The 72,089-nt window shown below is 39.5% G+C and overlaps 1 protein-coding gene across 5 annotated transcripts; it reads right to left on the bottom strand.

Annotated features, from left to right (window-relative positions):
* Positions 1–17,575: 17,575 nt before the first annotated feature.
* Positions 17,576–43,750, bottom strand: LOC148023434 (protein INVOLVED IN DE NOVO 2-like). 5 transcript variants are annotated; one of them, XM_087696401.1, is made up of 8 exons: positions 43,433–43,571; positions 42,345–42,499; positions 40,859–41,812; positions 40,596–40,777; positions 40,357–40,446; positions 39,953–40,264; positions 39,022–39,240; positions 17,576–18,199 (listed from the first exon to the last, which is right to left on the bottom strand). In XM_087696401.1, exons 3-8 carry the CDS (start codon positions 41,799–41,801, stop codon positions 17,960–17,962), a joined length of 1,986 nt encoding a protein of 661 aa, XP_087552527.1. In that variant the 5' UTR covers positions 41,802–41,812; positions 42,345–42,499; positions 43,433–43,571; the 3' UTR covers positions 17,576–17,959. The 5 variants fall into 5 exon arrangements, with proteins under 5 accessions (XP_087552527.1, XP_087552528.1, XP_087552524.1 ...); XM_087696402.1 differs by lacking the exon at positions 43,433–43,571 and adding an exon at positions 42,970–43,341; XM_087696398.1 differs by lacking the exon at positions 42,345–42,499 and having other exon boundaries at positions 43,433–43,750.
* Between the last annotated feature and the right edge of the window lie 28,339 nt (positions 43,751–72,089).

The raw sequence follows: 72,089 nt of genomic DNA, 5'->3' as shown, positions 1-72,089 counted from the left end.
TGATTGGAGAATAGAGCGTGCACCATTTTGGCCTAAATTTGAACCTCGGGGTCTAGGATGTCGATTAGGTTGATGGCGTCGTCGATGTGGACCATCACTTTGTCCATCCCCAACATGTCGTGCACATCTCATTTTGGCCTTTTTTCCACTTTGTTTGGTAAGCCCAGGCTTTCTGTACCAACTCAGGGCTTAGCTTAATGTCTACTTGGTGGGCTTCCTTTTCTAGATGCACCGTGACAGTGCCCTAGTTTCAATTGAAGGTCCGAAGGAACTCGGTGCACTTCTCATAGTCCATGGCTTTGGCCCACCTTTTCCACGTACTTCCACGGCCTGCATTGCTTCACCAATTGTTGGATGGTTGGGCATCACCAATTGCTGGATGCTTTTGTCTTGACCTGCCATAAAGGGTACCTGTCATAATGCCATGATTCACCATTAGTGTTCTCAAGGTAATTTCTTGCAGAAAGGTGAGCACGAATTGGTTATGCTTTCTAGGGAAGGATAACATGCTTAATTACAAAAAAGAGCATTCAAGTAGTCCATTCATTCCAAAGTTTTTATGACTTTTCATTAGTCACAAATTGATTTTTATCCACTCTCTTCTATTGATCACTGATGGAGGTTTCATTTGTGTGTTTCATTCACTTTACCTATTCACATATTTGATTCCACCTTGCCCAGGAATCCTTCCTAGCATTTAGGTTTGAGGGGTCAAGGGCATTCAGCACTGGCTTGCGGTGTTTCACTTCCGCATGAGCCAATCATAGAAGTTTGAATTGTACTCGAGATTAGCATGGCAGTCCATGTTAGAAGGACGGATACCTACTTGAGTGATGTAGGTGAGAACGTCCATAAGGAAGTCACCGGAGTCAATCCTGCTAGCAATGTGTAACTCTTCCTTAGTCAAAATTTGGTCTAAATATGGGTGGCTCATGACATGATCTTCTAGTGGATCGATTGCAAGTGATGCCCAATACCCTGAAAGAGGTAGGAGCCGTAAGTGGGATCATACTCAAAGGTCTTAATGGCGCATCGTTGCTCAGCATTAGTCATGATTTGGCAGCCTTCTTATTCCCACTGGATTCTGAGAGCATATCACATCCTCAAGAAAGACGAGTCATTATCGGCTAGCTTGTGCAGTTCGCAACTTGTGGCAGTAACTCTGCTCTTGCTATAGGAGGTGATCAGCCATTGTTTGAGGGCTTGGTCTCGAGATATCTTAGCATTGGCGATCAATTCCTCTATGATCGTGGGAGTTTTTACCGTCACGAATTCGTATTCCTCCCAGGTGCACAACATGGAGCGGACATCCACACTAAGGATGGATCAAGCAGGCCTAGGTGTCCAAAAACTCTTAGCTCTTAGAGCGAGTAGGGTGAATGTGGCATCCAAGTGCTTGATGGAGGTAATCATGTCATCTCCTATGTTTTCAGTTAGATCTTTAGCTAATGTGAGGATCAATCATTGTTTGTAAGATGGCTTAAGGCCTCTTGTGGGTAAGGCTTGACTGGATAGATAATTTGGTAGCTAATGGCTACGGCTCTGGTTGTTCCTGAGAGTGTAGTCGGGCTTCTTATGTGATGGGCTTGATTAGAGTCAAGGGTGCCATGCTACTAGATAGTAGATGCCAGTGAGGTCTTAGGGGCACTAGTAGGATAGGTTCGAGGTAGTGTGTAAGGATCAGGGTACGGCTTTGGTCAATAGACTTATTGAGTCTTTGCCGGCTTATGTGTTTGAGGTTCTATGGGCTTCACAGCCTAAGTTGTTTGTGGCACTGGGGTGTTTTTTGTCATTGGCTTGGTATATGGTTAAGGTTGCGAGCGGCATTTGAGTAGTACCCTTGGCAATCTTGGCTTTAGGTATCTATATCCAAGCATTACCCTCATAATAACCTTACACTTGCAATTAAATCTTGGGGACCCATCATTGGTTGATCGTTCGTCGATGCCTATAGTTCCTTCTTTGCCTCCTAGGTTTCGAATACAAGTTCCTAGCCTTGTGAAGTCCATGATTATGCGCTTTTGGGTGGTGGCCCTGGATGTTTAGGCATCCATTTGAGCTATGGTGCATAGACCTTGCCTTTGATTTCAGCGGTTTGCTGGCTTTGAGGTTTGGCGAGTTGTGATAAGTCACAACCCCCATCCTTAGCTTGGTGATGGGTTGCTCTATCGGTGTCTTTGCAAGTTTTGATGGAGCCGCACTACCCTTGTTGAAAGCAGTGACTATTCATACATTACCAATAGCAAGGTGAATACATTGTGAGTCATAGTCAATGTTGCAGAGTGTGCTTTTTAAACACACGTCCTAACAATGATTCCGCACTTACATCCTTCGCATTTGGAAACACATAAAATATCATTGGTATGCTTTCAGACTCAATTAGAGACTGCCACCTTGCACATTCCCAGAAGTGCATATAATCGACGACTCCCAAATGGGCTGAGTTTGGCATTGGTGGGCTGTAACTGTGGTCTTCTAATTTGAACCCAATGATTGTGAGTCAAGATATTAAAATCAATGCCCTCATCGATCAATGCCTCAAATGTGTGTGTTTGCTTGGCAGTGACAATCATGTGCAGGTAAGCCAGAGCTATGGCTTCCTCATCTTCATCTTTGATTTCCGTGATAGTGGCCACTCGTTCCTTGATAGGGGATTCTAGCAATGGAGGCTCGTGTAGTGGGTAGCAGTCCTTGGTGCTGAAGGAGTAGCAATCCTTATATTCACTCTTATCATTGAAGGAGTAGTAGTCCTTGTATTTGTCATGAGAACTATCCTCATTCGATTGCTCATCATCTCCTAAGTCTTAACGTAGTGTTTCTTTTTTATCAGTGACTAAGGCCCGATTGTACATTAAGTTCAGGTTGTGCACCTTAGTCCACCACCACTTGGGTTCATCCAAGAGATTGTTGAGAGGTTTGAAGTTAGCGACAGTGTTGTTGGCTAACTTGCCCATTAGGTACTCCAAGACCTCTTGGAGTTTTGGCCTATTGCTAGGGACATGGAGCATGATAGGTTTGGATTGGCTACAATGGCTTCTCCGTCATGCAGAGTGGCACTATAGGCTCCTTCCTTGGGCACTCTATCTTTTTCTACAACTTCTTGTACTCCTCTTCCTCATGTGATAATGGCAGATCGATTGTAGCAAGTGCATGCATCCAATCTTGCTCATCCTCTAGGCAAGGGATATACTTTGCGAGTGGCCCGTAAGAGTTTCTAATATGCGTGTCACCCTTTAGCATGGTGGAGATGGCATCCAGGTCGACTGGAGTGGTCTTCCATGTATCCATCTCTACTCTTATTGCTTCTGCTTGGTTGCCTAAGAAGATTAGACCATTGCCCTAGTCTTCTACGACCCGTGCTTTGCACATCTAGGGCTAGTCTAACAGGATGTCATAGTCCACTCCCTTTATGACTATAAAGTCAACTAAGAATTGGATCCCTGCGATCTTCAATGGCTAGTTCTTTAATACCCCAAATGGCTGCACTTTCATTCCATTGGCTAGGGTAACATTGAATCTAGCATTCTCAACAAGTGGGTTATCCCATTCTTGGAGTATTGTGTGGTTAAGCACACTACACACTAACTCCTGCTCCTGTATCCACAATTCCCTTTTGTCGTGGTGTCTCCTAGAGCTAGGACTGGTAAGACTACATGCCTTTCGGTGCCTTCCCAAAAAGCATTGACGTGCAAGGACTTGGACACTGAGGGCAATGTCAGGCTAGGTATCTGAGTTATTGTATCGTGATCATGTAGATTAGCTGTCCCTTGCTCCAGTGGTCCTTCAACCCACTGCTTCAGTCCTTACCATAGTGTCGAATGCTACCTAAGCAAATCTCCTTGACTTAGAGTCACCAGGGTGGTTACTAGTGTGGTGAGAAGGCCATTAGTTGCTTGTCTCTCTCTCCTAACTCTGATTTCTTAGCCAATAGCCCTAACTGGTTTGCTGGCCCATAGCGTGTAGGCTCTATTTAAGCAGGACTGCTTGTGGTACAGCTATGTTCCTCGACTTTGGTCGTGGAGGTGAGACTGGTATGCTTATGCTTGAGACATCATCTAGCTCATCTTCCAATATGGGCTCAATATCCTTTAAGTGCTCATGGGATTCTTTTACCCAGTCCTTGACCTTTTCGATGGTCTCAAGTTGACGCTTCGAGTTGGGGTACTCCTCGACCTTTGCACTCCCCTTCTCGGCCGTCTTTGGAGCTAATGTTTCTGGCTCTATGTCTATCACTTTTTTTTGACAAGTAGCGTCATAACACTCTCGTTTTTTAGTGTGACCTTTGTGTTAGCTTTCTTTCTCCTTCACCTTCAAATTTTCTTTTCGATTGAGGCTGCATCTAAGTTGCTAGGTCCAAGCAATGATATGCCAACCTACTTTGTTTGCAGGCGAGTCATGACATGCAACGGGATGGGTGTGTCCTCTACATTAAATGTCTCAACTCCAAATATACCCAATGGTACTGATGGCTCATTTGCCGCACTAAAGGGTGGTCTTCGTCTAAGGCATTCGGTGAATAGGTGAGTGATTCCACACTCTAGGCATCTAAGATCGGATTTTTCCTGATTAGTCTACTCCCATTTGGGCAGCGTGAGGAGATATGTCCTAGGTGTCCAAATTCTACACAAGATTGGTTCTTGGTTCTGCCCTCCAAAGCCTCTACCTCTACCTAACGCCATCACCGGTACAGGTTGGTAATCCATAAGGATTGCATTGCCCTCTTTGTCATATGATACATAGGGGTGCACATAAGGCTCTTCGTCGTTTTGGCTCCTCCACATAGTGGACTGGAGTGTCACTCGGTGGATGGGTTACATAGGGTCTAGGTGGTCTAGGTATGCCTATAGGGTTTATCTCCATCCTAGGAATGGCTAAGTTGCAGCATTAGGTGCCAGGATAGCCAATGGGGCTCCCCTTCCAAGGAAGTTTTGTGGCCTATTCACTAGGTAAGGCTATCCGTATGGTTGTGAGTATGGGAGTCTCCCCTCGACAGTAGGCAATGCATGACTTCATGACCAAATCTACCACAATTGGTGCAAGGTTGGGACCTCCAGTCCTGAAACTTGACTAGTGGGTAGTTTCCGCCTTAATATACGCATTATACATGAGGCTGTGTAGGTCTTCTCATCATTTCTTGTAAAATGGCTAGCTCCATCTTCATCTGCACTAGCTCCTTACTTGCGTTTGTGTCCTTCTCTTTATCATGAGTACTTGGGCGTGATTCTTCACTTGACATTGAAACCCTCTCAAAGTTTCTAGTATTTGTCTCCTCTCAAGTCAAGCTCTTGGAGCTTCTCTCTTTGAGCTGGTCGTCCACTCTAACTGCCTTGTGAAAGACCCTAGCTAGCGCATCTCATTGCAAGCTTAAATTTCCTGCCAAGGCCTTGTAGAGTTCCTCACTACGTGTCCCATTGATGAAGAATGTGGAGACCGCTCTTTCGGTGGGTCGCTCACTAGTTGGGATTCTCTTGAAAAGACTCCGCACATGGGTGACATAGTCTCTTATGCCCTCCTTGTCTTTTTGCTTAACATTCATCAGCTACACTAGAAGGTTATTAGAGTACCCAGGCTCAGAGAATCTCTTGATGAAAAGACTCTTGAGGTTGTTAAAGTCAGTTCACTCAACAGCAGCATCAAGACTCGTGTACCAGGTCCTACCATTATCTCCTAAGCATAGACCAAAATCTTGTGAGCAAGCACAAAATAAGATCCGTGAGGTCGTTGGCCTCGCCGACATGCTCAAACTGCTCTATGAAACTATATGGGTCATCATTTGGCCAGTACTTGTCTAAATGCTTAGCCCACAACATGGATTGTTTATTGGCTCTTAGAGCCCTGGTTAACTCCTGATCCTGCAAGCAATGAGGTTTCCATTGTACAGCGGTGCTCTGATGTGCTAACGAGTTGTCTAGAAGTCACTTCGTAAGAAGCTCGCTCAACATGATATCGGCCTTCTAGAGCTCTTTCCCTCTGTGCATCAGGACATGTCCTATTTGTGCTTGTTAGGGTTAGCACTCGCTAAATCTCGCGTAGTTCTATTCTCTACTGCCACAAGCTTTTGGCTTGATTTTCTTGATTGTAGGTTACTATGCCTTGCAAAGCTTGCCGCACTAGTCTCCTCTTCTCTTCGAGGTCTGCTATGATATCCTCGAACATCCTACTGTGGTGGTCTATCCGGGTCTGTAGATCGTAATTGGTGACTAGCCACTAGATTTTTGTCGGGAAACTGCCTAGGTCAAGCTCTTCGCCATGTCTGTGGTTAGTGCTTGACTTTGCCATATCCGTGATCTCATGCTCCACTAGGTTGTTGATGAGATTGATCAAGTTGGGTAGATCCACTTCTCCAATGGTGTTGGTCCTTGGAGCATTTGACTCCTAGATCGTGTCTGTACTTGGTCCTATACTTGGGGTTCCTGATCACCCGATTATTTTTTAGGGTCTTCTCCTACTAGTGGGTTTGTTTTCTTAGTGCTAGATCTAAGTGATTTCCTCATTATTTACAAACAGTCCTCAATTAAACTCACTCAGTGCGTGTGTGCGCATGCTCTCTTCTCTGCACCATACGAAATCATGCTTTTAGCTTTTCTTAAGTGCGCTTCAAGTGTTGGAAAACACTGTGGGTGCGAATACAAATTGACAATTGCAGCTCTCGCACTCTCATCTCAATTCTCGACCTAATGGGGCTCTAAGCTCAATTCTTGGTCGTTTCCTCTGGTCTCAAGGGTCTATGCTACATTGTTTAGCTTGCTCAGGGGTCAAATGGGGTCTATTGGTTAGCCTATAGCTCTAAGTGTGTCGAATATGTTGATATGAGAGTTAGCACTGTGCTTGGTCATTTGGCTACGATTTCCAGGGTTAAATTAGCATGTAAGACTTTCGGTGAATTCTCCTATTGCGGTTATACTTTTGTCGTCCCCTAGACACACTAATCTTGTCAATTTTGATGTGTCAAAATCTGGTCTGATTTTGTAGGGTCTAGCATCCAATTCTAGGAGTTTTATTCTAGGAATCGGACATTCAATTTTGGTTAGTCCGATTCCCATAATCAAACTAGCCAAATTAGACACGCCGATGACCGATTTTTGATGGGCCGATTTCACCAATCAAATGGTTCAATTTCCTCATCACATTTCCTCATCCAATTTTCAGCCGTTGGACATGTTGATTTTCCCCCAAGAAAATTGGCCGGGTTGATTGTCCGATTCTGGGAATCAAATGGGGCAATTCCACGTGACGAGTTTCCAGGGATGACGAAAATCAACCCAATTCTAACAATTTTGGTTATGAGGGGTCACACAAACTTCCAAAATATAATAATAGACCCTAATGAAGAATTGTATATACCTAGAGTAACAAATAAACTCCAAAATACAAATCGGCAAACAAATCAAACCCTCTTGCCCTGTTATGGCAACAGAAACCCTAATGCATATTTTCATTTTTTTCTTTGTTTTTTCCTACCCTAATGCATCCAAATCACAAAGCAAACACCTGCACTATTCCAACCTACTTTTCCAAATCCAAAAAATGAAAAACTTACTTACTAAGAAGCTCGAATACCTCTTCAAACTCCCTTACTTCCTACCTATCTACCTCAAGCACTGATTCGGGGAAAACCCTACTTCAATGCCCGATTCAAAGTGTGCAAGCACTTAGGCTTGAATCTGTTGTCCTGAGAATGGAACCAAAATGTAGAGGCACAATTGCCAAGACCCACTGACTACTTATTCTTTCAAGTGTTTCAAGCTGAGCACTAATGGCTACCTCTCACATAGCTAATGCGCTATCTCTCTCTATGAGTGTAGTGAGCTTACCTCCATGCCCAATCGAGTTGTCTCCTCTCCTGAGCACTTTGGTAGCTCCGCAATCCAAGTGCAAGATTTAAGCAAGCTTGATCCTCAAGCTCCACGCTCCAAGCTCCATTGCCACAAGCAAGACAAGCAAGACAAGACAAGACAAGAAGAGAGGAAAAGATGGAGAGCTTCTCCACCATGGTCCTTCACCCTCACACACTCACTCCCTCACACTCCCTCTCTCAAGCGCAAGCTCAAGCAAGCAAGAACAAGAAGAAGAAGAAGGGGAGAGCTACTTTTGACCACACACAAGAATGAGCTCTTCATTCACTTTTCAATTTTATATACAAAACCCTAAATCCCTCTTGGGCGGTCATTTTACATGGCCTAGGCCCTCTTTCCCATTGTCCTCCTATCTTCCTACCACCCATTGACCTTTACAATTTGCACAAGAGGGAGCCTAGCACTCTTTTACAAATAGTTTTAGGGGCACCTTGCATTTTAAAATGCACTTTTACCTTTGACTTAGCTTTTGAGGCCGCCCTTGCACTTTCAGCCGTTTCCCTTCGTGCTTCTTCCGTTGTGTCCAATTTCCCTTTGGGCCACCTCTTTTAGATTCTGACTTGTGCTTTTTTACTTTTTCTGGTTTTCTTGTGCTACGGTTAACAAAGGGCTTGGGTTTAACACACGAGCTAGGTAGTTGCAAATATTGCCTTGTGAGAGAATGTTATTGTACTCACCGAGTTGTATAGGGTTAACCAAACAACTAGGAAATAATGAGACAAAACAACAATGGACCTTAAATTTGAATAGGGGAAGGCATAAACCAAAGATCTCAACAAGTTTAAGCCCATAGGAAACCATGACCTGCATGAGTAACATCTAAAATCCGTAATGTGAGAGAAAGAAAAAATTCATAAGGGAATAGCGGCATGCCATAAAGATATCTACATACATTATCCAATACACATAGGGATAGAGGGAATCAAATATGCATATCATGCTAATAAGGGCCACAGACATAGCTTAGCTTAAGCACTCACAGTGATGATGACATCACATTGTTTCTATTCGAAAACTAAGAAGTGGCTCAACTATTAGATACAATTAGTGGAAGTCCCTACATAATGCAGTTAAGGATCATGCTAACAATGGACAAGCTTGGAATAGAAAAGCCAATGTTTGGGAAACACTAGACAAAGTATTCTTTTATTGTGGTAAAACTGAATTGAATGACGATGATCTCAAAGACTTCAAAAATCAATTTAACCTTTTTAAAAATGCAATGACAGAAGCTTGGGGTAATCAACACTTCACTCACTATATATATGATAAGAAGTTTGCATATATATGTATATTTATTGTCTCACTCATAGAAGGTTTTTTAATTCGCTTTCTTTATTTGTTAACTATGGAGCATATTTATACAACCATGCTCCATATTTCATCAAGAAATATGGACCTCTATCTCTCTAGTCAATCCAAGTTTGAAAAAATCACATTATCAAGCAAGAACAAAATACTTTAGACACACAAGACATGGAGGTGAAATATACAAAGCAAACAGTTTATTAGAGGTCTTCCAATGGTTCTATATACAAATTTGACACAAATTTAAGCTCAAAGACAGAACCACATTATGTAATATATCATCTTTGGCAAGGACTATACAAACTGTCACCCAAATAAGAAAAGAGGGGTATTTAAGCTATTATGCAAAGCAAAGATTATTAGAATCGTTACAAACTAGAAAAAGAGATGGAAAAAGATGGGTTTCAAGAAACCCTTGATATCTTCTAGCTTGACTTTGTTGCAGAAGAGTCTCTAGTTTCAAGCAATTCTCTAGGTCCTTTAGATGAATCTTTTGTTTCATTCCACTCAATGAGACCTCTATATTTTAGGAACTCTTGTTTCATATAGCTGGGAAGGAGCTTCAAATTCTTGGCATTTCCTACATGGGAGAGTAAATAAAAGCCAAGAACTCCAAAATATCATGTCTTAAATCCACTATATCCAAGCATGAAGCCAAAAACTCTTACAGCTTCTTCTTTCTCTATCAAAATTATCTTATCTAATCCTCTATTGAAAATTTGGGATCCAGTCACCTTGGAGATAGCTTTCAAAGCCATCATTGGCAAGCTTGGAGAGCTTGGCAACTTGCTATGATAGATTCTAATTTTTTTATTATTTAAGCTTCCAATATAATGACCAAGGCCTTGACTTTTTCCAAGCTTCAATGGCCTTGAGCCCTTGGCTCTTCCAAGAAAGTTATCTACATCTTCAATTTCTATCTGCAAAATAAACCACAATAGTATAAGATGTCAATAAATAAATATTCAATAATATTTGTATACAATCCATAACATACTCTAATATAAACCACAATGGATATCTTAGAATTATCTTCCTTACTTTAGGGTTTTCATCTTCTTCAAGAAGACTATCATCATAAAGATTTATTGAACTTTTGGTTTCTCTTTTGATGGAGACTTCAATTTCTCTTCATATCCCATGTGATCAATACCAAGTCTCTGTTGAATTTGTAAAAACTATTCCTTTGTAGATATCCTCTCCTTTTCATATTCCACGATTTGATTAATACATGAATGCAAGGCTACAGAGCTGTCTTGAAAATTCTCTTCCTCAACATCAAGACTTGCTAGCAATTCTTGTTCATAACCTATAAATTTCTTATCATTTTAACCCCATTCTACAAGGATTGCCAAGCAATAATCTTCTTTAAGATAAAAAAAGGTGTTGAATTTCATTTAGTAATACATATCTCTTTTTTTTTATGAGGTACTAACTGGGAAATAATGGGACACATTCAAGAGGATCTATTTCAATCTCTACACTCAACTCTATCTCCTTTTCTTCCACTTTTGTAATGTTCTCACTTTTAAATAAAGCAACATCAAATCCTTGCACTAATTGGTTCTTGATATCCTCCTGAAATATTTTTTCCTTCTCTTCAGCCTTTTTATATTTACTTGCAATATTCTCTATCTTTTTCTCTTGTATTGTATCTAAAGAACAACTATCCATATATTGAAGATATACAAGAAATCCAACATCCTTTTGTACAAGAAGACATTGATGTTGATTCCGATGAAAAGGACAATTTGCTTCCTAGTTCTTTAATTCCTCATCAATAAGGCTAAACCTTGTTTGCAAAGTTGTTATAGCAACATTGGTAGCTTCCACAACATCACTGTAATGGACAAATCCCTCAATCTCTAGGCCTTCCATATGTCTATCATGAAACTCCCTATAATCCTTCAATTTGTCTTCAAGATCCTTCAAAAGCTATTGCAAATCAAAGGAAACATTGAGCATATCTCTTATGTAAACAAATCTAAATGAATTTCCAGTTGCATGGAGGAATTTCCAGTTGCATGGAGGATCCTCCAGATCCTCTTCCTCCATTCCCTCTAGAGAAAACTTCCTTTTAGTCATCCTGATTACTCACAGAACAACAAGGCACGTTTAGGGACATAATATACCAATCCATATTTGCTCACATCCAAAAACATTGTCTAAGCTATGTATGATGGCATGCACACTAAGAAAACTTGAGCAAGGCTTTAATGTTCTCTTTCTTCTCTTAAACCAACAAACACAAAACAATGGGCCACAATAACAATTTCTTTCATTCATCTTGCATGTCTAAATGTATATATCATACTCCACATTTGCAAGTGCTCAAATAACATAGCATACATGTTAAATTGAACAAAACAAAACAATAGTGCCTTATGAAATGTGAATTCAATTCTTTGGGTAGGAGAGTAGGCATGGAATTTCACATTTCATCGGGTAGACATTATTCTAGTTGGAGGACTTATGAAACACGACAATGGATTTTTGAAACTCTTTATAGGTTGAGAATATCGCGTCTCATATGGCAATCGATCGTTTTATATGAAAAATAACGGATTTAATCATCTTTAATTTCTCAAAATACTCATTCAACTATTTTTCAAAGATTGTAGAAAAACAATGATAAATATAAGTTTGTTACGTGAAAATTATATTGCTTCCTAAGAATAAATGGGCTTTGTTAGGAATATGCGTACTTTTGACTTGCAATGCATAAAGGATACGATTGTGGAAGAGAAAACAATATTCTTGGAATAAAAATTTACATAAACACAAGCCTGAGTTCTTGTATATATGTGTTAAGAGTCACCATGCAATAAACTTCTCATTAAACCAAACATCAAGATCCGTTATAGGATCTTTACTAAAATTATCAAGATTTTGGTCTAAAGTAACCAAACTGCCACCAACATAATGCCATCTACTATAATAAAAGCTAAGGATGAAATTTTGAGTACCAATCATATATTTACAAGCTATAGAGTCTTAATCTATCTTATATATAATTTTTTCTTCTATCCTAGTATTCCATCTCTCATCAACAAATTGTATGACATGATTATATGTTAGTCTCTTCATTGAAAGCATGGCCTTTGATCTTCTTACCGCAGCATTAGAAAATAAGTCAATAAATATATTAATAGGCATGAACAAAGTAACTTTTTTTAGTCTATTTGATATATTAGGTTTTAATGCTCTCTATATCTTAGAAAATATTTTACATCTATAGCCCTTACTGGTAGCTAGATTTGGCAAAGGCTACTCAAAGCTTGAAAAATCGGGCAAAGGAATGGGGAATATTAATCCCCATTGGTTGGGATGCATGGGGATAACATAAGAATGGCCATAAAAGAATATTCCATTCTTTGTAAGCTCTATCATCTTTCTACCTTTGTACATTTTTTCTCTGATCAAACCATGCATCACATCAATAACATCAACAATAAACTCGACCAGTTATCATTTCTCAAGATCAGAGAGATAGGCATCTGCAAGATAAACAAACAAATGTTATAATGGAAAACCTTAAACCAAGTTCAAGAAAAGAAAGAGTTTAAGAATTAAATTCTTACAATTTGGTCTATGCATTGGAAGATTTGAAGTTTTAGATTCCAAATATAGCTCTCTATGCATAAACACATATTGCACATGTACCTCTTTTATACTTTTCTTATTTACTCCAAGCTTGAAATCTCAGATTCTACCCTTCCAAGCAGAAATGAACAAGTTCTCATATCTTCACCTTTTTCCATATTTTGCCTGTTGCATGGTGATCCAGCTGCCTTTGCTAATTATTGTAGAAATCCATCTTCCATCTTTTTGGAACACTAATATGGATGTGATTTGGGAGCTTGGACGCCTTGTTGAAGGTTGAATTTCTATATCCATGGTAGAGCAAGAGCAAGAGCAAGAGGAGGAGGAGGAGGAGGAGAGAGAGAGAGAGAGAGAGAGAGAGAGAGAGAGAGAGAGAGAGAGAGAGAGAGAGAGAGAGAGATGACTAGGCTACCACAAAGGAGAGAAAACATGAGAAAGATAAAAGAAAGGAGGGAAAAAATAAGTGCCAAGCTTTTTACTAATTTGAATTTAAATTAAACCCATCATTACCATTAATCCAAATATACCATTAAATAAAAGTGGCCAAGATTGTATATCATTAATACAACAAATGTCATAATCACGAATATCAGAGGCTAAAAATAGATATTAATAATATAAATTTGTAATATATATATATAGTAAAATAGTTTTTTGCTTTTTTAAAAATAGAAGTTCCATTATGGAGGCTTTGCTCATATTGGTCTAGAGCACTCTCTTTTTATCACAAGGCATTTTTGAGACCTCAAAACTCTCCTAATGTTTGCTGCACAATAATAGGAGACTCCTCCTGAAATATCACCTTGCATACCTCAACAACATGCTCAAGCTGCTTATGCATTTCCTCCTCATGGAATTCAACATTATGGTTACATATAACCTTCCAAGCCTGTGGATCCCATAGGTGATAGCCCATCTCACCTGCATCCCCATAACAAAGAAAGATGTATTTCCTAGACTTAGGATCCAACTTATTATGCTTGTCCTTAGGTACGTGGCAGAAAGCCTCGTAACCAAAGACACACAAATGAGCATATAAGGGAGGTTTTCCAGGCCATACTTCCTCTGCAACTTGATAGTCAAGAGCAGTACATGGGGACCGATTTATCAAGTGTAAAGCAATAGTAACTGCCTCAGTCCAAAAATGTTATGGTAAGCCTGCTTGGCTAGAACTTACTCCTTAATTATCTTATTTATGTGCTCAGCCATACTATTCTAGGGTGGGATGTACCACAAGGCGGTCAACTGACACTTTTTAATACTTCCCTCATCATAAAACTGCTCAAAGTCTTTAGAGACATACTCACCCCCATTATCTAACCTTAGGCATTTTAGCCTATACCCAGACTGGTACTCAACCAAAGCAAGCCAACGATGAAATATAGCAAAGACTTTTGATTTCTGCTTGATAGGATATGCCCAAACCTTATGCGTATAGTCATCAATGAAAGTAGCGAAATACTTCACGCAACTTAACGACTTATAGGGCATGGGACCACTTACATCCAAATGAATAAGAGCTAATAGCTCACCCATGTGTGTCATACCAGACTTTTTATGTGTATTACATGTCTGCCTACTGTATAAACAATGATCACAAGACTCAAAGTACTTATAGTCATCAAGGAGTGGAAGATACTGCAAATGAGTATACATTTTTATTCCTTTCAAGGACATGTGCCCAAGGCAACAATGCCAAAAAGATACATATGGAACTTCATCCACTGCCAAAATATGGTCAACTAACCCAGATACAAGCAAGGGGTAGAGAGTATTAGACTTAGCACCACATGCAATGACAAGATTCCCACAGATAATCTTCCATGAGAAATCAGCAAAAGAAACTACATAACCTGCATCATCCAAAGTACCAGTAGAGATAAGGCTCTTCATGAAAGTTGCTATATGACGTACATTATGAAGAGTAAATATGTAACCTGATTCAAGCTACAACTAGACATCTCCAATGTTAGGTCATTACCCAAAAGGTAAAATCTAGTCAAATTGCAATAGGAGTGGAACCACTCTCTATGAGGGATCACACAAAAGAAAACCCCTGAATTGATCAGCCAACACTGAGTATATCCTGACAAAGCATTAGTCAGCTATGAAGTATCATGAGAAGAAGTTGCAAGTATAAAATCATCATCAAAATTAGTTTGCACAATATTAATCTCTTCAATCTTAACACTGGACTTGCTAGGGACAATGTTACGATCATCATTTTTACCCTTGCCCTTTTCCTTGCGCTTGTCCTCATGCATTTTATGGCACTATAATCGAATATGCTCTACTTCCCCATAGTAATGACAAGTCAATGAGGACTAACGGCCATGGGACTTACTACGAGATTATCCATGTGACTGAGTGCAGGACTATCAAGAGTCTCTTCCATGGCAGTCATTACTACCTCTACCATTATTATCTCTAATTCTCAAAGCATGAGAGGTGCAAGAAGCATCGATATTCTTTTTGTTAGCCTCTTCAATCCATTTTGTTATTTTTGGAGCCATTCACATATTTTCTAAAAGATATGGTGCTCTATTCTACCTCTTCTCATGATCACTTGATTGGGATTGAGATCCCATGTATATAATGATTGCTCAAGGGTGATTGGGAGGTTTGAGCTCCATCTAGGGGTACATGTTTCCAATCTATAGCTATTGCTATTGCTTTGTAACACTAATCAATTTCGTCTTCTATTCTTTGAAGAGGTGGTGTTTCATAAAGCTTGAAATTAAAATCTAGATATATGGAAGCACATAAGCATTTACTAAAAAGTATTATTGTTTCAATCTTTTTATTCATGTAAATAATATAATGACTTCCTTGATAATGAGCTTGGCTCTTGGCCCATACATATCCTCTCAAGATTAAGCTTGGCACCTAGGCTATGCATGTCTTGATAATTAGCTAAGCATTGGGGCCAAGCATGTCATTTTTGAGATTGAGCTCGATCTCAAGGCCATGCCCTACTTGATGAGACAAGATTCAACCTTGATTTTTTTGGCATGAAAGGAAAAGAGGAAGATGTTTTTGTTTTTTTTAATAAATGGGTGGGTATTTTGGAGGGGATTATGGCGATGGGTTTGCTTTTAAAAGGAAAAATGGAAACTCTGAACACAAATCTAGTCCTATCTAGACACACTTAATAGAAAATAAAAAATCATAATACCTTCAAGGATGCAATATGCTTCTGAGGGCAATCAAAGCTTCACTATGAATTCTCGACCATTGATCTAAATGAACTAAAGAGCCCTTCACTTTGCCAAATGGTCTCTTGTTCCTAAGCATCCCCATTTCTTGGATTACAAGACAAGACCCTTAATGATATTCTAGCATCTCATTGTTTGATCATCCTTAGGTCCTTTATCACCAAGCTAACAAGATGCTTGATCGTCCACCAAGCAAAATTAGCTTGGTGTCAATGGCATCTAAGAACTCAACCTTCCTAACCTAGGCTTGAGTTGCCTACAAACTTTTCCACAAGGGTTTGACTAAGCTGTAGGGTTGACTACTTGAAAGATGACCCTTTCTTTTTGGCCTTGCAAATACCCTTTCTTTCTTAATAATACAATACCACATTATAAAAAAAGGATGCAATATGCCAAATGATGTGGCATGAGAAATAGCATAGCTTTCACTCTCACAATTGATAAATAATCTCCCAAAGGACAAAGTTAAGAGTCAAGTCAACATAATCAAAGCTTTAAAAAGTAATTGAGTGCTATCAAGCAATGTTTATGTAAGCTTCATTTGAACAAATAGTACAACTCCGTGTCACATTCAACAAATGGGGCTCAAAGACCCTTTAAGATGACAATATAATGAATATGCAATGTAACTAAATAATACAATGATGTGCATTGCAAGTGATGGATTAACATCTTTGAAGGATATTGCATGAAAAAGCATTCTATGGGATATGTATTTTGTTGGAAATTATTTCATTAACAATATATGTATAAAAACATTGTTCATTTAAGATATGTTTGTATAATGTTAGCACTTTGTTAATGCAATCTCTAGCCAATTAAGCAATTCTTTGAGATGCCAACAAGACTCCCTTCATTCTTCAAAGAGACTTTTAATACCTCATTGGATTAGCCTAATGATTTTGGGTGGTGTTACATGACAACTAACAAGATCTATAATAATATATATGAGCAAAAAAAAATTTGACTACAAAAATGTTACTCAAATGTTTTAAAGTAAGGTTACCCATTTTATCCCAATACTTGTGCAAGACCCGACTAGGTAGACGAAATACATGTTGAGATGTAACTTTACACATTTCATCCCAATACTTAAGACCCAAGTTGATGGAGGATAAATGTTAAGTGTAGTAGTATGTGGACCCTTGGATATATTTGAATGCTACATTGTGGATTTGCTTTCGAGTAAAATGTTGTGGACTTGCTCCTATGTAAAATGTGACCATTCACATGGTCAATCAATGAGAAAAAAATGTGTAGTTATTGGCAACATAAAACAAACACATCAAGTTGTCCCCCATATTGAGAGGGAAATAATTGGCAACATAAAACAAATACATCAAGTTGTTCCCCATATTGAGAGGGAAATAATTGGTGATGTGCAAATCCAACTTGTTTCAAGAATGCAATCACATATCACATCATAGTGTCATGGCCAAGGTTCTACAAAGAACTAGATGGCATCAAAAGAAGATGTTATTTCAATCATCTAAATTTGTTTATAGGTTTATATTTGTTTATGCGATCCAGATTGAAAGAAAGATAATTGTGATGTGGTATAATTCCGACTTGTTTCAAGAACGAATCACATTCATCTGGTAAGTCATGGTGAAGGGTTCAAAAGGAAAGAAGAGATGCCGTTAAAAAAAGGAAAAACAATCTTAATAAAACTTGGAGATAAAACTTGGAGCTTAAGGTGGTCAACTAGTCTAAGGGATCATTACAATCGAGCCACTCATGAATAGATTGAGAAACAAACATAACAAGACTAGTTTATATATGTATTGACCCTTAGTCGCTTTGTCTCTCATATATTTGTGTGTGTGAGAGAGAGAGAGAGAGAGAGAGGAGAGAGTAGATACAAATATTCTTTGTTTCATCCATGAGGATTAGTTTGTCACTAATGTATACAAAAACTTCTAGGCATTCTGATAGATAAAAAACGAAAAGTTGCACCACATGTTGATCCTTAACCTGTCACCTCCTCCTCCTGCTCCTTTTTGGGGGGGCCTTGTCCTCGGGACAAAGGAACCGAATGATCTCTTCCAGCGTTGCTCTTCTCTGTTTTTGGAAATTCCAGGGGATGGGAACTGGGTACCTGCCGCTCGCGTTGTACTCATTAAGCTCAGTCAGTGCTTGCTCAACTGAGTTGAATACATCTTCTCCGCATTCTTCTAGCAATTCAGAGAGCTTCTCATCGCTTCTATCAATTCTTCTCTGAGAGAGAGAGAGAGAGAGAGAGAGAGAGAGAGAGAGAGAAGTTAACTAAAGAATAATCCTTCCACATCGATGTGAAATTTTTAACAGTGAGAATCCTGACAACTCCCTATTCAAAAATTTAAAAGGAACGCTTGTGGGTAACCGCATTCTAAAACTACTTAGATAAATCAGTGTTGAAAATTTTAATAACAACTGTCAACAATCCTTTCAAGCCCTAACAAAAAAAATTACATTACTTCGATTAGAGAGAGAATAACCGAGAAAACGTTTTTCCGTCTAAGAATAGTTGATCCGAGAAAGGAGCGCCCGAATGTGGTGTGGTGGCGGTGGCAGGGTAGATGGCAGGTGGTAATCTCCACTGATAACGATGCCCTCCACACAGGGAACAACTTACATGATGATGTGGACAGCCAAGAACGACCTGCAGCAGCTCTGGATGGGATGTGGGCAGCATTGTGAGAGACGATGGCTAATGGCTGTAAGCTGAGGTGAGAATATCGATCAGCGATGAAAGGTGCCCAAAACTGCCCTCTATTTACAGAGGATTTTGGTGCATTTGTCCTACTGCTAAAAAAATTAAGCCATTTGTTTTTGCAATAAGCAATAAATGTTTTTGGGGCTGTTTTAAGGAAACATAAAATAGGGGTTAATGCACAATAAATTACATTCAATGCAATCTCTAATCTAGTGGCTCAAGTGTCACCACTGCCAGCCCTCATCTCCATCCTTGTTCCCCTCGCTCTTAGGATGTTTCTTGAAAGTTGGGCTACTCCCACTCCCTTCCAGCAGTATCTATGACACACAGATTGTTCCTCATATGTGTAATAACCATCAATTGCACATTGAAACAGCATACCCAGCCTTCTACCTTGCACATCCTTTCAGATGAGCAGCTCTAATCGGTGTGAGCATCAGAGTACTCTGACTTTACAGTCTTCGCACATGATGTGGGACACTCCTCGAGTAGACAGCTCTTCACTCCACTCTGCTCATTGGCACCTCGCAAATAGTTGAGGCCGTTCTTATGGGGGCAGGGCATCTTCATATTTTGGCTTCTGACACCAGAAGCTACTCATGAGTTACTTGATGACTCCCCAATAGTCTTCCAAGATCAGGGTGCACTGGCACAATGGCTTCACAACAGCAGGTTTTTGTCACAACCATGAGTTTCCACAGCAATCAGTGTTCTTCCTTTTCTGTAGACTGGCGGATCACAACAGCTTTTTGCCAATTTGGGTGCTTGTTCAGCACTGTGCTGCAAATGTCATGATTAGTGTAGGGATGCCAAAGTTTTGGGTAGCAGTCAAAACTACTTAGATGATGCCATCGACTTTGGAGATTGTTATAGGCAACACTACTGATGTTCAACCAGTTACTGAACCTAGTCAACCAAACTATTTTCTAAGACCAAGCCATCGATTGCCCACGGTTGGGCATAGAGCCACCCAATAAGAGGCTTATAAGAATGGACAGCAGACTCCTCAATAACTGAAGCCCACTCCTGCAACTAGTAAGGAGGAATTCAGTCCAGTCCAATGCCATCTAGGGGCAAAGGCAAAGGGTAGGTCCCTCACTAGGATGGGTGTCCCGCATGTGGAATCCGTATTGCAGACCACTCCTACGACTAATGACAAGTGATTCACCCCCGTCAAATGCCATCAATGTAGGGGAAAAGGTAAAGAAAAAGCCCCTCCCTAGGATGACGTCCTACAGGTGGAACCCACACTACATCTCAACTTCTCCCCCACAGAGGCCTCCATCACACCATGCACCAGCATTATCAACAGTAGACGCTCAAACTTCCATCCTAGACCCTCAAACCTAGTTGCACAAACACATGCAGGAGTTATGGAGCAAGGGTAGGAGACATGTGGTTCTCACAAAGGAGCTCAAGTAGATGAGTCGAGGAAGGTCTCTTTCTTTCTTTGGCTTGTTCACGATGGACATACAGTGGGGAGCTACTTAACATATATGCACCAAGAGGGAACATGTCAACATTGCCGTAGTAATGCTTGGAGACCCCAAGCAGTGCCTTGTCTTTTGTGTCAGGGCCCCGATTGGTTTGGAGAGGAGCCTATAGCCTTCTGAAAGCAGGCTAAGCCGAGTCTAAGGTGTATTACTTGGGGAGCTTTTCATTTGGCAATTAGTTAGCTCAGGCTGTAAACCCCTTTAGAAGACAAAGATGCAGAACACTCTTCATCATTGCAGCCAGATCTTAATGTTGCAGTGGGCCTTGAGGTTGTTCCTCGCTGTCTAGTAGAGCCTTTAAGATCAAGATCAGAGGTTTGGAAGCTTATCCGTCAGAGTTTGATGAAGACATTGGAGGTCTGACTATCATTTCCACTCAGTGTTGTGTGCATTTCTATCGCAATCAGTGTCAAATGAGTTCCCATGGCATAGGCAGTCGATTTTCCTTGCCCTGTCAAAGCATATGCATCCTCAGATGATTGAGATCTGCCCAGCATATGCCACATCCGCATTTTCGTTGCCAAACTGGGCTGGTTGGCCAGTTTTGACCAGGCCAATGCATATTTTTTATGCCAGTTTGCTGATCGGCCAGATTTGGGGGCAGTTGGCTATATACAGCCCACACTTGGCATCACATAGATCATTCTTCTGTCCTTTGCAGGTTGCACACTCCATCTCCGTCTCCATCATCTTCAGCCTGATCCAATGGCTTCACTGATGCTTTGGGTTGCATGCAGAGACCAATCAACTAGTCCATCATTGTATTCAGCATTCTTTCCAGATTCAGTGCAGATTTCTCTTCCACTCCTGCTGTTTTTCTCCTCTATTTTTCTCTTCATGTTCGTGTTCCTCTTCCATTGTGCACCCACACATGGTGTCATCGTCTAAGTGAGGACATGAGGTTTCCTTCAGAGAAGGCCACCCTACTACTGAAAACAAAAATTTTCAGACTGCTGTCTGCTGCAAAAACAGAGATTTTCTGCATTCTACAAGTGCTTTTGACAAAGGCGAGACATGTACAACTGATAATTTCACTCACAGCTACAACATTTTGACCTAGCAACACTTCATTGACCATTATGCAGCTCGGGATAGAACCCATCGTATAAACCTCGAGCATGGGCTTCAAAACTTCAAAGCCACTAACCAAGATGACCTTAAGGTCAAGCTAGCTAAGCATCGGCAACTTCTTGCCAATTTCTCCACTACAAGAGCTTTTAAGTTCCCTGATGACCAAGTCACTTTGTTCTACCGTGTTTGCAGGTCTAGAGACATGGCTTATCATCAGCAGTTCCAAGGCTCAAATGAGGAGTCTATTTATACTCCCTTTGAGAGGCATCATGATCATCATGGAGATCAAAGGTGAGAGCCTTGTTTCGAATGGGGACCTCAGGTCGCAAAGATCGAAGTGACCATCTCCTCCCCACTCTCTTCGTGTCTCCCATAAGGCTTGTCCTTCTAGCCCTAAGATGCCTATGATGACACCTTCAATACAAGTGCCAGTTCTTCCTTCTCTACACAAAGAAGATCATTTGGATGGATTGAATTACTCCCTTTGGTCTTGCAAAGGGACCTGTATTCTTGTTACATTTGATCTTTGGGCGTTTGTCACCACCTCTATTCCTCACCCATGGAGGATCCCACTATTGGTTCGTCTATGGATTGTGTGGATTGTGCAGCCCTTTGGGATAGGCTCAACCCTCGATCTCGATTGTTTCTCTTTATAGGCCTTCAAGATTCTGTCCTTGTTCATGTGTGTAGGATAACGATGGCCACAGAACTATGGACAAAGCTTTCTTTTCTCTATCATAAGAAGACTTTTGCCTATCGTATCACCTTAGAGAGGAAGCTTCGCATGTGGTTAATGACTCTCCTCCCAAGAAGGATCACATCAACAAAATGGAGGATATGAGGGATGAGCTTGCATCCCTTGGACGAACAATATCTCCAGAGGCTTTGGCCATGGTTATCATTACCTTTGCCATCTTCAAAGTATGATGTTTTCTACACTAGTCTTTTGACATTGAGAGTACGTGAGACTCTTATTTGGTGGGAGGAGTTAGCCTCACTTGTCTTAGAGCACGACAAGTGCCTCAAAGCAATAGAAGCTAGTGGATCCAGCTATATCAAAGCTTTTACCTTAGGTGCAAGGGGAAAGGAGGGGGACAAGAAGAGGAACAAGAAGGCAAACAACAACAACAAACAAAATTACAAGAAGGATGAGAAGAAGTCTAAGCCCGAGTGCCCATAGTGTGGGAAGGGCACTCATCCCAAGAAGAACTATTGGTAGAAGTATCCCCACTTGAAGCCAAAGGATGATGGTTCAAAGGGCTCCAAGCTACCCCTGCTACTATCAAGTTTGTCTTTGTATATCTATTTGAGGTTGAGGATACAACCCTTGTGTCCTCCACTAAGGAGAAGCCAATGGCTTGTTGACAATGGGGCCACTTCCCACATGATCTACTAATAGGCTTGGCTTCAGGATCTTCATTCCAGAGGGGGTTTGATCACCATCGGTGACAACTCTTCCATGTCAATTTGTGGAGTGGAGACTATTTCCCTTTTGCCAAATCATCAAGCTTCAACGGCCAAAGTCCTTTATGTATCAAATTTGGGCTTTAATCTTCTTTCTATCCACAATTTGACACAACAAGGTACTCACATGGTCTTTATCCAAGATGCCATGAGTGTTGAGGATTCTTCCACAGGTTTTATCCTTTGGACAGGTACTCAAGAGGGTGGGCTTTATATGCTCATTTCCCTTGCTACATGGACTTCTCATGAGCTTGGGCTACTTTGGCATACCCATTATAGGCACCTGAATTTCAACTCCATACTCCAAGCATCTCAAAAGAAGTTAGTTGAGGGACTTCCAAACTTTCCTCCCATTCACACCTTGTGCCCTAGCTGCTTAAGAGGCAAGCAGCATAGGTAGCCTCATGCACAGATTACTTCTTGGATGGCTTCTACACCATTATAGTTGATGTACACTAACTTATGCAAACCTATAGGCACAACATCCCTAGGGAACGCCAAGTATTTGATACTAATTGTTGATGATTTCAACACGTGTGGCTGTATTTTTTGGAGTACAAGAGTGAGGGGTACTTCAACTTTTATGACTAGAAGCTATTTATAAAAATGCAAACTACTTTCAAGGTTCAAGGTAGTTGACCTCAATGGTAGTTTAGTTTTAATGTTTTTTCTAAGCTTTGCAAGAATCACAACATTCAGATAGAATATTTCCATCCAAACACACCATTTGAGAATGGTGTGGTGGAGCACGCCAATTAGACCATACTAGAGATGGCTCAATCGATGTTAGAGCATAGGATTCTACCTCACTCTGTTTTGGGTAAGGCAATTACAACTATGGTACACATCCCCAACAAGTCTCCAACTTCAACATTGCAAGATACGACTCCTTATGCGGCTCTTTTTGGGAGGAAGCCTTCCATGTCCCACTTTCAAATATTTGGGTGTGATGCTTATGTTTATGTGGACAAGAAGAAATGAGACAACAGGCTTCACTTGAAGTCCAAGAAGCTTATCTTCATGGGCTACAACACTACCATGAAGGGCTACAAGCTCTACGACCTGAAGATACGAAAGATTGATGTGATCAGGGATGTGATCTTTGATAAGGCTACTAACTCTAATAATTCTATTGATGGTGCTTCTTCTACAAGTGGGTCTTTGTAATTGGCTAACCTCCCCCACCATCAACCCCTCCCCCTCCTTCCAGGTTACCTATTGGCACCCCTCCATCTTCGACTCCTCCCCCTCCATCTCCTCCTATCCCTTCTACACCTCCTCCACCCTTGACAGGTCCTATTTCTTCTTCATTGAGTATTTCTACCCCTACCCCTTCCCCATCCGCTTGAGTATCTTCTAGGGGCCTTGAGCTATCTGAGGGAAAGCCCTCTTCTTTTGATGAGAGGGATATACCTTTACCTAGTAAGGAAAAGTCCCTATTGTAGATAAGTTCATTGCAGGTACCAAACCCCTCTTGGTCTCCCTCACAATAGGATGAGCTATCACCATTCCATTCTGGTATCAACAACTCATGGAAGATGCAAGAGGGACTCGCTTTCCTACAACCCCTTCAAGTCCACGTAGATCAACTAGGATACAAGCCCAAAAGGATAGTTTATCGTTTGTGAACTATGCTCTTATGTCATGGATACTTCAAGATCATTAGCCTACTACAGTTGATGAGACTCTTGCATAAGATGTTTGGTGCCATGCTATGCAAGAGGAGCTCAATGTGATCAAATGCAATCAAACTTGAGAATTGGTTGTGTGTCCACAAAAGTAGAAGCTAATTGATGTGAACTGGGTCTTTCAAACCAAGTATTTGGCCGATGGCTCCTTGGACAAGCATAAAACTATGCTTGTTTTGCCAAGGGTTTTGCACGATGTATAGGTTAGGATCATTCAAAGACTATCGCACCTATAGCCCATATGTCTACTATTTGGACTATTTTGGCTCTTGCAATCCACCACCCAACTGACCTATTTTCAGATAGACGTGAAGTTTGCCTCCTCAAATGGCATACTTAAGGAGGAGACTTATGTTTCACAAACTTTTGGTTTTCTTGTGTAGGAAAAGAAAGATCATGCCTATAGATTGCGGAAGGCCCTCCATGGCGTGAAGCAAGCTCCTAGGGCTTGGTACTAGAGGATTGATTGATTCTTCTTACAGAGTGGCTTCTATCAATTAGATCATGATGCCAACCTTTATTATAAGATTGTGGGTAACAGGTGTGTCTTAGTTTATCTAATATGTGGATGACTTGATTATCACGAGTGACTCACAAAAGATTGATTAGACTCCAGAGATCTAGCGACAGAAGTTCGACATAACAAACCTTGGGATCCTTCACTTCTTCCTTGGTGTGGAGATCTATTAGATGGCACAAGGCATTTTCATCTCCTAGCATAGATATATCTCCAAGTGTCACCAGGACTTGAAAATTTGATGCTTTGCTTATGTTTAATTGACATTTGATTAAAGGATTAATCAAATGTGCAATTAAAAGATGCACATGTGTTGCACATGTGAGGTGCAAGCTACTTTTTCATAGTTGAAGGCCAAAGGACCCTGTGTAAAAGTTGGGTGTCAAAGGCAAAAGTTGTAACAAGTTACACTTGTTAGATTCTATGTAAATTTGGTGTCAGTTTGCCCCTAGGACCATTAATTGGCCATTAAGTGTCAGTGGTGACACTAGGGACTAGGCATTAATTAATGGATTAATGCTTGTCCAAGGGTCAATTAATGCATGGGACCACTTTGGGTTGCAAATGGCCTAGCCAATTAATTTTTGGATGGGTAAGGTCAATTTTCTGGGCATGGATTAAGGGCTGAATTAATTTTCAGAATTAATTAATTCTGAAAATTAATTAAATGGCTGAAAATTGCTGAAAATGGATTAAGAAAGCTGCCACTTGGGCAAAACTTTCCCATGCAAGTGGGGGAAAGGCTAAATAGGGCTGAAGGGAGAGGGAAATCTCATTTTTTCATTTTGGATCTGTTGGGAAGAGGTGTTGGACTGTTGCTGCCAGCTTTTGGGGCCATTTCCCAACCATTGGAGACCATTTTGGTGATGGAGATTGCATATTCTTCACCTTGGAAAGCTAGCAATTGCTGCTGATGCACTCTCTCCTAAAGATCACAGTCTTTGATACTCCTATTGTTATTGGTGCATCCGTTTGGGGCTGGTACAGCAGGGCAGCAGCTGATTTTGATCAGTTCTTTGCGACAAATCTCAGAATTTTCTCTCTCTACAACATTCTCTCATCTCCTTCAACCTATCCTCAGCCATTCTTAGCAATTCTTAGCCATTCGGAGGAGATCTCAGCCATTTTTGGTGGGCTGATCTGTAATTTCTGCAGTAAACCCTAATTTACAACAAAAATTAGGGTTTAGCAGACACCTTGGGATCCGTGCCAGCAAAGGACTGAAATCAGCAGCTGATAATTGAAGATTATCAAGGGATTTCAGGAGCCAGCCCATTCCAAATTGATTTGGGGCAACATTTGGCCAGCCAAGGGTCAAATTGGAGAAGAAGTCCAGGGTGAATCAAGGGGCAAATGATCCAAAAGGCTTGCTGGTCATTTATGACAGCAAGAGCAATTGGTTAGCAAGAGGAGATTGAAGAATCTCAAGTTGTACTCCTTCCAATTGAATGAAAGCTAAAGAAATACCGCAAGGGGCGCCAATTTTGGGGCCAACAGGGTGTCTACTGTCCAAGAATGTTATGGTAAAGTGTGTGTTGCATTTTATGTGCATTTATTCATTGCTATAACTAACTCTTAAATCAGGTTATCACCACCCATTCCAAGAAGGAAGGCTGGTTTCATGGTTCCATTGCCGGGATACATCGAATCTCTTGATTTGGTGGGCCCGAGGACTTTGCAAGCCAAAGCTTTGTGCTAGTATCTTTGTATTCAGCTGAGAAATTACAGCAAGATGTCTTCATACAATGGGATGCAATCAAGCAATAATGATGCCTCTCATGATGCACATTCACATGGGGAAGAAGGAAATGCAATGTTTGATCTTGGACAAGGCATGAATCATGGACAGCATGCTGAAAATGTGGTTTGAAGGCCAAGATGTTGGACCCTTAATGTAGAAAGATGATGATGATCAGCAAGGGGAAACGGAATTTGATGATGCATTCAAGAATCGAATGAGGGCAGCAGCCAATATCTTTGCTGAATTGACAAATGATCGTCAGTTTACCCGGTTTTTGAACACTCCTACGAAGGACAACAAGAGCAACAAGAGAAAATCCTCTTCTAGAACTTCGGGACACCGAAGAACAAGCCAAAGCCGTCTCAAGATGCTCCTAAAGATGCTCATGGTGAAAAGCAGTTGGTGCCAGTTGGGCAAGAAATGCAAATACAAGTTCATGATGTAAATGCTAATCCTATGGTTTTTGGACAGCAAGGTTTGCATGAGAATTTGGGGCAGCCAGCTTACTTTGGTGGTAGCACAATTTTTCATGCTATGGTGAGTGAGCGACCGAATGTGGGAATGTATGGCACACCTCCCCATAACTTTCAGCAACCAATGCATGGCTTGCATAACCCAATGCACTCGGGTATGGCTCATGGAATGCATAATCCGATGTATAGCGGCATCGGTATGATGCCTCATTTGCAAAATCACGCATATGGGCAAGCATCGGTACCCCGTCGTGCTTTTGGGGCTCAAGCAATAAGTACTGGTCATGCGAATGCTCCGTTTAGTACTGGCTATCATGGAAATACAGCAAATGCACCCTTTTTGCAGCAGCCCGTATATGACAATTTGACCCCCATAGGTCTAGCAAAGGACTATGAAGAGGGAGGTAAAAGTGTGAAATTTGAACCGTTCAGGGGTGCACAAGATAGGCTGAAAGCTTTGACTTTCATTCAGCAGTTTGATGTAGCCTATTCAGGGGGAAACTTCACCGAATCCTCTAAGATTCGAAAGGCAACCACTTTCTTGAAGGGAAATGCATTGCAGTGGTGGTCCACGCTCTTGATGCAAGGTAGAGCACCATCAACATGGGTACAATTCAAGCAAATGTTTGCATCGAATTGGTTGACTAGTACCTTTGAGGTGGACATCATGATAGCTTGGAACAAGCTTGATGCAAAGGAATGCAAGAATTTAGAGCAATACAATAAGAAGTTTTGGGATGCATTGCTGCCCATCACTTCTTATCGGTCAGTTCCCCTTCATGAGCAGGTAGAGAAGTTTTTATGTGGTTTGCCTAAAGGAATCAGGGATTTTTGCATTAAATCCACTGTTTCAAGCATATCTCAACTTATAGAAACTGCTACTACAACTGACACATTGCTGCGTGGAAAGGATGTCGGCTTTCAAGAACATGATGAGTCAAATGTCAAGGAAAAGAAGGCTGAGAAAAATGGCAGATCTGAAAATCAGGCTGAAAAGAGGTAAAAAAAGCAGCAAAGACCTTCGAAAAGTGTGGCATAGCGTAGGGAATTGAGGGCTGCTAATAAATGTTACATATGTGAACAGGAGGGACACATTGCTAGGAACTGTCCTGATCAACAAGAAGCTGATAACGATGATAGCACATGAGAGAATCAATGATATATGGAATATCACATTGGGTTGCATGTGATGAAAGATCGGACATGCATTGTATGTTAGCAAGTGAAGCATGGTAGGCAAAAGATGCCACAGTTTATTACAACTTATGTAAGGATAAAGTATGCGTTTTAGAGAACCTAAGGAACGTAAAAGGGAGCAGCTGATCACCATGGATGTGTGTTGTATTTCTTAAAGGGTGATTATGTATTGTTGCGTTTTGAAAAGTCAAGGCTGAAAAAGATGAAAGGGCAAATGAGAATGTATCTGCAGTTTAGAATGAGGAACTATGGACCTTTCCAGGTGTTAGAGAGGATCAATGATGTGCTATACCGGCTGAAATTGCCTCTACACTAGCGGATGCACTATGCATTTCATGTGAGCTTCTTGAGGCCTTTTTATGGTGATGTGCCTAAGGATGTATCTACTAAAATTTAGTCCAATGCAGAGGAGCTGAATAAGGTATTGGTATCTGAGCAGATTTTGGCACATAAAGAAAGGGTCAAAGATAAAGCTTCCATAAGCTATTGGGTGAAGTTTCACAACTGTTCACCAATGGATGCTAAATGGATGGAAGAGGATGACTTGGCAGACCATCCTCAGTTGTTGCAGCTTTACCTTGATGCCTTTCAGTTAGAGCCGACTTTGGATCGGACTCTTTCAGGTTCAGCAGGGCAAGGGTCCTGAGTACCACCTGATACTCAAGGGGGAGGTAACACATCCACTCCTCCAAGAATGGAGTGCTCTCATATATAGTGGATCTTCGATGTATTCAGCATGCATCCAAGGTACTGTGCTGACAGTATGTCTGCCATGAGGTCACTATTCAGTGTACTAGACACTGTAGTATGTATGCAAATAGGTATGGTTTTCACTGCAGCTCTGAAACTGTACATTGCATCAGGTTATGATCATGAGAGACTGATTACCGAGTGCTGGTTTTCAGTGTATGATCATTCGTTTCAGTGGTATTCAGATGGTTCTATGGACATCAACATGTGTATTGAATGCCATTGACAATTCAGCCATGGTTTTGGCTCGGTTTATGCTTTACTATGGTTGTGTCGTCAACACTGTTGAGAAACAAGAGTTTGGGATGCATCCGATGAGTTTCTAGCAACAGTTCTGGACTATTGTTGAGCTTTATGCTATGTTTATGCTGGCTGGAAATTTTCAGCAAATGGTGGGCATATGAGATAGTTAGCCAGCAGTGGCCAATGTTGTGTTGACTATGATGCCTTGTGGAAATTCCAGTACAGTATTGTTTACTTTGACACATTACAGTGCAATCGAGGACGATTGCAAGGATTTCAAGGGGGTGGTCTGTCACAAGGATGTGAAATTTTGATGCTTTGCTTATATTTAATTGACATTTGGTTAAAGGATTAATCAAATGTGCAATTAAAAGATGCACATGTGTTGCACATGTGAGGTGCAAGCTACTTTTTCACAATTGAAGGCCAAAGGACCCTGTGTAAAAGTTGGATGTCAAAGGCAAAAGTTGTAACAAGTTACACTTGTTAGATTCTAGGTGAATTTTGGTGTCTGTTTGCCCCTAAGACCATTAATTGGCCATTAAGTGTCAGTGGGTGACACTAGGGACTAGGCATTAATTAATAGATTAATGCTTATCCAAGGGTCAATTAATGCATGGGACCACTTTGGGTTGCAAATGGCCTAGCCAATTAATTTTTGGATGGGCAAGGTCAATTTTCTGGGCATGGATTAAGGGCTGAATTAATTTTCAGGATTAATTAATTTTGAAAATTAATTAATGGCTGGAAATTGCTGAAAATGGATTAAGAAAGCTGCCACTTGGCAAAAATTTCCCATGCAAGTGGGGGAAAGGCTAAATAGGGCTGAAGGGAGAGGGAAATCTCGTTTTTTCATTTTGGATCTGTTGGAAAGAGGTGTTGGACTATTGCTGCCAGCTTTTGGGGCCATTTCCCAGCCATTGGAGACCATTTTGGTGATGGAGATTACATACTCTTGACCTTGGGAAGCTGGCAATTGCTGCTGATGCACTTTCTCCTAAAGATCACAGTCTTTGATGCTCCTATTGTTGTTGGTGCATCCGTTTGGGGCTGGTACAGCAGGGCAGCAGCTGATTTTGATCAGTTCTTTGCGACAAATCTCAGAATTCTCTCTCTACAACATTCTCTCATGTCCTTCAGCCTATGCTCAGCCATTCTCAGCAATTCTTAGCCATTCGGAGGAGATCACAGCCATTTTTGGTGGGCTGATCTGTAATTTATGCAATAAACCCTAATTTACAGCAGAAATTAGGGTTTAGTATACACCTTGGGATCCATGCCAAAGATTGAAGGCTCAAGGGACTGAAATTAGCAGCTGATAATTGAAGATTATCAAGGGATTTCAGGAGCCAGCCCATTCCAAATTGATTTGGGGCAACATTTGGCCAGCCAAGGGTCAATTTGGAAAAGAAGTCCTTGGTGAATCAAGGGGCAAATGACCCAAAAGGCTTGCTGGTCATTTATGACAGCAAGAGCAATTGGTTAGCAGGAGGAGATTGAAGAATCTCAAGTTGTACTCCTTCCAATTGAATGAAAGCTAAAGAAATACCGCAAGGGGTGCCAATTTTGGGGCCAACGGGGTGTCTACTGTCCAAGAATGTTATGGTAAAGTGTGTATTGCATTTTATGTGCATTTATTCATTGCTGTAATTAACTCTTAAATCAGGTTATCACCACCCATTCCAAGAAGGAAGGCTGGTTTCACCAAGCTTCTTTCGAAGTTTAGTTTGATCAAGTGTTAACCTATTTCTTGCCCCATAGACTGTGTCCAATTCCCTTCTTGATGTTGCCAAGAACAGATGTCTTGTTGGACCCTTGATGTGGCTCATTCATACTCAACTAGACATGTCTTGTTTCACAAAGGCTCATGCTTAGGCTCACTAGCGAGCTACATTACACGTGTTGTGCTACTTACAAGGGACTCAATTCTATGATATATGGGGAGGAGGCCACTCTGCTAGATGAAGCGACTTAGATTGGGCAAGCGATGTGAAGTCCAGACAATTCACTACAGGTTTTACTTTCGCCCTTCGATCGAGAGCTATCTCATGGATTAGTAAGCTTCAACCTACTGTGGTCTTACCTTCTATAGAGGCTGAATACAATGCTCTTTGTTCTACAACTCAAGAGGCAATGTGGCTACGTCACTTGTCGGCTAAGATTGGTTTTTTACACACGGGACCCACATAGCTAGAGTGCCTTAGTGTCCACACTATTTAGGCGGCCACTTTTCCTTGCCCTGTTAGAGGATATGCAGCCTTAGAAGATTGCAATCTGCCCCGCATATGCCACATCATCATTTTCATTGCCAAACTAGGCTGGTCAGCCAGTTTTGACCTGGCCGACAGCATAATTTTTGTGCGAGTTTGCTGATTGGCTAGATTTGGGGGAAATTGGGCCTTGGCTATATATATCCCACAATTGGCATAAGATAGATCATCTTCTTCTATCTTTTGTAGGTTGCACACTCCGTCTCCATCTTTGGTGCTGCCATCATCTTCAGCCTGATCCCGTGCCCTCAATGATGCTTTGGACTGCATGCAAAGACTGATCAGTCCATCATTGTATCCAACATTCTTTCCAGATTCAGTGCAGAATTCTTTTCCATTCCCGCTATATTTCTCTTCTCCTTTTCTCTTCGTGTTCGTGTTCCTCTTCCATTGCACACACTCACAATTGGTTCTTATAAGACATATATCTAGAAAACATGTGAACTAAGCCTTCAACAAAGGTGAGCCTTATAACCTATGCTATCCTAGCGAAATCATTCTCCATCGTCCACTCACCATGGGGGCGATGGGAGTAGCTTCGCAAGGACTCCCACCACCGCCAAAAACCTCAATAATTGTTTCTTCACACGTAGGACCATGATGGCATGTTCTCCACATCATGGAATGGCCACCCCTAAAAGTGCTACACCTCCCTCCCCCTCGCCCCCATCAACATCTCCCTCCCATCTCTCCCAATGTGTCGTATGTATGTTTTGATGTGACCCTTTAGCTCCATCTATGTCGTTAAGCCCTTGTACTTTTTTTAATTTGAGTAATATAATCTAACACATCTTTTTATGCCAAATAAAAAGAGGGTTTCTATGTTTCTTCCATAACATAAATCTAATGGGCTGTAACTCATTTAGAAACTTTGGATAAATGAAGGCAAAAAGTCGAAAATTGTGCCAATCATCACCCCTACTGGCTTTAAATGCAAACATGCAATAGCTATATTCAACAATTCCAATACGCAAACCTGACTCTGATATGACAGGGCGATCCAGCTAGTTTCTAGGGGCCACATCCATCACAAAGGGGGGTACACATGTATATATGATATCTATATTGGGAAGAATTGCATGTACAATGATGCATTGTGGCCTACACACGAGTGACACTATCAAACCTCAAGGAGAGGCTAACATGTCAAACTAGTATGCCTAACCACCTATATTTGCGGTTGAAGCTTCTCTTTTCCAATCACCCCATACCTAAAATGTCAAGAACTTTTGTGGAGAACCTCTTGCAAGCAGGATGACTCCTTTGCCCCATTATGCCCTGACTCTAATCTCAAAAAGTTGTTGAAGAAAGCATCTGTCTCAGCTTCTTTGGAGCTATCAAATGAAGACTAGAAGTCCAAAAGAGACTTGGGCCTCTTGTGAGCCCCCCCCTCTGGGGACTTGCTACCATTTTTTCACACCTATTTGCTGCCCAAAGAACTATGTTTTACGGCTGAGGGACATTGCCTATTTGAGGCCCACAAATTATGGTTTAAGGTTGATTTGGGACTATTGTGGACAAAACATGAGAAAATTGTGCAACATCGTCATACTATAGACAACATTATCAAGTTCATCATCAATGAAAATTACAATCAGCCAAACTCCATCCAATATCTAGCTCGGCATTGGTATCAATAGGAGATTCTTCAAAGTCGAGGGCAAGAGGCATAGGTCTCGAAGACCCATGCAAGATGGCAAGTTTGGAGGTACTTTCTTATGTTTATCCATAGTGTAGCATTGATTTAGTATTTGACACATGTTATAATCACTATCACCATCAATGAAAACATTCAAATCGAGCAACACGTGTGCGCATTGCAATCTACACAACTTGAGAGGATGTCACTAGGATGCATATTTTCAAGCCCAAGAATAATGTGCAATTAACTCCTAGCTCTTTAGACAAGAAAATCATTGCATAGTTGCAAGAATACACACACACATAGAACTTGGAGAAGAATAAGATTGAGAGCACAGAATGCAAAGTGTATTGAGCGGTATTAATAGAGAAGATTTACAAGACTAAACATACCCTAAAATGAATAGCCATATATACAAGGTGCGAGGAAAAAAACCTCCTAGAGAGGGAAAAAGATACCTCAACTGTCCTAAGTGTGTTCACACATATCACTACCAAAATATGGTAATAAATGCTTATCTAGACCTCAAATTACCATGTGTATTACTATATATTTCAATATTTTGATAAATGTAGTGGAAAGCCATGTATAGACAAGTTTATCGCAGCAATAGTATGCAACATTGAGTTGTCATTTGGATCCATGTATTTCAATTTTGGATGCCTTTTGGTTGCACTTACATGTAATCGAGGACACTTACAATTTGTAAGAGGGGGGTATGTGACTAGGATGTGTTTTTCCCAACTTAAGTGTTATCCTTGGACATCCAAATGGGTGCTAGTAGCATTGATCACAATGGTCACAAAGTGACCTAGTGCGAATGCACTAGGGACACTTTAGGGTTAGCACAACTGAGTCCTATTTATAGGACTCAAGGCCCTACTGTGCATATCATTATGTGATCACTACTCTTTGACTCTTGGCCTGTTGACCAACATATTTGTACACTAGGTTAGCATGGGTTGGTGGTATGGGATACTAGCCCTTGAAATATGGTCGTGACCTAGTTGTTGCTAGCTCCCAGGTTGGAGGATGAGCCCGTTTGACTCTGTTATTGGAAGGTGGGTCTAGTGTCCATTTCTTTTATGTTCATGGATACAACTTATGTCGTGTCTCATGTGCAAGTTGGATTGATGAGGTAGCTAGGCAACTTCACAATTATATTACAAAAGGCTTTATTGGACCTAGTGAGTCTTCATAGGGCATGCTTGTTCTTCTCTTTTCTTTTCTTTTTTTAAACACGAATTGCTTTTGCGTGGATTATAAAGGTCTCAATAAAGTTACCATCAAGAATAACAGATCAACTTCGTGGTATGCATTACTTCACTAATATTGATCTTAGATCTGAATACCATCGATTATAGATAGCTAATGAGGATATCCCAAAAACCATGGTTCTTAAACAGTATGGACAATATCAATTCTTGGTCCCACCTTTTGGACTAATAAATACTCTCGCTACTTTACAATGATGATAATGATTTGTTTTATCTATTGGGTAGTTATTTTTCTCGACAACATACTCATTTATAGTAAGTCATTGGAGGAACATATAAACCATCTACATATTGTCTTATGTCTCTTAAGATAAGGACGCTTGTTTACAAAACTATCGAAGTGCGATTTTTTCTAACATATCTTGGACTCGTTATCTTGGTTCATGGCATCTAAATTTATCTTGAAAAGATTTAAGTAGTGCTTGATTGCCCTATTCCAAGGACCATAAGGCAAGTAAAATCTTTCTTGGATTTTACGGTTTCTTTTGGAAGTTCATCAAGGACTATGCTCATATTGCTAAACCCTTAACATGTCTACTTAAGGATATCCAAAGAAAGAAAAAGCATATTAGTCCACCATTTGTTTAGACTAGTGAGCTCAATCAATATTTTCAAATACTGCAATGGCTCAAGTGAAAGAACTGCCCAAAGTGGAAAACACCCTTATAGTGTGTGCACAAGACATTTGAAACCGGCCTCTAGGGAATCCAAAGGGTAGTAATTATAAACTTATTCTACAAAACAATTTATCTTAATCATGAAAACAGCAATAAAACAATTAGCACGCTGCACACTTAACACACGGTGGAGCTAGAATGCTCCTACTTAGGGGTAGGAAACATAGATTGGCCCCAAAGTTTGACGTCCCTTACAGTATTTCTTTGTGATTACTAGAGCCATTCAATTTGAGTAAAAGAACCTGATTTTTTCTCCAAAGCCTTGTGTTTCAGCCCTACAAAACACTATCCAATCCTATCCTTTGCATACAGAAGAGGGAATACAACCAATCCTTTGCGACAAAACTGTGCAAAATGGAAACAACATTTGTGTGTGAAGAAAATACCCTAACACAAAAACACAAATAACACCGTATGACAAAGCACAGACTGATAGAAGAACATAATTAGGGTTAGGGTAACTCAGAGACAATGAACACAGAGAATGAATGAAATAATACGACTATTGAATATACAATGCTTATGCAACAAACACACTATGCAGTGAATGAATATTGTATCTCGCACTCACAAGGATCAGGGCAGGTGTAATGAGCTGGAGAGTGTGTTGTACTCTGAACAGATGCCGAATCATAGCAAGGCAGCCTTTGGATGTCGAATACCAACAAATGCAGCCAAGAAAGGCTAGATCTGATGCAGATGACAGTGCAAGAGAGAGAAAGACTAAAAACGCGGGTGAGAGAGAGAGAGAGAGAGAGAGAGAGAGAGACTAAAAATGCAAGTGAGGAGAGAGAAAACAGTGAATGCAGCTAGGAGGAGAGAGAAAACAGCAATGACAGAGTGAGGAGAGAGAAAATCTGCAAGATGGCAGGTGGGGCCTGCAAACACAGTAGTATGCTGACATGGCAAGCTGTACGACAGCTGGATGACGGACAGCAATAGTGGCCTAGCTAGAAACAACAGCAAAATGATGATGGAGGGCTGGAAACAAGCACCAAATGAGTGAAGACTGCAATGGACAGCATGGACTACAATGTCCTCTACGTACGGGGTGTGGGCAGCAAGATGAAAACACCTGAAGCCTGCAAAAATGAGATTGAGGCTGAATGGAGGGCAGCATACCTATCTATAGAAAGTTTGGGCCCTCCCAAGTGGGTTTGTACTTATGGGATACAGACACTCTCTAGCAACGCATTTCTTTTCAAATAAACAAGGTTTCTTCCTTAATTAAGCATGTTTAAGTGAAGCTAATGCATTTTTAGCTCAACAGTGTGTAGTCCTACACAGCGAGCCTTCACTATCCAAAGCAGCCCATAGCTGTTACTAGCACAACACAATTTCTTCCAGGCTTGCATATTGTTGTTCCATCTTGAGCATGCTTGAAGGAGATGAGACAACAGCCTGTCCATGCATATGCATGCTCATGGGGAAGAGAGAAAACTGCCACTATGTTGTAAAAACAGCCATAGCTCCTCCCCTGCATGCCTTGACTGCCATAAAAACTGCCTCCATGTGTCCAAATTTGGGAACAAACTGTACTTACGTTTTTCAGGGCTTTTTCTTGACATTTTTGCATTAAAAGAAATTTTAAATCCAAAAATATTAAATTTGAGTGTCCATGCCCAAACCTTGGCCTAGTTGTCCAAATTTAATATTTTAATTGAAATTTTGGTGCTAAGGCTCAAAAAACCCCAATTACTTAAATGTGGACTTTGCACTTGCATATTAAATTATTGACTAATATTTGGTTCTCAACAATCCCTGCCATTTCGCACAGCCTATGCAATGTCTTGCTTGTCTAAAAAGCTAGGAGTAAATCACATTTTAATCTAGATGAACATCCACTAGGATCCAACCTACGCATGAGACATGACATAAGCCATATCCAAGAACATAAAAGAAATGGACATGAGACTCACTTCCCAACCATAGAGCCAAACAGACTCACCCCTAAGCCTGGGAGCTAGTAGCAAACTAGGTCATCACCACACTCCAGGAGTTGGCATCCCATAGCAGTAGCCCACACTATCCCAATGTATAGATTTGTCGACCTACAGACCAAGAGTCCAACAATTATGATCACGCAATGATGTGCACAATAGGGCCTTGAGTCCTAAAAATAGGGCTCAACTACCCTAGCCCTAAAGCACCCTAGGGTGAATGCACTAGATAACTTTTATGACCAGTGTGACAAATAGCAATAGCACCCATCCGAATGTCCAAGGATGCAACACACTTCTCCCCTTATAAATGATTGTTGTCCCCATCAATATACTTGGGAATGAAGTGGGGAAAAACAACTCTTCAATGGACATACTAACTCCCATCACAAAATCCTACTAGCATTTTGTAACTCTCTAAGTAAAGCAACTTACAAAAATCAATTTTCAGAGAAGCGACGAGAGCTAATAAAGAACTCATGTTTTTATATGATTCAAGAACTAAGAGAGCTTGATTATCTACATATACGCAACCTTGGAAGACAAGTTGCAGTAGTCTACTTTGCATCATATATTTATTTAGCAAAATTAAGCTGTACATAATTCGGTGCAAGCTAGTGTCCATTTGATCTTTTGCCCTAGTTTCTGCTCTTGGTCTGCATACTTCATGTCCATTCAAGTTATTTTGATACCTCAAGTTTTTGAATTGCCCAATGATAAAAGCAAGCTGATCTTTCAAACATCTCAGATTGACAGGTACTCTCGATTTCACAACCTTTATGTAGATTTCTGTTTGAATGAAATCAGCTCCAACAGATAGACCAGCTGGGTTTCAATTTTCATTTTTGGCAATTCTTTAAAAGCTCATGGAAACAGCTGTCAGTGGCCAACAATGGAAGCTGGAAACATTCCACACCTCCATAGACTTCCAAAATGTTTTCCATTGTTTTACAAAATGTTGCTCACGCCTTGACAGACATTCCCCCAAGGCACCTCAAGAGACATTCCCCTAAAGTTGCCCTCATAGTAGCCAAAAGTTTTCATAGACTTCTCAGAATATTTAATCACAAGAGATGATGGCATTGGCTGACATTTGCACCTTTGCTGCTTCTAAAAAACAAAGATCTGTTTCAAAAACTGTCTTCCAAATAATATGCCAACTGGTGGTGGTGCCTTAGGGCCAGTGCGATCATAGATTCACCAGCTTCTCTGGTACGATGAAGTTTCTTAGTTTTGTAGGGGATTGAGTGATGCATCTTGATCTCAGTTGTTTTGTGTTCGCCAAAACTGAAGTGTGATGGATAAAATGCATGCTCAGATGTATGAAATAGTCTTCAGCTCTTAGTGAGAAAATGCAATTTGTATTCATCTCCACCTATAATGATTTCCAGTATCCATTCTAGAGCTTGCCTAATTTTTGTCCCAGACCTATATATGGCATCTATGTCTCATCAAGTGTAACGTATCTTGGCCTCAACTTAGGCAGACTCCGAAGGATGGGTATCTAAGCTTCCGTCTCAAGGGAGAGGCCTACTTGGGAATGAAATTAACCTCACTTTTCCCAATGATGTCAATAGACTTAACTCATTATAGCTGACCTTGGAACTTTGGGGTTTACTATGACATAACTGATCATAGCTAACTTGAATTTAAAACTGTTCATTGCTAACCTTGGACTATTTCAATCTCATATGACATTAATTGCTTTCCACAAAATGCAGATAATTATATAAGACTTCAACTGTACCCAACATCATCTTACTGCAAAACCATCTTCATAAAAATGGCAAATCTTTGGATATAGATAGCCCTGACATGTGTCTCATAGCAGTTACAAAATCACCCAAGGACTTAAACCATCAGTATAGAAAATAGCAAGCAGCAGCAGAATGTGTCCATACCTCATGTTTTCCTCCTTCCACTTCAACAGTTTTAAATGGATACCATGATCCATCTCTTACATTATTTTCCCATGCTGATAGGAGTTCTGAACATGGAGTTTCCCAACCATCCTCATGATTTTTAAATTTTTCTTTGCATAACGCTGTCCATGGCTCAGAGTTCAGTTCACCCATTCTTTTTAAACCAATACTTTTGCAATCACCTTTCTGCCCCAGAACCTGTTTATGGACAAAAAACATCCAGTGAGAGCAATAGCCACAATCACCAACAAATCTGGTTATGAAGAGTTTTCAATGAGTCCAAATTTCTATGATTGCAATTCAATGTGCCCTCATTGAAAACTCATTGTGGGTTTCTACAATCTGAACAAATTTGACCTCATTGAAAACAGATTGTGCATTTCTACATAGATTATCCATGGGATACTGCAACACTCACTACATTGAAAATTACAATAAATTTCAAGGCTCCTTTTTTCCTGTTTTGATGTCTCTCTGCTAGTAAGCTTCACTGGTTTTCAACTTTTTGAAAAAATGGTGACAGATTTATTGCTATCTTCAGTACAAAGCCCCTAGCACAAAGGTGAACATGTTTATTAGTTCACCCTTCTAGTAATCAGTTGTAGCATGACAAGAAAAGACTGGATTCTTTAGAAGTTAACATACTATTAGTTCAGCTTTTTGGCTGCATTACTAGTGATGGCAAGAAGAGAAGACTTCATAGTATGATGGCTGTCACCTTAAACTGTTTAGGCATATAATGAGGGGTTCAAAATGATGAACTATAAGATTTCGTGTATCAACAGCTACAGCAGAAGCTATTCATTTTCAGTAGAATTTTATTTCACATTAGGTATACTCTAGCAGTACTAAGAAAGTATATTGTACAAATACAAGAAGCAATGAGTATCAAGAATATAAAACTGCTCACCATCACTGCAACCTTCATGGCATCTTGAACCTCATCATTCAGTACTCTCTCCTTGCAGGTTAATTGCTGATTCATTTCTTCCAAATTCTGTTTTTCCTCTCTCAGATCATTTAGCTGCTCTTCCAAGCTGTTCAAATCAGACTCCCCTTCTAAGCTGCTTATTTCAGACTGATCATCAGTCTTTTCAATTGCTTCAAGTCGCTTAGATTCAATCATTGCTTCAAGAGCCTGAATCTCCTGTTCAAGCTTATGTTGATTTACCAGGTTCTTCTGCTGTCTGTGTAGATCACTCAGCAAGCTGTTGCTTTCTTCCTGGTTGCAAATTGAAATGAAATCTACTTTCAGAGTCAGTAAGAGAAATCATGCAATCATATTTCCTTCACTTGGCTAAGTATGTGTATTACCTCTTGCTTTTTTATAAGCATCCTTTTCTTTGCCTCTTGTTGCTTATGCAACTCTTGAATCTGCAATACAACCTGCATTTTCTTCTCATTCTGCAAAAGTGCAAGCAACACTCTCTTTAGCACAATTCCTCGAACAATATCTACCAAACTTCCATCTAGGCTTCAGAGCACTTAGTTTTCCATTTAGAGAGAGAAATGCAACAGAGCTCTTAATTTCCCATTTAGAGGGAAATGCAAACCTTGTCCAACTCTCTCTTCTTATTTAAGCGCTCTGTTTCATCATGAACTTCCTTCAGTTCAAGCTCCTCACAGCGCTTCTGGAGGTTCTTGAGTTCGGAATCTAATTTCTCTCTTTCAAAGTTGATTTTTTCATTGAGACTTTGTACATTTCTCCTTGCTGCCTCTTCAATAGCCTTAATTTCTGCATAAAAGAGATATTTGCAGTTTAAACAACACTTTACAGGTGGCCTTAATATCAAATTTTCCATAAACTAAATGGTACCCTGCTTATACATCTCTTCCAGACAGACTTTTTGGAGTTCTGACAAACGCCTTGCTCTCTCTGTTTCAATGACCAATGCCTGAAGACCAGAGACCTGCCTGCTGGAATTTTCAAGCTCTTGATTCTTCTCCCTGATCCGCGCATCCAGATCTCGAAGCAACTGATCATTTTGCCGGTGGAAAGTCTCACTCACTTCAGCAACAGTTCTCAAATTTCCCTTTTCACGCAGGTGCTTTCCTACAAGATCATCTCTATTGTAGTCATCTTGATTTGCCACCCACCCATAAAGCTCCTTACCAAGCCATTCTCCAGAAGTCACTCTATGCTCCCAATCTCTTTTTCCTCTTCCGAGTTTTGTGAAGCTTCTTCCAAAATCTTGTGCTACACCATATCCAATCATGTTCTTCTCAAACTCAATTATTGCCATACCTGTATGACCATGGATGTTCCATAGACTGTGTACAGACTGGGGATGAAAATGTGCAAAGTGGCTTTTGATCTCACTATTTCCCGGGCCAACATGCTTTCCAGTTGATACTTTACTGTTATCAATATTCACAATGACACCCATCCAGGGCCACACAAGTTTTTCATCAACAATGATCTTTTCTGGTGGTGCTTGTTCAAGATGAAGATACCTTTCTTTTGGGGCCTCTGCTAAATGTGCAAGGCTTGTATTCAGATATTTCACTAGTGCTCTATGAACACCAGATGCTTCTGCACCACGACTTCCCTTACTTACACCTTTTGCATGTTGTAAAAGATCTGCATACTTGTAGTCTCTCTTTTTCTTGCCAAAACAGAAGGGACACCACAAAGTCCCATCGCGGTTAACTACAGAGACTGTACCATCTGCCAAATCCTTCGCAGCAGTTTCCTCAAATTCATCAGCATTATCTATACTATGATCACTGCTGTTGTCCCCGGAAGAATCCAAGTCCATTTGACATTCACCTGAGTTTACAGCATTAAAAGGTTTTTGATGTGTAGAATAACAAAATGAAAGCTACCTGGCATTCCAAATGATTAAATCTCAACCGGATTGCTTGTTTTCTAAATTTCTGCATATACAATAATAACACCTTCATAAACAAATTATTTCACTATTTTGCATTACAACTCTATCCTTCCTATTTTGCTAAATCAAGACCTCCATAATTGAGTTCATTGTTTGCAAAATTGCGAGGCAGAAGGGTTAATCAAATTTTGTGCATATAAAAGCAGTAAAGAAAGTATTTGATCCATGACAGTTAGAAATTAATGTGTGTGAATACCTTCAAACAGTAAACAGTAAGAAAGGTTAGCGTCCAGCAATTCTACAAAGCGCTTAGCAGTGTTTTGTCAACGTTATTAAAAACTAAACAGAGTTTTTTAAAACAGGAAACAGATATTAAAGCAATATCTGCAAACATCATCAAGCAGTAAAAAGAGCTCAAAACAAGAAAACAAGGAACATTTAATGTTGATGTATTGAAAATTATGATACCTTACAACCACTCCTAGAGAGCTAAGAGAGAAAGATCAGCCACCTCAAGTAGGCTCAGGCCCTGCTGCCCAAGAAAAGGGTCATATGCACGAATTAAAGGGAGCCTCAATTCTTCACTAAGTTATCCTTTAAGCAGTGTCAGCTTCAACGATGGTCTGCATGATGTGAATATGTGCACATGAACCTCTTCAGATTATGAACAGGAGACAATGAGTTGTATCATCACCAACTGTGTTTGCAATCACAATGTAGGTGAAAACAGATTATGAACAGAAGACAATGATTTGTATCATCAGCAACTGTTTTTGCAATCACAATGTAGACTTTCACCGCAAATTTACACTTAGGGCCTTTTGGCATAAAATCAAAATAATCATAACGCACTTTTGCAGCCTTATGGTTTTTACTTTCATATACAAGCAACACAGTCAAGCTCAGTACATGAATATCTTCCTCAACATCAGAGCAAAAATACTGTTTCCTTAACAGGAAATGCTTTACAAAATATGCTCATATGACTGTCAAACTTTGGAACAAATTTCTCCTTGGCAAGAGCTGGATGAGGGGAAGTCAATCCACAAGACGTTTTAGACATCTTCCCCCATATGAATCCATGTTTCCCGACCTCTAGGAACTCCAACAAGATTATGAGCTTCTGCAAGAGGTCCATCCCGTACCCAGCCTGTTGCATGGGCCGCTGGAGCAGGGATCACAGGTTTGCGGGCCGGGGGCCTTTTTTTGGTGTTTTGGGTGGTGGTGTGTGTATGCAACTGCGATCCCCGCCCTGACTGCACCATGCTACGTATTTTGTGGCTCTCGTGAATGAGCTCATCATGTTGACAGTACTATAATGGGGAAACGACTGAAAGCTCTTGTCTAAGCAATGGTGCACTTCTGCATGATTAATCTTTGTCTTCTAATGTTACAGGTGCATCATGCGGCGCTGTGGCTCTTTTGCAGATTGTGCTTCAAAGACGGAGGACACGTTTACCGGTCCTCCTTGCCCCCCCCCCCCCCCCCAAACCTCTTTTTCTTCCCATAGAATACTTTCTGATGCTGATGTACAAGGAGGAGGAAAACGTTTTTACCAGCCATTCTGTGTTGTAAGAAGACGGTAAAATTGCCTGTCCCAGCAGCAACTGCGCATCCAATGTTGACAATATCCTTGTCTCTTTGTTCAGAACCAGCTACAGCAAATTTACTCATCAGCTTCCGCTATCACAATTATGTTCCAACTATCCACGAAAAGGTAAGCTTAAAATGGTCCAGCACGCAGCACAGGAGACACACACACACACACACACACACACTCTCTCTCTCTCTCTCTCCCCGTCCCCTTCCCTTCGCCTTTTTGCATGCAAGAATAGTGTTGTTTGGCCATCCCGAACGAGCAAATACTCTCTCTCTCTCTCTCTCTCTCTCTCTCTCTCTCTCTTTTCTGCATGCAAGCACACTCTTGTTTCGCCATCCTGCACTTATTCCACTTATATTTCGTCGCTTAGGTTTTTAATTGTCATTAACTGAGACATTATGTACTTGCGCTGTTATCAGCACAATTATGGAGATAAATGGCTTTTTTTTAACATTTAATTCTGATAAATTATGTGATGCTTTGTTAATTAATCAAACCTTCGATTTTTAAGTAGGGTGTAATATGATGTACGAGTTTCATCTATAAAATATTTAAAGGAAAATCATATACTTTATGTGATTCTTTATCACACTCTAATAAAAAGATTTCAGCTTTGATTGCTTCATCAAGTAGAACTAGTACATTAAACACTTGTACCTTTTTCCTCAAGAACTTAAAGATACATAGGTTATCTTGTCTAACAAGCTTAAAGATATCTTGAGCATTATTTTTTCCTCTCCTTCCTCATAAGTACCCTATTACTATTATTCCAAATGTTATTGATGTCTAATGCCCTAACCACATTCCACAATTTCCAAAGTGTGGCCATCTAGGTTATCTTAACCTCCAAAAAGTGATGTCAACGTTTTAATCATGTCATTCATGTCACTTATTTATTTTGCTTATATTTAATAGATTGATTGCATTGATTTTTTTTTTAAAGATTGGATATCATCCAATAAATGAGGAGTGGCTAGCCTAAAAGAAATTTATAGCTTTTTGACTGTGATATTTGCACAACCTATAAAGCCAAGTACTTCATCTATTTTTTGTTATGCTTTGATGCTCCATTCAATTGCAAGCATCTTGTTTGTGAATGCCAAGGATTGCAAACTTCTAAGATCTCTCTTTGTTGTTTGATACAATTGTGAGGCATCTAGATAAAATTACAACTTAAGAGAAAGAGCATTTGGAATCTTCCTTAAAAACCATATGTTTATATAATTTTGACATTTCCTTGATACAATACGAATGATAAAGTTTTACAAAATCACCTAAACTTTCAAAGCCTCTTGGAGGGTTCCCTTATTTATTTGAGCGTTACATTTAGCAACAATAGGTTAAGAAATGACTTATTATTGAATGAAAATCATAACTTTCTAACATGAATACAACCATTACGAGTCTCAAATCATTACTAGGATTCAACTAGTTGTATGAAGAGGAACCCTTTCCACTTGTTATCATTTATGGTAAATAGTGGTTTCCATTAGAATTCATCTTTTCTAAAGTACTTAATATGAATGCTAAGCATTTCAATAAGTATAGTTTTATCAAAATTTACTTGGGCCAAAAATTGGAAAATGAAATATGAAATTTTAGCATGGGTGGCTTGAATAATGTGTAATGTTCCATATCAATATGTTTCTATCCATGAACTCTAAATCTTTGACTTGGGTTAGCTCCAAAGCTCATAAGAATACCCAACGATATGAAGCTCTTAGCATCAAGGATATCAATGCATCCTTGATCCAAGAGTCAAGGGTGGGGTGGTCGAGGCTAGAGAGACTTAGACTCTTGATGCCATTTTTATTGGGATTTGGTCTTTTATACACTTCTAAAAGGACCTAATAGGCTCCTCTTCATTGTGCATGTACCATTAGTATTGTTCGTAAACTAATTAACCACCATGTCTCTATTTCAATTAGGGAGAGCAATACCTTTAGGATTACTAGTATGCACTTTAGTTTGTATGGGATGACCAAGAGCATGTGCAACAATTACAAAAAGGATCAGGCAAAGGGGAACCCATGACATCTATGACCCGTTTGAGAACACAGGCTTCTTTCATCCTCGAGCTAGTAAAAACATAGTTTTAGATACTATTTGACAAAAGTAATGAAAAATGCCAGTTTGAAAGTTCATTATTCATTATAGAATGAAGTTCAATTGTTATATGATTCTTCATCAAAGTTGTAATTAGCAATGCAATTTGTGAAAGTTATGGTTAAAAGTTGTAATAAGCAATATAGTTTGGGACACTTTTATAACCTTCGATTGTCTTATTATAAAGTTTCATTTTATCTTACTGTCAACTTTTCAACAACAAACCCTCTTAACCTCTTTTCAACTTCACCTCAAGGTTGGCAACACTTTATTGTTTATGGCAAAATACATTCATTTATTGGCTTTCCTAAGGACCCTTTCACCTTATGTTCTCAAATACAAAGGATGTCATCTAATCCACAAGGTGGATCATAAACATGATTGCCATTTACATTACAACCACATGCATTATTGCCTAGAGCTTTTGTTGATTAAAGCTAAACTTTGACACCTTATGACATGCTTAATATGGTTTAATTGCAATGTGCATACCAAATCAAATAAGAAAGTAACAACACTCTAGATTATGGGACCATATACATCACTAGCTACATGTATACCCATGAGATTTGACTCTAACCACGAGCAAAATCATAACACACAAAAGCATTCATTTCAAAAATCAAGTAATCAAGTAGACACATGTCATGCTAATCAAATAACAACTATATAGTGGACACTAGGTATGTATAGAAAAGGTAGGCATAGGACTTTTGAAGCCAACCATAGGAGATATATAATTCATTAAAAGAGGTGTGTCATCACACAAAGGTGTTACAAAACTAGTAGGCCAAATGAAAAAAAAGAATCATAAGAGGCAAGGCATTAGAATTGCAATCAATGATGAACATGTGAAAAAATTTAAAGTATATATGTTTTTCTTCCTTGGAGTTGACATTACATATATTGTTCCATTCCTAAATAAACAAAAACATTATTGTAATTAGTTTTAAGGTCTCTAGTATGCACTAAGTAAGAGTTCACAACATGACTTGTATATTTATAGCATCTTCTTGATATCATAGCCCATGAACTCCTCTTAAATCAAAAGGATATATTTTATTGTAACTAAGCTCAATGCTCAACATGGCTACCCCTAAGATCTCCTTCAAGGATATCTTACTAGAAGGCTTCCTAGAGAGACTTTCATCACACACACACACACACACACACACACACACACACACACACACACACACACACACACACACACACACACACACACACACACACACACACACACACACACACACACACACACACACACACACACACACACACACACACACACACACACACACACACACACACACACACACACACACACACACACACACACACACACACACACACACACACACACACACACACACACACACACACACACACACACACACACACACACACACACACACACACACACACACACACACACACACACACACACACACACACAGGGGGGAGGGAGGGAGGTAGATTTAGAGAAGAAGAAGAGGAAGAGAGCATAGGGTATGCACCAAAGACATAGATTTCACCTAGATTTGCAATTAAGCTCCTCTTTTGATTAGATTTGAATCACCTCCCCTCTTGGTATACTTCTTTCAACTTATGCTTCGTTTAGACTGGTTTAGCATAGGCATATTGCACATAACTTATTTGAGTAACTATTTGTGTTGCTTGTATTATCCCCACCATCTCTAGTGTACAATCTCTATGGTCATTTGCATTGCTATGGCTACCATATTCAATTGAGACTATATTTGATTTAGTTGCAATATGGATCTAAAGATGAGCTTTGGTCCTGGCTTTGGTCCTCCCAATCAAGCAATTGCTTTGCTTGCTCTTTTCTTCAAGGCCAAAAGAGCCTAATAGTCTAATGCTCTATCTTATGTCAGGATGATGATGCAATATATTAATAGAAGGACCATAATCAACAAACTAAGAGTGGCCATCATTATCTATGCTAACATTGTGTATCTATTTAGAAGTGCTTGAAAGCATGGCCATGCATTCTAATCGAATAAATTAATCATAATTAAAGTGAAAAATTATTGTGGTATGTATCAATTCATGTGTATAAGGGGGGATCTAGATAACATGGATAACATGAAGCATTAAGACACCCAAACTCGTAGAAGCGTTACAAAAAAGTACCTTTTATGGTGTGCTAAGTAATTTATGGACTTAATTCAACAGAATTCAAAGAAACAAATTTTCTAATAGCACGTTGAATGTTTAATGGGTGCTCTCTCTCTCTCTCTCTCTCTCTCTCTCTCTCTCTCTCTCTCCTCTCTCTCTCTCTCTCTCTCTCTCTCTCTCTCTCTCTCTCTCTCTCTCTCTCTCTCTCTCTCTCTCTCTCTCTCTCTGTGCATGTTTGCTCAAAGAAAGCTTACTCACTACTGTCGATTTGTGAAGAAGAATGGGCCCTAGATTGTTTTGAATTATCTCATCATTATTAAAAAGGAAATTTTGAATTGGTTGATGGTCAAACATAGTAATACCCTTGAACACTTTAACCGAGGCAATTAAGTTAGTAAAGGATGCCTAGAGAAAATTTACCCCTATCCAACCTTGTTTTTTTAAGGGCTTCCTCATTTTGTTTATTTGTTAAATTAACTAAATTTTCATTATATAAGGACACTACAATATATGAAAGTTATTTCAATGCTAGATTCCAATAAGATATTGACAAATATACCTATTCGATGTTGAAAAACTTATTGACGGACATGCCAACACTATTCTCGACAACCATACAAAGGTAAAAATTACCAAAACCCAAAAGTTTCCCTACTCTATTCATTCTTCAAGGTAAGTCCACGAAATTTTCATTGTTTATTGGTTCCATAGCATGCTTTCTCTCTTTGTTCTTGCTTCTTTCATGGTTGCACTTGAGTTATTATGCAATGTAGGGTGGTTGATTAAGTTTTTGTATTGGTAATATGTGGGGGGAGAGAGAGAGAGAGAGAGAGAGAGAGAGAGAGAGAGAGAGAGAGAGAGAGAGAGAGAGGGAGGGAGGGAGGGAGGGAGGGAGGGAGCATGTGTGTGTGTGTGCTAAGAGGGGAAGAGAGAGAGTAAAGACATTAAAGTGGGGAGGGAGAGAGAGAGAGAGAGAGAGAGAGAGAGAGAGAGAGAGAGAGAGGGAGGGAGGGAGGGAGGGAGGGAGGGAGGGAGGGAGGGAGGGAGCATGTGTGTGTGTGTGCTAAGAGGGGAAGAGAGAGAGTAAAGACATTAAAGTGGGGGGGGAGAGAGAGAGAGAGAGAGAGGGAGTAGAGTATAGAGAGATTAAGATGGGAAGAGGGAGAGATGGAAAGAGAGTAGACAAAAAGAGAGAGAAGTAGAGAGTAGAGTGAATGAGAGAGATTGGACAAAGAGAATAGAGTGAGAACAGAGAGTAAAATGAGGAGAGAGAGAGAGAGGGTAAAATCTAACTTACCCTCACTATAGCATAGCATGGCTTGGCATAGCCAAACCCAAACTTAGCATAGGTGAGCATAGCCAAGCCTAGCATGGCTTTGGCATAGTTTGACCTATACTTAGCCTACACCTGTGCTTGGCCTAAGCTTAGTGAAGCATAGCCTAGCTTACCCCAAGCATCACCAAGCCTAGCATGGTTTGACATATTGTGGCTTAGACTTAGCTTACACCTATGCTTTGCATAAGCATGGCTTGACATAGCGTGGCCTACACTTATGCTATGCATATGCTTAGCAAAGCCTAACCAATAGCCTAGCCTAACACCATTGGATTTCATTTATCATTAACTAGCTACCATATCCATCCCTCAACCAATCTCTACAATAACATGGTAGCAAATGATGTGGTAAGTAGTTGATGATATGATAGACTATTGATGATGGATCACATCCTATGGTTTGCAAGTGAGGCTTGGCTTGGCATAGTGTATCCTACACATAGTTTATGCCTATTTAGCACCTAAAAGTGGGGGTCTTAATTTGCCTCAAAATTAAAAAACTAATAAAAATTTTATCTTGATCCAAGAGATATTTCAAAAGTCTTTGTAACTCTTGCCCTTTTTGCATGCATTCCTCTCATAACTCTCATTATTTTAGTACTTCAACTCCTTCAAAATCCTTTTTGCATTACCTCTATTCTTCTCTAACCTCATTTCTTGTCAACAATATTTTAACCTCATTTCTCATCAATACTCAAGACTTCTTCTTCCACACCTTCTTCTCAGCAAACCATGTAACTCTATACAAATGTGTAATGCTACAATATAAAGGATGATATGTGGTATCCAATAACCTACAAGCTCTGTGATTGGATAACAAGGCTTTCTCTCATAATGGTCCTCATAAGATTAACAAATATAAAGTAGAAAATGTGAGAATTCATTGCAAAGTATGAATGCTAGGATTCCAATTATAGAATAAAAAATGGCATGTAAACATCCAACCTATGTAATCTACAAAGGATATTCACTTGGCACCTTTTATACAATAATATTTTTAACTGTAATTTAAGGAAACAAAATTTAAATTTCAAGAAACATTAGTGTCTAATGTGTGTCTTTTTATTTTAGTTTTATCATTCTACTTGACATTAAGAATAAATTTTTAAAGTTTTAGTGTGTCTTGTTACTTTTTAATCCTCAAAATTCTTCCATTACTTTTTCTAGGAAACCATATAGCTCTATATGATGGATATACACAACTCAAAATACAAAATGCAATGATATGTACTATCTAACAACTTACTAGATCTATGATTGTACAAGAATGATCCCCTCTTACAAACATCCTCACAAGATGAATAAATAGAAAAGAGATAATGTCAACTTTCACAAGAAAGGATGAGTGTTGAACATCAAATTATAATATGAAAAGCAATATGTAAATATCTGACCTATACAAAAGTTCTTTACCTATTGCCATTTATTCATAATATTGTGCACTTTATTATAAAGTAATAATTGTGTTGGTTATTTATGTTGTTATTATTGTAAGTGAAACTCAGGTCTAACTGTGAGAACTTTGTGTAGATATAATCCTATCAACATGTGTGGAGTGGCAAATATTGAAGTCGCTGTGACAAGTATATTAAGTACCAAGCATGCAAAATTTGGCTATCTTATTCTCCTTAGCTATCATTCATTTTTCTTTCTTAAAAAGAGTTGATTCTTTACTTTGAAATATATATTCTTCCAACAAAGGTACAATGTATGGAAGGTTGAAAGAACTCTCTATACCCAATCTTAGTTTACTTACAAATTGGGGTATGCCTAATGATGGACACATCTGGGCTTGCAAGCCATGAAGACCAATCAAAGATTCTTTGTCAATGTTCCTTTAGGGTCCTCCTAGGGGATGATTACTATAAATCGAGCAAACTTGGAGTGAGCAGCTTAAGAAATAGAGCATGAATTGACCAATATCATGCACATGAAAAAATCAATGCAATAGACTATTCTTACACTATACTTTTTTAAGAATATCACATTTACTCTTCTATACATGCCAAAAGCATACATCTATGCCATAAGAATATCTATAGTTCTACATACTTTCATTAAGCGAAATGCATTCTTATCTTACATAACCAAACATGTTAACCTATGATAATCAATATATATACATACACTAGAAATAGGAAGACACAAGAAAGTTGAGTGTATGCTTTCCCTTCAAAATTTATTAGCGAGCCCAACTAGACCAAAATGTGGAATGTATTGCATGCTTATCATTAAACCCAAGTTTCACTTTCAAATACAAACCATTGTCTATACCCTATCCATAGAAGGAACATTATGATGCTTTGATAGCGTTTGAGTGATCTCCAACTTTGTTAGAGCTACTTGATGCATACATTTATGAATCAAGGGCTCCAATTCAAGAACCCCAATGAATATAAAATATGGATGACATAAGGTGTCTCGGGCTTCTTCTTTGATTCTCATATGGTCTAGTGTAATGCTCTCCATTTCTTTTGGAATCAATCTTTTCTCTTTTGCTTCTATAGGGCACCAATCTATACACGCTCATACATCCCACAGTGTGCCCCTATCATACTCTCCTCCACATGTAGGTCATCGTTGTGATCCTACTCACTACTCATTTGGGTTTGTGATTGCATACATCTATGGGTAAGGATTTTTCATATCCTATAATAAACAAGGACTTTGGCAAGATTCATACCTTCTTTTTAGGCATACATAAGCTTGGGATTGAGTATAATAAGAGGAGAAGCATCATAACTTGGGCCGCTAACTTCAAGATGCAAGATGGTTCATTTGTCTTGCATCTATCTTAGATGGGTCTTTGGGTGGTTTGAATGCTTGCCTTAAGTTCTAATTTTACTCAGTGCTTACCTTGTTTTCAATTCTAATCACCTTTAGTCTTCTATATTCTACATCTGAGGATCTTCACCTTCATGGATTGAAAGGCATCTAGCCTGCTCGGATTTGGAGATTGTGTGTAGGTTCATTGTGGAGGATATTGTTCATACATGGGTGATGGTGATTGATGGTATCTCCATTCATGTGATTTTTTGTTGTATGATATCTTTCTCATTTCCTAATTTCTCCATGTGCTTGTGTTGGTATATCATGATAGATGGACGCATTCCTCCTGCACATGCTTTGATGTCATGGGGTCTTGGCTTCTACAATACAACTCATGGAGTGCTCAACATTGGCACAAATATTGGGTGTAGACTTTTCTTGGCATGTACTTCAACACTACTTTCCAGATAAAGGGAGAATGAGGGACATTGGAGAGGAACCTTACCTTAGAATAGGTATGCAACGCAATGTTGGCTTTGTGTAGAGTTTTTTGGACGCATTGTGTCCTCCTTGGGGACTAGATTTGGAGATGGGTTGTGGTACAACTCCATTGATAAATGCATGCATGACTTTTGGGCATCTATGGTATTCATATAATAGTGACCTTGATATTGTTAATCGCATTGTGTGGCCTTTAATAAAGAGATCTCTTCTAGCTCCTAGGGGTGACATCAAGAATGATGGTATGGAGAGCGACTAGGAGGATGAGGCTTTTTTTATTAGTATATCTCACTCTTTTGAATGCTTAACTTGCTCATAAAATATTTAATGGTTTGTGCCATTCAATGCACATGATAGTTATCTAATATGTGAATGACTTTCGTTGCTTTGCATAGTTTTTTTTATAGGCATGGAGATGCATCATCGTGGTTGCTACTTTCACAACAATTAATTTGCTTGCAACTTTGTATAAGGTTTATAACTTGGAGACTTTGCTAGTATCCTTGTAGTGCATTTCCTTTCTATGAGGAGACAATTGTGACTATCATGAGTATGGATGTACATTATGACATAGTCCAACTGAGGACTTGAAGTAGACACTAGCTAAGCCAAAAGTATATTGACAATGAGAGCAAAGAGTGTTCCTCTTGTTATTGTGCTATTGAAGGAAGACGTCTTATATCAAGATGGATTGCATATTTCAGTTGATATGTTATCTTTGCAATAAATAATATGTATTAATTTCACATTTTGTCTATCAACGGTCTTCAAATTTTACCAAAATTGCATGCCTCTATCTTTGCTTAATCGTACTATGCTTGGTTCAAAGTTAAACTCCCCTAGGGGGATATCCCATATGATGTCTAATACTTTTTTGATGTGCCCTTTATACTCGCATTGGTTCTTTTGGACCTCCTCTCCTTTGGTATCCTTGGGGGACTTTTCTTGTCTTTGAAATTCACTTTCCCTTATCAAGGTCAGGTGATAAACCTAACAGTGTCTCCTTTGCAGCAATTTGATGTAAACTACATAGATGATACCATGCATACTAAAAATAACGAGAATAAAATTCTAATAACTAGATAGATCACTTATAATCATCATCTTCTTTATAAGCATACATTTGCTTTTAGAAACCTCCAGGCATTTGTTATTCCTCTCCATCCGTAAGTATTATTATCTAACTAGTGAGAATTTAAGAGAGTACAAGGTTATTTCTTTATCCCTTTCCAAATGGGACTCCTTTAGTGTAGCATACACTCTTAAAATCTATTTAAATTTTTATTGGGATCTCCTTGGAAGAAAGTAATCAACCACATTTACCTAAATTAGAGATGAAGTATTGTAACACTTTGGGAGGAGCTCAATGGACAACCAAGATCAGAGGCTATAAGAAGAATTTAAATAGTTTAATAATAATTATTATTTAGTATATATTTAATTTAAAAATAGTTAGTATGTACCCATTAAAAAACTTGGCTACTCATGATAGTGTATCATGATATAATAAAATTTTCTACTAAGTCTTGATAATACTAAAAGATACCAAAAGTACTACGAATTTTGTTCAAGCAAGCTTCAAAACTACTCCAACCTTCATTTGCATTTAAATAAGCTAGAGATTAATTTTCATTAACAATTTTGATAGGGTCCTCTGAGGTTTCTACATGACTTCCTATCTCCTCTCCTATATCTGGATCTTAAAGAGGCTATATGACCAAATGGTGTGGTTTCTTTCTTCTTCTCTAATACCTGCGTTTGAATAGAACAGAGAAAAAACATCTATAGATAGGGTAAATGAGAAAAATTTGGACTTGAAATTGACCTCAACCTACATGTGCTAGGGATGAATCTTCCATTGTTGGATTGCCTCCTAGTGGACCATAGGATCTGAGTGCAAAATAACACAATTTTTTTATGTTCAACATGTTTAAAGACTTTTCACTCTATGTAGATGTAATTGTGAATGCTATATATGAAAAAATAAAATAATATTAAATAGAAAATATGATAAATACATTCCTAATCTTAACAACAAGTGGTACCTGTAATGAAACCTCTCACAATTGGAATTCAGCTACAAAAGTATTTATCCCCAATATCCCTAGTAAGTGTTTGATAAGGTGATATATTATATATTGCATGGTACATTGAAGATTTTGTTGGCATTATTAAAGAAATAGGTTTGCCCACCTTTGTAAAGAAAGAAAAATAACTTATTACTTAGCAATTCCTCTCTATTGACAACTTCTTATCCAATATAATTGTCCTTCATGCTAGGGTCCTCTAAGGCTTTGGCACTAACTCTTATTTCTTCTATATAAAAGTGACATCAATTACTTGGAGAAATAGATAATTGCTTGAGCTAGTATTACAATGTATAAGGAATATGATAAGGCTACCAGAAAAAGGTAGTATCATCAGCCAAAATCTAGGATGCAAGGTAGATACTAGTAGAAATATGAAAATTCTTGATGCAATTTTCTTTTGGTGAGAATCTTGATCATTCTAAGGCTATAGATGGGTTTAGAAGGCCCATGTTAATAATTTTGAGTACAAACGTGACCCCAATCTAAGCTTTGGAGTGAAAGTCATAGCATTTTTCATGGTGCAATTGGGACCGGAACCCAATCATACACACAATACCAATCAGACTAGGCTGGATTGCTGATGTGCATACCGTAGGGTTCTACCTAGACTAGACCACAAAAAGAAGCATAACTTTCACTCCAGATCTTGGATTGAGGTCATATTTGTACTTGAAACCATTGAGACAAGCCTTTTGAGCTCATCTATGGCCTTAAAATGGTCAAAATCCCCAACATAAACACTACAAGGATTTGAGCTAGTAGCGACGCCGATTAGCGAGGCGGGTAGCGGCGTCGCTATTGGCGTCGCTATTCGCAAATAGCGACGCTCCACAGGGAAAAAAAGCGGGTCGAAACCGAGTGCGGTTTCATTTCGCATTTGCGGCTTGTGTATTTTGAGAGCGAGAGTGAGGGAGAGAGTGACCGTCGTGAGAGAAGGGGAGGAAGAAGACTTGCTGCCGCCGCCACCGTTGTTCGCGAAGGAGAGGAGGAGCCTTCATCGCAAAGAGGAGCCGCCCCACACTCGCCATATCTCATCAGTGAGTCTCCCTCTCTCTTTCTTTTGTTGTTTAAGGTTTAAATTACTTTCTCTTTTGCTTGTTTAGCAGAGGAAATGAGAGAGAAAGAGAGGGAGAGGGAGAGAGAGGGAGAGAAAGAGAAAGAGAAAGAGAAAGAGAGGGAGAGGGAGAGGGAGGGAGAGTGCATTCTCTCTCTCCCTCTCCCTTTTGCTTGTTTAAGGTTTAAATCACTTTCTTTTTTGCTTGTTTAGAAGAGGAAATGTGAGAGAAAGAGAGAAAGAGAGGGAGAGGGAGATAAAGAGAAAGAGAGGGAGAGGGAGAGGGAGAGGGAGGGGGAGGAAATGAGAGAGGGAGAGGGAGAGGGAGAGGGAGGGAGAGTGCATTCTCTCTCTCCCTCTCCCTTTTGCTTGTTTAATGTTTAAATCACTTTCTTTTTTGCTTGTTTAGGAGAGGAAATGAGAGAGAAAGAGAGGGAGAGGGAGAGAGAGGGAGAGAAAGAGAGGGAGAGGGAGAGGGAGGGGAAGGAAATGAGAGAGGGAGAGAAAGAGAAAGAGAGCGAGAGGGAGGGAGAGTGCATTCTCTCTCTCCCTCTCCCTTTTTCTTATTAAAGGTTTAAATCACTTTCTTTTTTTCTTGTTTAGGAGAGGAAATGAGAGAGAAGGAGAGAAAGAGAGGGAGAGGGAGAGGGAGAGGGAGAGAGAGAGAAAGAGAGGGAGAGGGAGAGGGAGAGGGAGGGAGAGTGCATTCTCTCTCTCCCTCTCCCTTTTGCTTTTGGAGAGTGTTAAGATATATTGTGAGAGGGAGAGGAAATGAGAGAGGAAGAGAAAGAGAGGGAGGGAGAGGGAGAGAAAGAGAAAGATAACATATATTGGAATGATAGCATATCCATGATTATGGTAATGGTATCCACTTTGCTTTTTTTATGGGTACCATTACATCGACTCCTTAAGAGGGCTAAAAATTAGTCATACACATTATAAAGTCTAATTAGGAGATTTAAGATGCACAATAATAGACTTATTGATAATGGTATGCAATGTGCTTTGCCATGGCCCACATACATTGGTGACTCTTTAAGATGGCTTAAAATTGGTCATGTCCTTCATAATGTCCAAGTAGGGGATCTAATTGTGATATGCATAATTCATTGTTTTTGTATTAACTTTATAGGCATAACAAATTAGAAATCATGCCAACTAGTCAATGGAAGGACTAAAAGAAAATGATACCCTAGCTAATGGTCATTACAGTACTTCATCAAAATGAACCCAAAAGTATTGTTATAGAAGAAGCATCCCTTAAATTGAGTATAGGATATTTTCTCTCAGGTCTTATGACTATGAGTAGATTTGATTGAAACAAATTTTATTACTATAGTTGATAAATTTCATAGATGGCATTAATTTTAATACGCGATCCTAGGACAAAAAAACCACATTTCTAAGATGCTTTTTGTTGAGACTGATTTATTATTAGACTAAGAGATCCTCAATGATGCTCATAAATGGATTACTTGTATTCAAAGCCCTCTAGTGCAGTTTTTTACAATAATGAATAATTATCTACCGGGACAAACAAATCCTTGAGCATGATATAGGGCCGAGATATAACATCAATAAATCTCTCTACTACTATGTGCAATGCAAGATTTATGGTCAACTTGCAACTTGACATACATCTCCATAAAGCTATCCATTTAAGCCTCGTTTGCTGTAATGTAGATAAGATGGAAAACGAAGAAGGTCTTATTGTTCAAGATCGCGAGGCGTGTCTTAATCAGCGTATCCCATGTCCTTGCTCTCAATGCAAGTTGGCAATTAGACGAAAATGTCGATTGTCTATAGAATACGTACGACGATTTGGCGAGTTTCAATCTAAGATCATTGATCAGGCGATTGCGGATTTTCAGCAAACGGTAATTTGAAGTTAATATTAATCATGCATTGTACTCTCAAGCTAATTGAAAACCATACACAATAAGATTGGGTCTTGTTGGCAAATTTTCTATCCAGGGGGTGATGTCTCGATCCAAGGGGGAGTGCACCCTTTGCGGCCAATTAGAAGAGTTCGTGGACGTGCGATGGATGGATTGCAGGAGCCAATCCACCACTCACAAGGCCCATCTATACCGTCAATGCCAGAGGAGACAGACAACCTTCTCGACCTACCTACAATCTTGGAGCCTGAGATGGAGGCAATGATCGATGCATTGATTCCCATGGATGTCGAGACATCTGACCCGCTTAAAGAGGAAGCATCCATACCATTATATGATGGGTGCCGAGTATCTCGGTTGAAGACATTGCTTGCACTCTTAAGTGTGCAAGCAAAATATGGGTGGAGCGATACGAGTGTGACCGAGTTATTCAGGTACCTTGCACATAGGCTTCATTGATTTATTTTTTTGAACACTATTATTACAAACATTTGTGCTTTTTCAAGGTGTTTTATGATTTTTTTCACGTTATTGAAATATCATATATTACCACCTGCAAATACCATGCCTGAATCTCGTGATGATGCACGACATGTTTTACGGAAGCTTGGCATGGACTACAATAACATCCATGCATGTATCAACGACTGCATACTATTTCGAGATGAATATGAGACTATGGAGACATGTCCAAAGTGTGGTGCTCACAGGTATCGACAGGACTTGCAAGGGCAAACCATTCCTCAAAAAGTTCTCAGACACTTTCTGCTCATCCCCCGCATAAACCACATGTTTCGCACGTCCGGCATGGCAAGCTTGACAACGTGGCATGTGCAGAATAGGTCCACGGATGGAGTTCAACGAATATCAGCGGATTTGCGCGCATGGAGCCACATTGACTCTACCTTCCTAGGCTTCGCGCGAGAGCCAAGGAATCTTCAGCTCGGTCTCGCAATGGATGGTGTGAACCCATTCGGTCTTCACTCAACTTCTTACAGTGTGTGGCCTATAGTGCTTGTCAACTACAACATCCCTCCATGGCTTTCTACGAAGAAAGGACATCTCATCCTTAGCTTGCTCGTCCCAGGCCGCTACAAAGTAAAAAATATGGACGTGTATCTTCGTCCATTAGTCGATGAGCTTAAGATTTTGTGGGGGGAGGGGGCCACTGTTCAAGATATGAGCAGGCGCGATGGTCGGCGGTCAGCCAACATTCGAGCCATTCTCATGTGGACGATGCATGACTTTCTGGGATTGGGAGAGTGCTCAGGTGAGCAGACCTCCGTTCTCGCTGGTAATATCTATATTTTATCTCATTCAATCAAGTATTCACTAGGTCGTGGCTCGCCTTATAGTTCTGGTTACCTTAGGTTATCATGCATGTCCATTGTGTGGGCCACAGTTAGACTCCCGAAGGTCACGAACCATGAAGAAGATGGTATATCAAGGACACGCCGCTTTCTTGCCAGAGGATCATGAACTCAGGGAAGGCTTTCTTAGATGACCTCCAACACGTATGAACGCCGCAAGCTGGTACAAGCTGAAAATGGTAAACCCGGAATCACATCCAAATGGAATGCGACGGTTCTATGTTTTCTACGAGTTGCCATATTGGACCCACTTACAGGTCAACCACTTGTTGGATCCCATGCATATTTTCAAGAATGTGGGCAGCTTGCTATGGGACCACATCACAAGAAAGAGAGACACTATAGGGTCACGAATGGATTTGAAGGAGGTAGGTAAGGTGGAGGTGCTTTGGCCGCAGTCGAGTGCTGATGGTGGAGTGCAGCTTCCTTGCGCTCCTTGGGTTTTTTCCACCAAAGAAAAGTGCATTGTGAAGCAAGTAATCAAGTCTATCCACACTCCGACGGGTATGATGCGTTCTCTTAGGTCTGCATTTTCTAAAGATGACCAATTGTCGGGGCTAAAATCCCATGATTGGCATAAGATATGTCAGGTTTGTGAACAGAATGGATTGTAATTAGCGTGGGCATTTTGCAATTTGAAAAGTGGACATTATTCATAATGCTTTCTCATTTGTGGCAGTTTGTCCTACCGATCGCGATTGCAGGATGCCTTACTCCAGAAATTCGCGGGGCCATTTACAAGTTGTCGACTTTGATGCAATGGATCTCATAGAAAGAGATTAAGACGTCCTCTATTGAATCCGCGAGGTGGGGAGCAGTGGAGACGGTCAGTCTCTTTGAGAAATACCTGCCCACTAGCATGCTCACGATACAAGTCCACCTTCTTGTGCATCTTGTGGACGAAGTGGAGATTGCTTGACCTGTCCATACGCGATGGATGTTCTTCCTGGAGCGCTTCATGAAAACCCTGAAAGGCTGTGCGACAACGAGCTCGACCAGAAGGTAGCATGGCCGAAGGTTGGTTGGTGTCAGAGGTGCTAGTGCATATCTCACAATGGCTACTAATGGTGGAACCAGACAATGAAATGCTATGGACGCTGAAGGACGATGATAGATTGACTGGCTAACAATGATGGAAATACAGGAGTCCAAGAATTTTTTGAGAATGAGGCAGACTCATTCTTTTGTGGTGACATGTCTATTGACCTTCCAGTGTATGCAGAGTTGTGTCAGGAGATTAACATGGGACCATAGGATACTTCATTCTTGGAGAATTGTATTACTCAATTCGTTGTTTAGATCTCTTATAAAGGTACATAAGATATGCATTTTAAGAGGGATTTTTTAAAAATGATTTATATTACTGTGCTTTGTATAGTTTAAATTGATAATTCTAACACCATTTTTTATCTGTGTAGGTGACATTTTCAGGATGAGTCGAGGGATGAGCAATGAGGAGTTTCAGGACATAATGGCACGCATGTCTCCAGACTAGCTCGCGAGATTCAGAGAGATGGCAGAACAGGAGCTGTCTCGTTCTTCGTCAGGGTGCTCTGCTAGATCTACTTCAGCGCGATCAGATGCTTCAGCTTCGAGCAGACGATCTCGACGCTCACGACTTGGGCTAGAGGGAGGGACTGCATTGGGATCAGGGGGATGCTGCTGTGGAGACACGGATGTGGTGTCTTCGTCTCGTCGTTTAGCTGGAGCTGCGTCACCTCCAAGATATGTCACACCTGTGGGGATGTCTACTCCAGTTACTCCGGCTTTTGCGCAGCCGTCAGCAGGTGGCACCCCTTTGAGTGCCACTCCGAGAGAGGTTACCCCCGTCGGTACACCGGATGTAGAGGGGTCTCCTGGATATGCCCAGGAGCGTGAATGGAGATGGGAGAGGACCCATCTTAGGCAGACTCCTAGGGGTTATGGATATCTGGTTGATAGTAGGTCAGGAGCCATCATCATGAATGATGAGGGGAGGAGGGTGATGGCTCGCATGAGAGAGTTGTGCCAACAAGTTTTTCGGCACAACGTCTTGGATCATTGGAAGAACATGCCGGAGGGGAGCAAGGACTACATAGTAGCATCCTTGCACAAGGAGTTTCCGGTGCCAGCCGCAGTAGATAGATTCTTTACGGGCTAGATGATGGATTGCATGCGTGCATACATGTCACATAGATGATCCGACGCACGCAAGGCAATCAAGAGTGGGGCTGCAAAGCCCGAGTGGTTAGATGCAGACGACTGGCGCCGACTGAGGGAGGAGGCTACAGATTTGCCAAGACGTTGGAGTCAGCAGCGGGAGGCGACGAGGGCACGACTCGAGGCCGGAGTGGTCCATCATCTTGGGAGTGGCGGCCACAGGACATATTTGGAGGACTTTGTAAGTTTCTCTTTTGTTTTGCTTGTTTGTTTTTTTGAAATATTCTTTGTACTAACAATCATGTTTCTAACGGTTAGCATTTTGTTTTCTTTGCAGCACTCCATTACAAATCGCGATCCGCAAGGCCTTGAGACTCGATATGCAGAGAGGCATAGTCTCAATGCATTGATCGACTGATTGTATAGACGCGGCGGCCTTGTAAGTCACTCATCTTTCTTGTTTGTAGTTACCATGAGATATTTGAATGCATTATTGTATGGTGGATTGATGTGTTGTTTCTTTTTCTGCAGAATCCGTTCGGTGCTCCTTTGCGGCGGGACGAGCTTTCGGGGGACGAGGATTTGTAGCTTGCTATTGGATCCTTGGAGCTCACACACCTTTATTTTTTAGTCACCTGATCTATGTAGACATTTTCTATGTATTAGTGATATCCTGTCATGATTGTACCAATCGCTTTTTATGTGATCATGTATTTATTTCATGTATCAGTTTTATGATTTCAGTATACATTCTTTTTGTTTGCAAGCGCTTTGTATACAGTAGTGCAGAAACTATTTTGTATGGCTCTCATACAGCACACAGTGCTGCTGCCCTGCCACAAATTTTTTTTTCCCTGTTACCGTCGCTATTTGTGTCGCAAATTTATTGGTTGTGTCGCTATTGGCGTCGCTATGTGCATCGCAAATTTACTGGTTGCGTCGTTATATGCGTCGCTATATGCATCGCATATAGTGACGCATATAGCGATGCCAATAGCGACGTTTCTATGGCGTCATAAATAACGACGCTTTTTGTGACGACTGGGGCAAATTTTGTTGTTTGTATTTTCGTCGCTTTAAACGTCGGTATAAGGTCTATATCTTGTAGTGAAAACTTATACATTAAGAATAAACTTACTTTTACTAGTATAGTCTTTTGTCTCAAATTTTAGCTCATGAAACTTCCTCCAAGAGTAGTTATATTCTCTTAGTGTGATGAAGTTGTAGTCTACTATATAATCCAAGTCTATCACTATATCATCTAGTCTACTACATCATCCAAGCCTAGGTATTCAATGTAGCGTGCACACACACACACACACACACACACACACACACACACACACACACACACACACACACACACACACACACACACACACACACACACACACACACACACATTCTTCCCCACCTGGATGCTACGATGCACAAGGATGGAATTTGGGGTCATTGAAATAGCCCCACATGCACTGTAAAGAATTAGAGATTAGAAGAGGATACAAGAGTAGTCATTGCAAAGCCTTTAGATCTTGACATTAGGGAGGACATCTATATTGGAGAAGAAGTTAGTGTAGGAGATAAGTCCTCACCAATGGAGAGGTTGTTCTCCTTCCATTAGAGAGTTGGGAATAATGCATCCTTTGAGAGTGCCAAGCCAATGTTCAATGCTCCCTTCAATACAAAAGAGGTTAGAATGTCCAACATATACTTTGTGGAAGATGTGTTCAACACACCTTTAGGGACTTGGTGGAGTCAAAAAAAGATTGAAGATTCCAAGATATTCATATGCTACCAATAGGAGGAAAGAAAGTATTATCAAATCAGAGTTGTAAGGAAAAGGCTCTAACAACTTCTTGAGGATTGCATGAAAACATTTTAGTGCCCATTTCACACAAAAGGAGTTGTGAGCTATTTGAATTCTACTCTATGTTTTTGAGATTCTTAGCTTTCAAGAAGAGCTAGTAGACCCAACAAAGCTTCACTAGGCTTTTCCACCTACAAGAGAGTATTTGATGTTGAGGATGCTAACATGCATATGGAGAAGGTCCTGCACATTAAGGAAGGCAATGTGCTTTTTGTCAAAGGAGCTTGACGTAGTCAACTTGAAAATTGGTAATCTACCTAGAGAGGAGCATTAAGACATGCCAATTTCTATTGAATCCCTCACTTTGGCAAATATCCTCTCGTTTTCCATTCTAGGTTAGGAGTTCTTTTTGTTTAATGATATCCAAAAATTCATAGGGCTCCAAAAATGACTCATTGGTCACTTCTTAACAATAATTACTCTATGGTGATAATTACTTTCTAGCTTATTTTGGTGACATAAGAACCACATTTGGGCAAGATTTTGTCCTTGCAAATTAGCTTCCCAAGCTTGATCAAAGAAGCATGAAGAATTACATCATAAAGTCTTTCAACAAAGCCAACAATGTCAATATTTGTTCTCAAGACTTTGTCTGGGGGTATTCCAATATACTTGCAAATAGAGACAAAGCCATACTAATTGAAAAGTATGCTACAATTATGTATTTTGGCTATGGCTCGAGACATGAAGGTTGAAGAAGTGGATACTTCTTATGGTACAACAGTTATGCCTTGGTAGCTAATTCTCAAAAGAACCTCCCATTGTAAGGCTACAAGAGGCAAAGATACCTCGTGTAGAATAAGGGGAGAAAATTTTTGCTTGAAGACAAAGAGAACGATAGCGAAGCAAAAAGTAGCAAAAGAAGATGATGTTTTGATTAACTTGTGAGCAATACAAAAGAATAAAATCATCTGTATTATACAACCTTTATTGTCAATACAAAATGTTACTTGAGTGACCTCTATAAAATAATGTGATTAGAATCATATGTCTTGGATAAAACAATTATACTTATAAGAAGCTTCATATTGAGTTAGATTTGTATTCTTTGTGGTTTCTTTAGTTTGTTATATAGTATTAATTGATTTTATACATCAAAGTTGTTTGCTGTAAAAATTATTGACCATTTCGTAAAGAGATTTTGTTTTTCTTTGTCCATGACCACATCTTATGGTTCTAAAGTAGTCAAACTTCTCCATGCATTATGTATTCCACATTGATGATGGTCTATAACTTTCAATAATGTATGTTTTGTATCTTAACAAAATGAGTTGCATAAGAAAAGAAACTAGTTAGGACCATGAAAAATATCCGTTTGAGATAAAGTGGGAGAAAATCATACTTACCAAGTAGAATGGGATATCTTGTTTTGCCCAAGAGTACAATTTCTTCCACAAACTTTTGTAGCCTTCTCAAAATCTAAACAATATCTTGCATTGCATTGTTCTTACTTTGCCTCAAAGTCATACTAAGAAGTTATCAAGAAAAAGAGAGTTGGAGACAACTAATACAAGTACAAACACAAATAGAAAGTACCTTAGCAAGTTTTTTGCTTCTTTCAATCCAATTGGCACACCAAGTTTTTTTAAATAAAGTATATGAATATACAAAAAGCACAAGAGGAATAGTAAGAAAGAAAGACATATAGCAATGAAAAACATCTAAAACCCTTACAATTAGTAATCCAACAACTTTCATAACTCTCTTGCTTCTTCCAATCCAATAGATATGGTAAAATTCTTCCAATAGAGTATGCAAATACATAAAAATAGCAATGGTAGTTGTCTTAGAAAGAAAGAAAAACAAGAGAAAGGCTTGTAGCAAATACACAAAAAGAATAAGACTTTTAAAATTCTTAACAATTTATCTAAATGAAGATGATACCTCAAGCTTGTTTCAATGTTGCAAACATTATATCTCAAGATTCTATAATGACATGAACAACAAAAAGAAAGGGAAATGTCAAGAAGAGAGAGAACTAAGAAGAAAAATCAGTTTAAAAAAAACAACATAATATGTGAAAATGAGAAAAGTTAAAATTTGAATATTTTAAGCCCAAAAATGAAATGTAATTAAAACTTGAAAATTGAGCATCTAGAGGTCATGCTCGAATTTCTTTGAAAATAGGACATTGTTTTTGAGGTCTTAGTCAAAATCCTTGGGAATGAGATTATAAAACACGAAAGTAAAGGGAAGAGAGAGATACCACCATTATTTAATGTTAATTTGGTCCTAAAATTAGAGAAAAATGAGCAATTACTAATGTGTCCTTTCTTTCCTACTTTTATGTTGTTAGATGTGATTAAGAATTAATCCAAGTCTTTACAAAGCCTATTTGGCCTCAAAATTGGCCCTAATGTCAATGGAAGGTTATGGATAAGTAGCCATCATAGCCTAGTCTCTTTAACCACAACTTCCAAAGAAGCCCACATCCAATACAATTGGAAAATGGAGGGCAACCAATAGCCTCACTATTTTGATGAACAATGCATCTTTAATTTTACGTTCCTTTCTCAAGCTTTCACTCTAAAAGCTAAAAGCTTTGAAACAAAAAAGGCTACTTAAAATCATCTTTGGGGAAGGGCCTTATTAACTGTGGCTCAAAGGTCTATAACAATAATCCCATAATAACCTTGCTAACTAGAGCTATGACAGGCTGAGGTGGTGCTACCCATCCAAATCCAAATGTGCTACCATGCTACCCATTCCTCCTATCTTTCCTCTTCACCGATGTCTTGTAGCTATCCTCACAAGTCAACATCCCTAGCATTTGGTTGGTGTTTCAAGATGGCCAATGTTTTTTAAAACTATTTTATTTTTTAAAAGTTTCAAAGCCTTACAATTTAACGCTTAATCAAAATATAACTTAGGGGCCCCCTATTATTAACAACATGACCTTGCTCACTCTTCAAACATCTAAGGACTTAACCTTTTAATATACAACATGCATGTATAATAACCCACAAGCTATATCACACTCGTCAATGATTATATTTGTAAGGATTCTTACTTTTGCATGGCCTAATGTATATATGAAGCAGCTAGACAAGGAGAATGTGTTATGAGGCCAAACAAGAGTGAAGTAATGAAAGGCTTCCAAAACGTGTGCAACTTCCTTTGAACATCCACTACCACTCCATCCAAAGCCCACACGTAAACTTTGAATGATATTAGTTTAGATTGTAAAGGTATTGTATATCCTCTTTATCCTTAATGATTCTTTGAGATGATAACATATAGCATACAAGTTACTTAATTAGGCAAAGGTATTGTATATCCTCTTTATTCTTGATGATTCTTTGAGATAATAACATGTAGCATACAAGTTACTTAATTAGGTAACTTTATAAACTAAACTAATATCATTTAGAGTTTACGTGTGCGCGTTGGATGGAGTGGCAGTGGATGTTCAGTTGAAGGAAGTTGCGCATGTTTTTGAAGCCTTCCCTTGCTTCATTCTTGTTTGGCATGATATAACACATTCTCCTTGTCTGGTTGCTTCATATACCCATTAGGCTATACAAAAGTAAGAAGCCTTGCAAATATAATCCTTGATGAGTGTGATATATATATATAGCTCCAAGAGTTTTAATACTTTGTTAAAGGATAAGTATAATAATTTTAATTTTATTAATAAAAAATAATAATAAGGGTAATAATAAATCTTAACTAGAAATAACTCAATAAATTTTTTCTTGATTGAACCTAAGAATAAGTTCATTAAGCATAAGAAGGAAAAGTGCTAATAATAACACTTATAATTTTTTTAAAATTAAAGAGTTAAGGATTTAAAAAAAGAATAACTATTTAGAAATTTTAAAAAACTAAGAATGCTAATATTTTAGATTTCTTTCAATAGAATATAAAATTTACATACATATATTAAACCATTATTCCTCGATACCATTTAAAAAAAAATTAAGACATGATTGCCTTAAAGCAAAGAAACCCCAATTAAGATAAAAATCTCAAACCAATGAAAGTGTAAGGCTATTACATTCAAAAGAAAATGTTATATTAGAGCATTGTATTCAAAAGAGGAGGCTAAAAACACTAAAAAGTATTCAAAGAGATAAATATATTATAGACAACTTTGTAGACAAGTCGCAAATTCACAACCACAATGCATTTGAATCAGACTTTCCTCCTCATTCCCAAATTCATAATATTACTCTATATTAGTTTACTAAAATACTACTACTTGAAGTGATCCTTGACCAATCAGACCATGCACTCAATATTATAGGTATTTTAAAAACCATTCTATTGAAGAATCCAAATGGATTAGAAAGTAATCACTAACTACGATATATGATTATCTAATATTTGCATGCCACTCATAGCCGCATTAATGTTTGATATGTGCAAGTTTGACATAGAAGACAATGTTTTGTGAAAATTCATGGCTGTTTTATTTTCATAGGGATGCAAAAATTCATTGCATTACATTGATAGTTTCTATTATCTTGTTCATGTAGTATAGATTCACTACAAGGATATGGAGGCATAGCGACTGTGCTTTTCGACGTAAAATAGTGGAGTCACTATTAGCATCGCCATTTGCGACGTAAATAACGACAGTGCTCAGACGAAAAAAAACGCGGGCCAAAACCCGAGCGCGTTATTTTACGCAAGTAAACGAAAGAGAAAGCAAAAGGGAGAGCGAACTCCATCTTGCATTTGAGAGGGAGAGGGAGAGAAAGAGAGAAAGAGGGAGAAGGAAAGCTTCTTATTGCCACCGCCACCGTTCGCGAAGAAGAGAAAGTGTACGGAGAGCAAAGAGAAGCCGCCGAATCCATCCTCGAGCCTTTACGATGAGTACATTGTTCCTTCTTGCTTTGTTTTGGTATTTTCTCTTTTTCTTTTACTAGTTTTTGTTAAAAATCATGTGTATTGAGAGAGGGAGAGAAAGAGAGAAAAGGAAAGAAGGAACGAGAGAGAGAGAGAGAGAGAGAGAGAGAGAGAGAGAGAGAGAGAGAGAGAGAGAGAGAGAGAGAGAGAGAGAGAGAGAGGGAGAAAACATTAAATATAATAGGGAAAGAGAGAAAGAGAGGGAGAGGGAGAGGGAGAGGGAGGGAGAGGAAGAGAGAAAAGGAAAGAAGGAACAAGAGAGAGAGAGAGAGAGAGAGAGAGAGAGAGAGAGAGAGAGAGAGAGAGAGAGAGAGAGAGAGAGAGGGAGAAAATATTAAATATAATAGGGAAAGAGAGGAAGAGGAAGAGGGAGAGGGAGGGAGAGGGAGAGGAAATGAGAGAGGGAGAGGAAGAGAGAAAAGGAAAGAAGGAACGAGAGAGAGAGAGGAAGAAAACATTAAACATAATAGGGAAAGAGAGAAAGAGAGGGAGAGGGAGAGGGAGGGAGAGAGAGGAGGAGGGAGAGGTTGTTGTTATTGTTATTGTTGTTTTATTTTTTCTTTTCTTTTTTTATTGTTTGTTGTTATTGTGGTAGTGGTAGTGGTAGTGGCAGTGGTAGCGGTAGCAGTAGTTATTGTTTAATTTCTTTTTTCTTGTTTGTTGTTTTTGTGGTTATCGTAGTAGTAGCAGTAGCGGTAGTTTAATTTCTTATTTTCTTGTTTGTTGTTGTTGTGGTAGTCGTAGTAGTAGTAGTGGTAGTGGTAGTGATAATAGTAGTTATTGTTTAATTTCTTCTCTTCTAATTTGTTGTTGTTGTGATAGTCGTAGTCGTGGTCGTAGTCATGATTGTAGTAGTAGTACTAGTAGTAGTAATAGTAGTTTTCTTATTTATTGTTATAGTAGTAGTAGTAGTTTTTTTTCTTTTCTTGTTTATTGTTGTTTAGTTTTCTTGTTTGTAATAGTAGTAGTTTTTTCTTCTTTTCTTGTTTGTTGTTATTGTAGTAGTTGTTATTGTTATTGTTTTTTCTTCTTTTCTTATTTATTGTAGTTGTAGTGGTTTGTTGTTGTGGTAGTGATAGTCATAGTCGATGTAATCATGGTTATAGTAGTAGTAGTAGTAGTAGTAGTAGTAGTAGTAGTAGTAGTAGTAGTAGTAGTAGTAGTAGTAGTAGTAGTAGTAGTAGTAGTAGTAGTAGTTTTCTTGTTTGTTGTTATTGTCGTAGTAGTAGTAGTTGTTGTTTTTTTTCTTTTCTTGTTTATTGTTGTTTAATTTTCTTGTTTGTTGTTGTTGTAATAGTGGTAGTAGTAGTTTTTTTTTTCTTTTCTTGTTTGTTGTTGTTGTTGTTGTTGTTGTTGTTGTAGTAGTAGTTGTTGTTGTTGTTGATTTTTCTTCTATTCTTGTTTATTGTAGTGGTAGTGATAGTAGCAGAGAGAGAGAGAGAGTTGTTGTGGTGGTCATAGTCATGGTCGTAGTCATTGTAGTCGTGATTGTAGTACTAGTACTAGTAGTTTCTTGTTTGTTGTAGTAGTAGGTTTTTTTTTCTTTTCTTATTTATTGTTGTTTAGTTTTCTTGTTTTTTTTGTAGTAGTAGTAGTAGTTTTTTATTCTTTTCTTGTTTGTTGTTATTGTAATAGTAGTAGTAGTAGTAGTTGTTGTTGTTTTTTCTTCTTTTATTGTTTATTATAGTGGTAGTGGTTTGTCATAGTCGTAGTCGTGGTTGTGGTCGTAGACGTAGTCGTAGTCGTTGTTATAGTAGTAGTAGTGGTTTTCTTGTTTATTGTTGTTGTTATAGTAGTGGTAGTACTAGTAGTTTTTTCTTCTTTTCTTGTTTGTAGTAGTAGTAGTAGTTGTTGTTGTTATTGTTGTTGTTGTTTTTTCTTCTTTTCTTGTTTATTGTAGTGGTAGTGGTAGTGATAGAGAGAGAGAGATGTTTTGTTAAAGGAAATTGGTAGTAGAGAGAGATATGTTTTGTTAAAGGAAATGAGAGAGGGGGAGGAAGAGAAAAAGGAAGAAGGAACAAGAGAGAGGGAATAAACATACAGTATAATAAAGAAAGAGAAAAAGAGAGAGAGATGGAAGGAGAGGAGAGAATGAATGGATAAAAAACAAAGAGAGAGTGGTGGCGAGGTCCGGTGCAATACCTTCTCAAACAATTTAAGAAAGAAAAAAAGAATGGTAACAAAAACAAATTGTTTATTGTAACGTAGACAAAACAAAAAACGATAAAGGTCCTGATGTTCAATATCACGAGATATATCTTAATCAGCGTGTCCCATGTCCTTGCTCTCAATGTAAGATGGCAGTTAGACGAAAATGTCGATTGTCTATAGAACACGTACGACGCTTCAGCAAGTTTCAATCTAAGATCATTGATCAGGTGATCTTATATTTTGAGCAAACAGTAAGAAAAGTTTATATCAATTATACATTGTATTTGCAAGCTAATTGAATACCATATACAAAAAGATTGGGTGTGGCTAGCAAATTTTCTATCCAAGGAGGTGACGTCTCGTCCCAAGGAGGAGTGCACCCTTTGTGGTCAATTAGAAGAGTTTGTGGGCGTGCAATGGATGGAGTGCTTGAGCCAATCCACCACTTGGAAGGTACTACCCAATCTATACCATCAATACCAGAGGAGACATGCAGCCTTCGAGACTTACCTACAATCTTGGAGGTTGAGATGGAGGCAATGATCGATGCATTAATTCCCATGGATGTTGAGACTTCTGATTCGCTTAGAGAGGAAGCATCCATACCATTATATGATGGGTACTGAGTATCTCGCTTGAAGACACTGCTTACACTCCTAAGTATGCAAGTAAAATACGGGTGGAGCGATGCGAGTGTGACCGAGTTGATCAAGTACCTTGTACATACACTTCGTTGATTTCTTTTCGGCACTATCATTAAAAACATTTGTGCTTTTTCAAGGTGTTTTATGATTTTTTAAAGGTTAGTGAAGTATAATATATTACCACTTGCAAATACCATGCTTGAGTCTCGTGATGATGCACGACATGTTTTATGAAAGCTTGGCATGGACTACAACAGCATCCATACATGTATCAACAATTGCATACTGTTTTGAGGAGAATACGAGACTATGGAGACATGTCCAAAGTGTGGTTCTCATAGGTATCGACAAGACTTGCAAGGGAAAACCATCCCTCAAAAAGTTCTTAGACACTTTTCGCTTATCCCCTGCATAAACCATATATTTTGTATGTCCACCATGGCGAGCTTGACAGTGTGGCATGCACAGAATAGGTCCACAGATGGAGTTCAACGAATATTAGTGGATTCACGCACATGGAGCCACATTGACTCTATCTTCCCAGGCTTTGCCCGAGAGCCAAGGAATCTTCGGCTCGGTCTTGCAATGGATAGCGTGAACCCATTCAGTTTGTGCTCAACTTCTTATAGTGTGTGGCCTATAGTCCTTGTCAACTACAATATCCCTCCATGGCTTTCTATGAAGAAAATACAGCTCATCCTTAGCTTACTTATTCCTAGCCGCTACAAAGTCAAAAATATGGACGTGTATCTACATCCATTAGTCAATGAGCTTAAGATTTTGTGGGAGGAGAGGGTCACCGTGCAAGATATAAACAAGCGCGATGGTCGACGGTCCGTCAATATTTGAGCCATTCTCATATGGACGATGCATGACTTTTCAGGATTCGGAGAGTGCTCATGTAAGTAGGCTTCCATTCTCATTAGTAATATGCATCATAGCTTGTTTAAGTTTGTATTCACTGGATAGAGGTGTTTGGACAGGTCTGGTTACCTTAGGTTATCATGCATGTCCATTGTGCGGGCCACAGTTAGACTCTCGAAGGTCACGAACCATGAAGAGGATGGTATATCAAGGACACGTCGCTTTCTTGCCAGAGGGTCATGAACTTAGGGAAGGTTTTCTTGGATAACCTCCAACACGTATGAATGCCCAAAGCTGGTACGAGCTGAAAATGGTCCACACGAAGTCACATCCAAACGAAATGCGATGGTTTTTAGTTTTCTACGAGTTGCCATATTGGACCCACTTACAGATCAACCACTTGTTGGATCCCATGCATATTTTCAAGAACGTGGGCAGCTTGCTATGGGACCACATCACAGGAAAGAGAGACACTCTAGGGGCACGAATGGATTTGAAGGAGGTAGACAAGATGGAGGTGCTTTGGCCGCAGTCGAGTGTTGATAGTCGCTTGCAACTACCTTGCACTCCTTGGGTTTTGTCCTCTAAAGAAGAGCGCATTGTGAAGCAAATAGTCAAGTCTATCCACACTCCGATGAGTATGATGTTCTCTTAGGTCCGCGTTTTCTAAAGACGACCAATTATTAGGACTAAAATCCCATAATTGGCATAAGATATATCAAGTTTGTACTATGAATGGATTGTAAGTGGCCTGCATATTTTGCTATTTAGATTATAGTCGTTGTTCATAATGCTTTCTCATTTGTGGCAGTTTGTACTATCGATCGCGATCGT

Source organism: Lygodium microphyllum, chromosome 16, assembly GCF_053477565.2.
Source record: "Lygodium microphyllum isolate KBCC chromosome 16, Lygodium_microphyllum_v1.1.10, whole genome shotgun sequence".
Taxonomy (NCBI): domain Eukaryota; kingdom Viridiplantae; phylum Streptophyta; class Polypodiopsida; order Schizaeales; family Lygodiaceae; genus Lygodium; species Lygodium microphyllum.
Note: the sequence above shows the minus strand (reverse complement) of the source record. Positions and strands in the feature narration are given on the sequence as shown.

Bases quoted from the DNA above. Each gene is read 5' to 3' on its own strand.
- LOC148023434 (XM_087696398.1), bottom strand. From the start codon at position 43,550: ATGAGTAAATTTGCTGTAGCTGGTTCTGAACAAAGAGACAAGGATATT. The intron at 40,447-40,595 runs GTTTGCATTTCC...GCACTTTTGCAG, and splicing joins AGAAGAGAGAGTTGGACAAG to AATGAGAAGAAAATGCAGGT. The intron at 18,200-39,021 runs GTATGGACACAT...TCTCTCTCTCAG, and splicing joins TGGAAGGAGGAAAACATGAG to AGAAGAATTGATAGAAGCGA.